Genomic DNA, 72,089 nt, shown 5'->3' with positions numbered 1-72,089 from the left:
GTCTCCTGCAGCCATGGTCATTACATATTTATTGTCTGGCAGTTTCTTCATAGTACGATGACTTATGGAAATGGCATAGACCTAAACTCCAAGCTGGAAGGTGTAAATATGTTAGCTTGCCAAAAAAGGTTTTGAAGTAAAGCTAACTGCTGAGGCTTTTGTGCTTGCCTGTGTGACACAGGGGATGCTACACTGTGATGGAGGAGGAAGGATGAGCACCCTCACCATTGGCTAGGTAACTATTTTTTCCATAGTTATGAATTACGAGTTACAAGTTATGAATTAGAGAACTTGTAAGTTAGAAACTTCATGAATTAACGAAGTGACGAATTAGTGAATTCACGTTAGACTAGTCTGCACAAAGGGGATTCAGCCCTTGTTTGATGTGGTTTTTTTTCTTTCCTAATAAGCTCATAAAATAAAGTTTAATTTACTGAGTACATTGTCCTGTAAACTTGAGAGATCCAAACAGATTGTGATGCATTCTCATAGACTAACTGTTGAAGTACGGACTACATAAGTGCTCAGCGAGGTGGACTGAAAACTGGCTGAACTGCCAGGCTCACAGGATTGTGATTAGTGGCATGAAGTTCAGCTGGACGCCAATAACCAGTGGTGTACACGAGGGATTATACTGAGGCCAGTACTGTTTAACGTCTTCATAAATGCCTTGGTGGTATGACAGACCACACTCTCAACAGGTTTGCAGATAATATAAAAATAGGAGGTGTGGTTGATACACCAGATGGTTGCACTGCCATTCAGAGGGACCTCAACAGGCTGGAAAATGAGCTGACAGGAACATCATGAAGTTCAACAAAGGGAAATAAAAAGTCCTGCACCTGGAGATGAATAATCCCATACACATGGACAGGCCGGTGACCGACTGGCTGGAAGGCAGCTTTGCAGAAGAAGACCTACGGTTTCTGGTGGCCACCAGGTTGAACAGAAGTCAGAAATATGCCCTTGGGGCAAAGACAGCCAACAGCCTGCTGGGTTGCACTAGGCAGAGCACTGCCAGCAGGTCAAGGGAGGTAGTCTTTCCCCTCTACTCAGTGCTTGAGTGTAATGCCATAGTTGGCAATGAGGAGATATTCTGTACAAAGTATGTCTACATGGATAAAGTCTCTGGGGAGCTTACTTTGCCTCTGCTCTGAGCTGGGTAAACATATGCCAGGAACATTAGACGTATAATTAGTTATTTGGTGAGACATTGGGCCTGTCTTGATAACCCTGGCTGCAAAGCCAGGTGTATCGGGACAGCCACAGCAACATGGTCGTACGATTATACAGCTTCTGTAGCTGATGCTTATCTAGCGGCTCAGGATATAGCAGGACCCTCCCTGGTCCTCCTGGAGGCACCCGTCTCTAGAGATGTTCTCTTCAATGCTCAAGGCCATTTGCAAAAGTGGCTTAAGCATTGTGACTTGAACTCATCCCATGTAGCTGAGCTGCTTTCGGTGGGAGTGGAGGCACATTTGAGAGGTTCTTGGTTCTCCTCATTACCAATATAAGGTGGCTAAAGCAACCACAGATGCTGATTTCATTGCCTTGGTTAGGTGCCACGGGCAGGGGATTGGATTTGCCAATGTTCAGTAAAATTCTTAAAGGCTTAAGTGGCTTTTAGAAATAATTTGAAGGACTTTAAATTAGTTAGGCTCTTAAGTCACTTCAACAGTTTAAAACTGGATCAACGATGTTGGAAAAGCAAGGTTACTTTCACAAAATTGCATTAAATAGTTGACAAATCTGAATAAAGAAAGCTTTCTCCTCGAGGCACTATCTGCTTTTAAAAATTAAGAACTTGGCTCCAGGACAATGACACAGAGGTGTCTCAATTTTTTGTAGGATTGTAGGACAAGTTAGGTTTCTAACTGGGATTTATGACTTTCTTTGTATATTTGGAACCCAGTTCACAGTCCTGTGAGAAGGTCCCTGGAGGTTATAAAGCTTGCAGCCTGGGCCCACCTTTATAAAGTTTAGTGATGAAAAAGGCAGATTTAGAGAAGAGAAATTGTAAGTAAATATGACTGCTTCACAAAAAAATAAAGATAATGTCAATTTCTTTTTATGGGCTGTTAGATTTTTCTTGGGATTCAACATTTTTAGTGCTGCTGAAAGGGTTTTAGTGCTGAAAAATGAAATATAGAAGTAATCCTAAAACATCGGTGTTTGGGAGAATGGCCATATTGGTAATTACCCATAAGCCTTCACAACACAGCAAGGAATGTTTCTATGATTTATTTCTATTGCTTAGAAAAATCTAGAAAGCCTGTACAATATAGCATGCCCCGATATTAGCTTTACCTCAGCAACCTTACTGAAGCTTAACTTAATGAAGTAATAAATTCAGAAATGTGTTTCTGCATGCATTTGTTTCATAGATTTATTATAGATAAATCCACTTATAAAATGCATTGGGATGAAAAGTCGACACTGCAGAAACTTCCTAAATACTGATGCATGTATTACAGTCTCCATTACCAATAATATATAGAAGGTAGAACATTTACTTTAATGATGATGAACAGAGGCTAGACACAGACTGACTGCTGTACAATACGTCAGTATGGTTAAGTATAATTCTCAATAGTTGTTAGAAGGAAAAGGATATTGCCTCTATATAACAGGTAAGTTATTTCATATTTGTGCAATATATTTGCTCTTCTTCCTATTTAACCTATATGGAGACTATAGACTTAAAAGCAGTTAGGCAAATCTACTTATATGAATATATGAATAGTCTAGATCCTTAGGAGTCTGCTCCAGTCCTCACCAGGTTGAGTAGAAATATTTTCATTTACATTGCATCAGCCCCTTCTGGGTGAAGGGTAAAACTGTGATTTGCTTAAAAGGAATAGCAAGTTTCCACTAACATTTCTGGAAACCCCCCCACTGGCAAAACTTTTGGCAGACTGGGCACGCGATATACCAAAACATGTTTTATTTTGTAAAGCATAGGTATGCTTATAACAAAAGAATAACACTTTCAAAGGTTTTAATCTTCAACCTTGAAGTTAAAACAGCATTAGTAAACATTTAACAATGATCATGTCTCTGAGAAACCCTGCAGTGAAATCACCACAGTGCCTAGCAAAATTTTACTCATCACCATAAGGAGCTCATCACTGTAAGAGGAAAGAGAACACAGGGTCTGTCAAATTAATTTTAACTCAGTATCCCAGCTTTTTTTTTTAAGAAGCCGTTTCAGATGTGCTGGAATGCCCCTCTATGCATGGTGCTGCAGTGGTTGTTATTTGAAAGACTTCACTCATGGGTGACGGTGAGAAATAAAGTATTTAATATTAATTCAGGTAAACCATGATATTTAGCTATCATCTGAGCTGTTGAGATACCTCTTAAACCTTTATTCATTAAGTCCCTACAGTATTCCTTCTTAAGCCAGCCTTCCAGAAAATATATTCGCTGTGGTGTACTGCGGGCTTCAGAGCATTGGGGGAGGCTGGTTGCTGTAGCAGGGCGTGTGTCTCGTGAAAAGAGCCTGGCCTGAATAGGAGCACAAATTGTAAGAAGACTGTCTTCTCTTGAGTCATTTAGGTTGCACGGGTGGATGTAGGAATCCATGTTAACTTGTTTGAAAAGTTTTATATCTGAGGTAAAAATGAAATGTTTTCAACCCTATTGAAATTGGTTTGACAATTTTATTGGATTGCACTGAAAGCAACATGTTTCTGCGAAACATAATTTAGTCAAATCCATATTTTCAGAAGGCAAGTGTTTTATCAGGAAAACTTTCCACTAGTTCTTCCCTTTATAAACATACTGCCTGCACTTCATGGATGCCCATTGCTTATGATGCTAAGCACATAAAGGAAGTGTAGGCATTTTCAACTGAATTTGTTCAATAGCAATCTCATTTCTTGTTTTCTTTCTAACACCAGAAATGAAGATGAGATGTTAATCTGTGAATTCATACAAGTTGAAGAAACTCATAACCATCTACTTGTCTTGTATATGCATTCTTTTTGTAATCTCCTATAACAGCCATTATTTGTGTGCATATGTTTGAGCGGGTACGTAGTTATGACTTTAACATGCCCATGGACTGTTGAGCTGCACTTTCCACACGCCTGTGCATGCATATAAATCTTAGAAGTTATAACTGTACATGAATAGTAACCTCTATCAAGACCTGTTATGGGGATGTACAAGATACCTTGAAAACACGACTGCAAACGACAGCTTCAGAATGGTTTGTCTGTACCAGCCCCATTTCTCCTTCGTGTCTCCAAGTAAAGGTGAGGTTATGCATGGCCTCTGATGTTCTCGATACGGAATTATGTACACATTCATACCGAAGAAGAACATTTGACAGCAGCTTCATTTTCAACAGTGTGTTGCAGATTTCAGTGCATTGCATTGAATCTGGCAGAGAAGGCTGCGAGAATATATCATTGTGCTATTGCATTTAAACAGACTAGCAAAATTAAGAGGAAGTTAGGATTGTGTAACTGGAATTATTTGTATGGTAACTAACTACCACGAAGTTGTGATTACATCCTGGAACTGCTTAGTAAATAGATTGTTTTAAAAAAAAAGACAAGGTGTTTCCATAGGATGACTTCTTCCTTCAGCTCACAGGCAATATGCAGCCTTCAAAGAAAACAACTGAATATTTTATCCATTTAAAAACAATGTGATGTACAAATTCACTTGTGAATATACTGACCTGTTGTTCTCTGCAAGTGCACATATGCATGTAAATGAGAGCAGAGTTTGGCCTGGAAGTTAGAGACACAGTCGTTAGCCAGCATTTTCTAAGAACATCTGCAGTGTATCCTGAGACTCTTTTCTGTGACTGAAAGCAAACTCTACGCTTTTGGGATCTGAATATAGTGATTCAAAGCCTCTTCAGTACAGAGAACAACTGCGTATTGTTTAGTCTGTGAGACTCCATTAAATGACAAAACTGAAAGTGGTTTTCACTGACGCATTACTACAAGTCCCAAGGAACCAGCTATGGATTTACACGGTTAGCATACGGATGTTTATACAATTGCATCTAACTGCAGATTATATTTTTGAACCATATTTAATAGTTATTGGTCTGAGTTCTGTTCACATACATATCCCTTATAAAGATATGTGATGATAGTAATAATCTAAGGAAACGGAGGCAAACGTCTTTGAATATATATATGTTACACACAGATCATACAACGTGTACATACATGTTTTCTGTCCAACTGTGGTACACTTAAATGCTCTCAGAACATGTGATCTAATCTTGTCCTCTTTGTAGCTTATTCTATACAGCAAATTTAGGTCCAAATACGTAAATAGTTGTGCTGCCTGGCACTGCATGTTTTGGTGAAATTTGGTTCACGTTGGAATGGAAAAAACAGCTTATTGCACAGCTTTCATAATCGGGGCTTGGGATTTCATCTTTCTGCGAATGAACCCCTGCTCACAACCTGCAACTATCATAGGTATCGTTTTGGTATTATTCTTTTTTAAGTTCCCTCGTCAGATTGGTTTCCCCTTGTGTTTGCAACTATTCCCACCTTGGAGTTGTTCTGTAAATATTAGAACAGCAGAACACACCTGTTGGTACTCGGTAAAGAAATGGACTTGCTATTTTTGGTATAATTGCTCAAAAATTCTCATAACGTAACAAGAAGGTCTACTGTTCAAGGTCTGATGGACCAGAAAAGCTGCCTGGACCATAGTGGGAGACCCACTGGATTTTTAATAAATTCAGTAATTACTAGAAATGATAATACAGTATGTTATGCATTGTATAGGGAGAAGGCTTTTGTATCATCATCTGATGATTACAAAGATGATTACAGGTGCTTGACGAAGTCCAACAGTAATTCTTAATGAGAAATTCAATTAATACTGCCTCTCAGTCCAGGGTACAGCCTTGTAAAGTAGCTCAGCCCCAACCTCTGCTCCTTTGACCTCCTGCTTCTGCCAGCAAGCCTGCCCTCATCTCATTCATTCCCACAGAGACCTTCGCACTGCTGATTCAAGAGTCTTTATTTTACTTAATTTTACTTTTCTGAACTGTGGTCCTGATACAAAACTCACAGTAGTGGATTTTCGCTCCCATAAGGATGCTTCGCATGCACAGAAGTGCCTGTTTTGTGGTTACATTATCCATACGGTTACTTACCATTCCTAGCAAGTTATTAGGTTGCTTAGTATTCCTAACAAGTTATTATCATTTCTTATTATAAACCCTATCACAAGTTATGTGCTTGCCCCTAGATATCCCTATTCTTGAACCAGTAAGTGGAATAGCTAATCTTAAATATTTTCTTCAAAATTGAGAATCCTTTGATTTTTCTGTGTTTTTTTTAAACTAGTGCCACAATCAACACAACAGGCTAGCATATTTTCATTGGTTTAGCTGTTTGACACGATTGTATAGTGACTGGCTCAGATATAGAAAACTGAGGTGTTAAGTAACATACTCCCAGGTTACGTCTATCGTAGCACACTACATTTATTGAGGACCATTGCCTGGCAGGGTCCTAACATCATGGAATAGCCTGAGTTTATGCTATTAAACTTGTAGCCTCTAGAGCAGGATAACTACCTCAAATTGCATCTCGTGGTAGTTGTGTGGTCCCTGCCACAGTTTTGGTCAGGACATCTAGCATTTTCCCAGACAATAAGCAGACATAGTTCAAGAGTTAGCAGAGGCGAAGGATGATCCCACCTTGGCAATCACATCCATGTGTGCTTCCTGGCATCAGTAATTTCCTCTTGTACATGGATGTGATTGCCAAGGTGGGATCATCCTTCGCCTCTGCTAACTCTTGAACTATGTCTGCTTACGAAGGATGATCCCACCTTGGCAATCACATCCATGTGTGCTTCCTGGCATCAGTAATTTCCTCTTGTTGATAACTATCCTGCACGCTAACTATTCCAAATTCCCATTCATTCAGAAAATATCAAACCTTTTAAATATCCTTTTTAAAAAGAAGGGTTGGAATTAGTATGTATCAGTGAGTTCTGAAATACTTGAATATGGCTTCAATATGTAAAGCACAGTCTATTAGCTCTGTGTACTAGAAACAGCGTCTCATTTTCATAACACCAGAATAATTTCAGGAAGTTAAGGTCAAGTTTTTTCTTCCCCATCCCCTCCCCCATTAAGTTTGAACTGTTGTTTTGGGGAAAATACAGTAAATAATATTGTATTTTGAGGTTGAGGGAATAATATATGTCAGTCATTGCAGAGTTAATTTCTGTACATCAGCCTTGTTCTAGAGAACTTAAATCTTTGCAATGAACATCTCTGTAGGCCCTACTTTCTTTCCTTAACCCTCCATATACAATTTTATATGGCAATTTCTCGTACAGATTTACTATAATAATGATGATGCACAAGGTGAGATAGATAACTCACTTAGAGGCGTGAAGTGCATGTAGGAAGACTTCAGATCTGATATTTAACACTGTTCTTGTTTAAAGCTTGGCTACAGAGACAGTAGCACTTTGACTCAAACATGCAGTGCAGCTGGCGTATACAAGTGTTGAAGCAATCTTGAGACTAAAGACTATTAAAATATAGAACCATAGCTTGCTGTAGAATACCAGGAATGTAACTTAACTTTGGTGTTTCTTGATATTTTGGACTCTTTATGGTAAAATACTATTAGCATTTTCCATGTTTTTCCTAAGGCTAAATTGAGGCACACCTCAAACATGTATTCAGCTTCAGTATTTCATTCTTGTTATCACATGTGCAGGACGTAAGGGGACATTGCCATCTACACGAACACTTTCTCTGACATGGCTGCAGTGCCTGAGAATGCTTCTTATACCAATTACATCAATTATTTCTTTTTATCACACTAAATCATCTGTAACCATTTGTGTTCCTTGTGTGCTAGAAATGCAGCTGCTGCCAAGGCTGGAGGAGAAGTCCAACAGGGAAAGGGATCGATTGGCATTTGCAGGAGGGGCCAGTGGTCAGAGCAGTTCCATGAGCACCTCTTGTTCTCCAACACACTAACGACGGCTGTGACACTGCCTTTCCCAGGCCACGAGAAACCAGCTACAATACGCCGGTGACACATTGATTGTGGTTTTTAATGGAGAAAAAGTGGGTCTTGTAACTCCCATTTCTACTACTACACACGTGCTAATTCCAGTACTGACAGCTACTGCCAACAGAGGAAGGGCTCTGCATTGTGCTGGGGTAAGAAATCACAACGTGACCAGAAGTCAGCTGAAGATAAGTGAGAAGACTAATGCGAGTGGCTGCCCTTCCAAAGACCAGCATTTACTGCCTGTAATTGCACAATGAGATATAAGAAAGCGTATCATCTTATGCGTAGGATCTAGCAGATGCTTTGAGTGCCTTCTAGTTGGGTTAAAAGGTGGCTTTTCAGTCACCTGTAGTGCCAGAGCTGTTTTCACACATCATGCAGTGTCCAGTAATGATTGTCAGTGTCTTCTGTTTTCAGCATTTATAGAGGAAAAACATTGTAAGGAAAGATAGATACCTCAACTGAAAGGAGCAAGCCCCGTTGCTGGGGAGGGCATAGTGTGAAAATCTCTGATGCCCACATGAGGCGCAATCCAGGAAGGTCTCTCACATCAGAAGAGCCACAGAAGTGGCAGGTCTGTCTCCACAGCCTGCACATGACAGACCCTCTGATGGGAAGGATGGCCTGGATAAAAGGAGCAAGACAAACAGCTCGACACCTGGGAAATTTGGTACCTTGGCTATCTCCGGGTGCCAGTACTGTGGAGTAGGACCAGTTTGGGGCGTTGAGAAACTGGAGGAACTAGACTTGAAGCTGTGGAATTTGAGAGAGACACAAAACAGTCCCTGGAGTCTTGCAGTAGCGCGTAGCTTCAATAACGTGAGATTTCTACTTTGAGCAAGACTCTGATGGGAAGATGCAAAGGGCAAAGAGGCTCAGGAGGAGACGTATGGCAGAAAAGAGTAAGGAAGGTGAGGAGCAGGAAACACGGTGTTGTGGCTCTCATCCTGCTGGGCGCTGACAAGTAGCATAGTTTGCAGAGGATGGCTCGGCCAGCTGGGATCCAAAGGAGGCCATATCTCTCAAACCAGTATCAGCCCCTGGCAAGCTTCAGTAAACTTTTTAAATGCATTTCACCGCTGCTGTTAGCAATGAAATGGACAAATGCTCCATGTCACCAACTGAAAGAAAGGGTCATTTACTGGGGAGCTTAGAAAAAAAATAAATTTCCAATGAACTGGAAATCCTGCTGTTTAACCAGCTCTAATGGTAAGCAGAGTGCTGTATCAATCGCTTTCAACACAGCAACTGTCACTTCTTTTGGAAATTTGCATCTTTTAAATGCATATTTTCAATCAACACTTTAGACTTCAGAGCTGTCACTACCTTCACATGCCACTGCCGTTACTGCAATCACAAGTCATTGCTTATCAGACTGATTGCCAGCAGTGCACTTCTGCCAAATCTGTCAACGCAGGTGGTTATAAGCTTTAATAAAATAGTTTAAAGTGTGTGTGTGTGCATGTGTGATTGGGGGAGATAGAGAGGGAGAGAGAGAAAAAGAGACTAAATTGCACTTTTCAATGCTCAGGTGGTAGACCTGTTAGAGGATTACATGAGGACAAAACAGAATGAAGTTATCAACTGTTCTAATAAAAAAAAAACCAAAACCAAACAAACACAAATGACAAACCCCAAACTCTCAGGTAATAATAGAGTTTGGAGATGTGCATCTCTAACACCCTTTTGGCCTGACGTAAGCAACAGAAGTCAGGAAACCTCTAGACATGCACAACATATTTGTGACAACCTAAAATAAGGATTTGAATTACAGTGTGTTTTCTGCAGACAATCCTGTTCATGTATATCTGAGTACCACCAGCAGATAAACTGTTTGGGTTAAAAGTTGTCAAACATTAACTAACGCCACAAGTTGTACAAAATTGCCTGATGTCTCTAACAGCATCAGTCAACATTATTTTTTAGTGTAATCCCATACCCCTAAAGATGGCTGGAAAGGCATGACGTTGAAAACATTAATTCACTTGATTAAGCATATATTGCTGGAAGAAATTTTGTTAAAATTTTTGTGACAAGCATTGTATCATCATCATTATTAATCTGTTATAAAATGGTCTAGGTATTTATAAGTACTGTATCATAAAACTTAAAGATGATTTGAAAAATAATGTTTCAGTATTATTTAGTGAAGTTCTTTGATCTTTGCAAGATAAATTCTGAAATAACAAGTGTTTTTTCCTAAAATTCATATCTGTGATGAGATTTTTGGTTAAGTTCCAATAAATGGATTGTCTCTCACCATGACTTCATTTATATTCATTTTACTTGTCTCTTCCCTGAAAAAAAAATGTGGGCATGCAAGTTAAAAGCAAACATTATCTGGCAGAGTAATACCCCATCAAGTTGATGGCACTTCATGCAATCCTGGAAAACCAAAACACTAAATATTTTTTGTATAACTAAATATTTTTTGTATAATACTAAAAATATCTCAGTTATGAGACTGATGACTGGGTTACTTTTAGATGTTTGATAAGACTGAAATAAAATAAGCAAAAAATAATGACTTGCATTCCCACTCGTTGTGCACATCTCATACAAACATGTTAAAGGAAAGCCTACTTTGAGCAAAGTCTCATTCTTCCATCTGGTAGTCCTTCAATATCTGTGTCACTGATGATACACTAATGTGCATGAAAGAGGTTCAAAGGGACAGTCCATGGCTCTTCACCTAGTAGTATTGGAACCTTCTCTGTGAAAAGTGGATGGGAATATAATATATATTCTAAATATAGGGAATACTTAGACAAGATTTTGCATGAGTATTTTTCGAGGAAAAAAGAGCGTACAGCTTGAACAGGCCTCTGTACAATACTGCACGCACTTAGCATAGCCTGATGTCAGAGTAGGCACACGACTTTGTTACAGGCATGCCATAATATATCTGCTGGTATTACAGAGGAATAGATGACTGAAAAATGGGATTTAATATGAGTTAATAAATCTAGGGTAACTAAAGTCTGTGATTAACTGACAATGGAATGCAGCCCATGGCTATTTTCTTTTTTTTAAAATTCTGTACAATAGAGTGAGAGAACTAAAAGTAATTCCAACTTCCCTTCATTAAACAAAGGAAGAATCTCCCTACCTGGAACTCTTTATTTGCTGAGCTGTTTGAGGCACCTTTGTCAGCTTTCACTGCGTACCCATCTGGCTCCTTCTCCAGATTTTTAATACCTGCTCTGGATGTCATTACACTGTGGAAGTTATCATTTGGTTCTAGAGATGTACAAGCAGCCATTTTGGGGTTGTAGTTACTAATGTTAAATGTGCTTTGATTTTATTTTCCTTGTGATTTAAACCCTTTGACTTTCCTCCTGTCTTTCCCCCGTACATACAAAGTTAGAAGTATTTAAAAAAATCACATTCCAATTGGGGATTGTTGTGACACACTAATCTCTTTCTAAATGTGAAGCTACGGATTTATAGCACGGCAACAGTTCCCTTGGTTTTTGTGCTTTAAGTGATTTAAATTCTTCAGGCAGGATGATGGCATGATTTACAGAAGCATTGCAGGGGCGCTGTTTATTGCAAGAATGCATGTAAGTCCAGCAGCTTCTGCAGTGAAGCTTAGGAAGGCTACCCTGGTGTATGAAAATCTGGAGTTTAGCTGGTTTTTTTATATGTATCTCCTTGTCTTTTTATAAATCTCTGCAATATCAACTGCCATTGCAATCAATGTGGTTCTAGCAGATTTCAGTCAAAGTTGGAAGAGAAACAAGTAGACAGAGGAATGATCATGCAGATCTTTGTTTATGTGAGTAGGTCATACTAGAGTAGCCTAAATGAAATAATGAATTTAATGCCAATCCAGCTGTTAATAAGAATTCTGCTGATAATGCCCCAGCTGCGACTGGGGTGATGGCTTTTACAGAACAAGGAAAAGTCCCGTAATGCACTTGTCTGTCTCACTACTCTGAGTCGAGCCTTCCCATTCAGTACATCTTTTTGACCATTGCATTTGAAGTGAGATAGCAAAATATGGTCCTTCTTGTTTTGTTCAGCTACTTTGATATGTAAGTTTTAAGTATACCACCTGAAGATCTCTCACTTTCTGTTTTAAAACTACTAAGTCTCTGTTTTCTTCAGTTCAAAGGAACATCATCCTGAAACAAAACTTCTGTTGGGCACCATTGATTTGACTGCAACTCAGAACACACAATATTCAGCAGGACAGCAATATACAATGTTCAGCAGAAAATCCATTACAACCATGTGTGATCCCTTTTAATTCTTATCCCACAATAAGATGCGAGATAAAAACCTCCTCAGCCTCAATATAAATACATTTTTTTAAAGGGCAATATTTGCTGTACACATGCAACGTAAAATGGAATAGAGAAGGTTGCATCCTAAACTCCCATTGCCAAGGCTACAATTCCCATAAAGCTTTTTGTGCGGTTAGTATTTTCCTACACTGAGTCTATATTTTACTTGGGAGTCCAGAATATCCGATGGATCATCCTGATATCCGCTCAGTAGTCGATGAAATGATCTCCCACTGCCCTTCTGTTACTGCTAGGAAGTGTGCTAGGTTCCAGCCGTGAAGTCCTGTGGCTGATGGAAGGAGAGCAGAGGAAATCTGGTGGCTGGCAGGGAGTCGGAGCCTCTGACAGAAGCCGGCTGCTGCAGGCGATGTTCAGTGCTGCACTGGGACCCACCAGGTGTTCAAATCTCAGAGCGCTCGGATGATAAAGTACCTGCATCAGCTGCCTAAAGCTCTATCAGCAGAAAGCTTGCACGCTGGGAACGCAGGGAAGATCTCTGAATTACTGTGTAACCAGAATAAGTACTCAAACCTTTTTCTAGCTTGTTAGGACTGAATTAACTCCATCTTCAGCAGTGCTCGATCAACTATTTTTTTAGTAGAACCAAGGATGTGAAACATTGTAGTGGCTAAGCTGACCAGGATGAGAACGGCTGAGATCAGAGAAAAAAAAGTAAGATGTCAACAAAAATAGCCACATGATGAACACCAAACGTCTGTAGGATTGCTTCGGCTTAAAAGAATTTAAATTGAATTTGGCCTGTGTGATCTGCCTCAGAACTTTTTGGATTGTCTGTTGTTTTATGAAACATCTATGCGATGCTTCTCTTCCTTATGGTACTACTACCTTGCATTCAAAAGCCATTACTTGAAGCCACTAAATATAACAGCTGAGAAAAAAAGAATCCCTCTAATTTCTTATTCTGATATACTCCTTGGTCAAATTTTCGTTTCTTTCCATCAAAGGTACAAAACACACACTGCTTTATGAAAGCCATGCTTTCTTATAATGGCCTCAGAAGCTGGAGCATTAAGAAAAGCTGCAAATGCAAAAGATTAATAATAAAATTATGAAAACTTCAAACAGTTTTTTGGCTGGGTAAGAATGTGAACAGAGCAACTCACCTACATTGAACACCACTGCAAGAACTTGAGGCTGTGCTGCAGCTTCTGTCTTCAAGAAATTATTCCCTGAATTAGTCTGGAAAAGAATTGTAAGACTGTCCAGAATAATGCCAAGTCATGACTTTTAATATTTTAGCACCTTAAAATTCACCCTTCCTTCCCCTGAAATCAGTACAGCTTTTTTTTTTCTCCTTTATATAATTGTAGTCTTTACAGCTATATATATGGTCTTAATTTTCTGAATAAGTGTGTACTTAAATAGTGTGACTAAGGAAAAGTTCTCTACTGCTACCTTTGCCTTCAGACGGGCATATTTTCATATTATGTGTGTGTGAGAATATATGGGACATATGTGTGTTCCTTCATAAATACAAGCTTCCACATACGATTTAATTTTTTTTTATCGTGAGCAGGGTCTCCTATCTTGCAGTTTGGCTACTCCTGAATACTTTGTTAGGTTAAATTCAGTAAATCCAACATTTAGGTACCACCTTGGGTCTTCAGACTCTCATGAGACTGAAGATAGATATAGTTCCCTAGTAGGGAAGCCAGCTTCTTTTCTCCCCTTGCCTAATGACCGATGACTTAAACACCCAGGTCTCATACTTCCTAAATGAATGCCCAAAGAATTGCCCAATTGCAATGAATACCCAAAGACAATTAGTATTCTGGGGTTTATCCCTCTGTTATTCTCGCTCGAGTTGTTCAAATATTTAGAGAGTCAGACAGAAAATGAAAATGATTCTGTAGTTTGAGCATCCACCAGGGACACCCAGCGCCTCTTCTCAGCTCTCGTACAAAGCAGAACAGCTCCATCTGATTAAGACCTATTCCAGAATACAAATCAGACAAAATGTGAATTAAATTTTAGGAGCTTCACATCCTTAATGGCAAAGAGGATAGGGTCCTTTGCTTGTCTCTTCCTGGGATACTTTGAAAGGCCAGCTTCAATATTTTGTAACTACAGAATATTCCTTTTTTCCCCTTCTCCTTACTACAGTGGTTGATAGAAACAAAGTTATTGTCATTTCCTAATGCCAACACTTAATTAATGAATATCCATATTGCCTTGATTTTTCTATTGTCTGTTCCTTATTTTTATTCACATTAGCTATATAAGTCAGTACCATTATATTCTCTTGATCTTTGCTGTTCTTCCTATTGCTGTAAGTTCTTTACGTCTCTCTAGAATAATATCTGCTTTTTTTTTTCCAGAATAAAATTGCCTTTCATAGGAAAAAGTCAATATATTTGAAGCTATTGTAAGGAAAGGGTACATTTTGAAGAAGTTTTTAGTATCAAAAATAGGAAAAAAATAATTTGAAGTCACCAGATAATTGTGGTGTTATATAACTTTCAAAGTTAAGGTCTTTTTTATCAAACAATTTTCCTTTTTTAAATTCCAGTCATTATTTTGCCAGCACTTCTGCTACTATGTTACAGAATAATGCAAGCTCTTTTCTCTGCTGATTAATCCCAATCAGCTCAAAGTTGTACCTAGGTGAGAAAATATTTTTATTAGTTTTGTTGGTGGCCCTTTCAAACATTATTAAGATCTTGGACAAGCCTGAAAGAATTCAAGTGCTTCCTCTGTTTTCTCCAATCCATGACTCTGCAGTCTGCATGACACTGAGCTACCAGTACCATACGTTTTATTTCTATACAGCAAGATGATTCCTAGATGATTTCACAAAAAGAGCATTGTGGAGGCAGTTATCACAACCTACATGGAAAAATGATGGGTTCACAGTGGGATTTAACAAGCAAAACTGGCGATACCGGTGAGGGAAGAACGGAGAGGATGTCAGATAGCGTAGCATGGCTAAAAGCCACCCTGCCCAGAGGGGAGGGAGCAGGGCAGGCACCCAGGCTGAGGGTGCTCAGTAAGGGGTGAAGAGCTCTGCACAGGCTGAGCGGGATGGGAGAACGGAGGGAGCAACCGGAGAGGTAGGAGAAAGTGACTGTAGACAGCCATGTAACAGCGTGTGCCCGGTATTTCTCACTGTTGGTATAGTGAGGAGATGAGTTTCCTTCCTTCCTCCCTCCCACCCATCCTCCCTCTCTCTCTGTCCCCCCCTTCCTCCCTTTTTTCCTTCTCTCTTCCTCTCTTTTGTAAAGGTAAGGGGTAGGAAGATGAGGAATTTGATATTTAGATTCTCCAACATCTACTCACAGTTCTGTTCATTGTACGACATGGACAGAAGTTCCTAGCTATTATTTACCATGGCCCCTGTGTCCCTTCACTTGCCAGCTATAATTAGATAAACAGTGGATGTTGCCCTGCCCTCCAATTTCTGAAAGTTTTTCTATAGCAACAGGTCTCAGGAGTTCATGTGTTGGAGGAGGTATTTATTCCAGTGCTATGGACTTTCATCTACCCCAGCACATGCGTCCTTGCTATCACCTTTGAGTTGCATCATTACTGACGCTTTCCGACATATTGCCACCAATTTTTTTCTATGGCAGACAAGGAGAGATGCAACTGAAATATATTATTAACTCAGAGCCTGATGAGGAACTGTCTTTTATTGCAAAGTTCTGGGTTACAGGACATCAAGACCAGGAGCTTCTCTGTTTTGTAACTTCTCCACACCTCATTATCAGTTTTGGCATGGCCTACCATATCATACAACTTCCCCACAAGACAGACGCCTGCTTTATCCCGCTTTCCTCAGGAAATATTTGGTGTCACTTATTTCACCATATTTTCTGTTGAATACAGGGGACAGGTCCTGCTGAGCTCTGGAGTCTTTCTCACTTATCCATGTAACAACTTTCATTATCTGGCTTCATTTTTCGGAGCCTGTACTGCGTACCCTCCTTTATTAATCAAGTGAATGGATGAAGCTCTCCCACATCCATGCGAAGGGAAAGGAGGACATAAGGAGATATTTTCCTCGGTGCAGGCAGTCCAACACGATCCCTTTGCAGCACAGAGATGCCTGCTATGAGAAACACCTGTCACCACTGAAATCAACAGGAATTTTGGCACTTACTTCAGTGGATGTGGTGTGGACTTCATCGGGGTTTGGTCCAAAAGTTAATTGGCATCCCTAGCCGTTGAGCTGATTAATTCGCGTGGCTCACGTAAATGCCAATGCCAGTAAGGGACAGAATCCCTTCGCAACCGATCTAATGAGCAAACTATAAATGTTACTCATAAACACCCTCACTGGACCTCACAGAGACACTATCCCTTTTGTCGTGGATGGGAAGCCAGCACCCGTTTACTATGCGTGTCTAGAGATAAGGCCAGAATTTAGCCCTTAAGCTGCCTTTGCTGGCCATATTGCTGACTCCCTTACGCCACTTCACTCTGCTGTCCTAATTTCTATGCATGCTTTCAGATATTCAGTGCTCACCGATACACAAACTGCTTAATCTTCCTCCAATTTAGCTTTTAGTATCATCAGTCTCTCCCTTCTGTGCAGATCACTCGTTTCAATTTCCCAGTGTGCTTTTAGTAATCAGGTGTACATTCGTTTCATTTACTGCTTACCAAAACATTAGTGCTTCTGTCTCTCAATCTCTACAAGAGACTTCTTAGGGGATATTTCAGCTTATTTATTTATTTGGTGAGTGTGAGGCTTGTTTAAAGGTACTGAAATGGGAAAACCAGGAACACAAGTCTTCGAGTATTATGCCTGGCAAGTACCAGACACGTTTCAGTCCGTACTGCCAACGTATCTCAGTTTTAAACCGAACCTATACCAGAGCTGGCTGAGATGTTACAGACAGGTTGGGAAGAGTCTTCTTCAGACTCCTTCTCTCTGAGTGCTCGCTGTGATTCACTGCAAGGGATGTGGCCATCATCTGCCTCTACTAGCATGAAATTTGTACCGTTTGTTACCTACACCAGAGCCGTGGCAGGCGGGAGCAGAATTGTAACCTCTTTTATTATTTATTTGCTCCCCTTTATAAAGGTCTGGCACCGACTTTCCAGGCTAACCTGCAGCTGGAAGCAAAGTGGAATTCCTCACGAGGAGAAGTGTGGGAAGGATGGTGCTAACCAACGAGGCAGACCATGCTTCTGCTACAGCTCCTTGTGACTGAAGTGCAGCAGAGCTGGTGTTGGCTTAACTGTCCCCCCGGGAACTGGCACAGAAGCCACAGACAACACAGAATTTGTTTAATATTGATGAGAGAAATAATACAATAGGTAACAGTTTTAAGGGCATGCTGATCAGAGTGAGAAACTCTGGGACACGTATTAGTATTTAGCAAGAAAGGTCAGAAAACAGCAACAAAAAGCAGCTTGCAAAATTGAAACGATTTGAGACACGATTTTGGTGTTAATTTTGCCATTTCTAACATCAGGTTTGTAACGTACACTGACTCCTGCCCAACAAAAAAATTAACAGACCTCTCCTTTATCTACGTTTAAGAGTTCTGTTACTTCCCATGGGTGTTTTCCATTCTTCGTATATGCTCAGTGCACTCTACTGATCTTTGCAATGTACCATGGCCCTTCTACATGTCTCTTTATAAATGACTGAAAATATCTTGGTGTGTATTTGCTGCAAAGTCTCAGCAGATGGAGATTTTGGGGAACTTTGAGATTCCTGCAATTTTTTAAGCACAGCCATGAGTCTAAATAGTCACTGTCTTTCCACAGACATTATTTTCAGGTGTACGGGCATGGTTAGCAAAGGGAGCAAAACTTACATGCCTATACACATGCCTATTTGCAGATAACACCCATACAAACCCTAGTAATATAAAATTCATGGGGCTAAATACAGAGGGAAACTGTTGATACTGTGAGAGCATATTTATATCAGATAATAATGAAAATACAACTCTGCTCACATTGGTTTCCATACCACTTTCTTATTACAGATACTACTTTTCTCAGAAGATAAACGGAAGCAATTTGTAAAGTAGTGAGTTTTTAATGATATTCTGAGTGCAGCTCTCAACACACTCTTCAGTATGGCTTGACACTTGTTTCTGTACTGCATGACTGTGTTTATCTTTTGAGTTAAAGCAGCAGAAGCAAAATGAAACAATCAAAGTTTAAATTGAACTGAGTACTTGAAAGACACTATTTATGAAGAAAGAACATATTTGCACTGTGTTAATCTTCTCATGTAGGACAGAGACATCTGAGAAAACTATAAACTTGCTTGGTTTAGGCAGTTCTTTAGTCTGTAATAGACTTTCTCCTCTTTGAAGTTATGGAAGAGGGCAGGCTGGCATCCTCCTCAAGCAGCCCTAGTGAAACAGAAGGCAAAGTCCTACTTTCCTTCAGGAATGAGCTGTTCTTTCCCTGATGCCTCTTTAAATAAGAAACTTGCTTATAGAAAACATAATGCTAGCGGAAACTCCTTGACAGCGCTAAATCAACAATCCTCATGCCAGTTGCCTGTTAGCAATATAGATATACTTTTGTTTTTTGCTGATAAGCACACTGAAATCTGTCAGGATATATTCTGTTACCTCCTTTTAATTAAAGATAAAAATCCAGCATTTTATGCTACTGAAACTGAGCCTGATTACCTATCTTGAGAAGCTGAGCTTTTGCTGCACTGAGGACTAGGAAATGTTGTTTATCAAACTGAGCAGAACAGAAATTGGAAAAAAAAATTCTGGGCATTGTTTGAACAATAGCTCCTTTACCTTCAAATCTCAGGACAAAGTAAATATCATAGATTGCTGATAAACATTTTTTCCCTACCAGTTTTATTCATGCTTTAAAGGTCTTCTGTTAGCTTGTTTCTTGCAGAATGCATGCCTGAAGCTGTGAGAGACTTTCAGGGTGAATAGTTTCCCACAACAATAACCCTTCATGGATCACAATTACAACTATGGGCTTTTATGCTCTTGTTTCCAAAACTCATCATGAGAAAATTACAGGCTGGCTGCTATTTCCCATCTCCCTTCACAGCACCTTTAGTTGTCTTCACACTAAATGTTTACAAATATATGAGTAAGAAAAAAAGGAAATTGCTTCTGCAATTAAAAGTTACTAAGAACATTTTGTAGAGAAGGGTCTTCACAGGTTTATATTTTAAACCCAATTCATAAATTTTTAATCACTCCATTTTTCAGAATGAACATTTTAACTATTAAAACCTCCAAATATATGACATCAGGCTCTGAAATAGATCGATGTCTTCCAAAAACACTGTGCAAAATGTTTTATTCATTTTTTTTTAAATTTAAAGAAACCAAAACAAGTCATGATTCATAAAATTATACTAATCCAGACAAAACTACATTCAACATAAAAGTACTAAATGTCTTGTCATGTGACATACAATCTCATCATAGAACAAGCTTTGAAAAATGTACCTTCTTTGTTCTTATTTATCTATCTATGAAATGTTAGAGGCATGCAGAAGAAACCCGCAGAGATGTGTTTTAAGTAGCTTTAATAATACTCACTTGAAAGAAGAATATTCTACATTATTTGAAAAGGTAAAAATCAAAGTGAAAGCAAAAGATGACTTCGATGCTGCAAGCAAATATTTTGCAAAGTTCAGTTGCCAAGTTCATTTGCTAAGTTCCATTTCCAATTCTTGCACATGCAAATATGTGTCAAGTAAGCTGTTCTATACCCAAATCTAGCATAGTTTAGGTACATGCTGAAATTTAAAAATATCCCTGCAATTTTGTAGACAATACTATTTTGCATTTGCAAGTGTTTTATGTTCACAAGAAGAAACCATTTCAATGGATTCATAGCCACTCAGAATCTAGGGATTACTCTAGGAGTTTCTGCAGAAAAGGGCCTCAGTTTGGGATACTATGACCTACTATAGTATCATTTTCAATATAAAATAATAGTAATTTTTTTTAAAATAAGCTCAACAGCATCTTACTGATATAAGTAAATTTCCAAATGAAGGAAAATTTGGAACAGAAATAATCATAGAATTTGATCACTTACCTAAACACTGTGTAAATTATTTTGTGTTCCCAAGCGCATCAACCACAGCAGAGAGACTTGCTTTTTTCGGAAATATTTCTAGTACTTCCTTATTCTTCTCTTGATTAACTATACTGTGAGTTTAGTGTGCTCTCTGGGGTCTCCACCATTGTAAATTTTTCTTACTGCTTGAGTTTCCTGCTTTGTAACCCAATCTGATTTCTGTGCAGGCCTTTTTTGGGTACCATTTCAATAAACGCTGCAGATTCTGCTAACGCTTTTATAATTTGTGCTTGCTTTGTTCCAGTTGTGATTTCATGGATTTCCATTTATCTGTAATGCCACAAAGACCGTATGAATACCAAGTCCTATTTTTTTAAGAATATACAATACACAAGAAGCCTTACACAGAGGTGCCACAGGATATCTCAGCGGATGGATGGGAAGTCATAGTAAGGAACACAGTTGTTAGGTTTTAGAAATTATATAGAAATATCCACAGTCCATTAAATAAATGTCACAATGGAGCTGTGAAAGCTGAAAAGAAATTGCGCAACTGATTTTAATGAAATCTGGGGAGAAGATTCTGGCAACAAAGGCATGCAGATGCTGCTGCTTTTGGAATAACGGGTTAGGAGCTATTCCAGAGCCAGGCCCCTAGAAACCAGAAAAGAAAATCTGTAATAAAAGTTTGCATAGAAACACAGAGGTTAAAATTAGTTACATTTTGATTCGAGGCTCAGTGAAGAAGGCACTCTCTCTACGATGTCTCAGATTCCTGTTTTTTCAGTTCAGTCAGTATAAAATAAGTATCACTCCACTGAAGCTGATGCACCGGCAGTCATGTAAGGTTGCTTGAAAGCTCAAACTTAGAAATACAGTTTTAACTGGAGTAAATTAGCATGGCAGACTGACTTCAGTGGATCTCTATATATTTAATTCCTGTCCTGGTTTCAGCTGGGATGTAGTTAACTGTCTTCCTAGTAGCTGGTACAGTGCTATGTTTTGAGTTCAGTATGTGAAGAATGTTGATAACACTGATGTTTTCAGTTGTTGCTCAGTAGTGTTTAGACTACAGTCAAGGATTTTTCAGCTTCTCATGCCCAGCCAGGGCACCTGACCCAAACTGGCCAACAGTGTATTCCATACCATGGGACGTCCCATCTAGTTTAGGAACTGGGGAGGGGGGGGGGGGGATTCGCCGCTTGGGGACTGGCTGGGTGTCAGTCGGCGGGTGGTGAGCAATTGCCCTGCACATCATTTGTACATTTCAATCCTTTTATTACTACTGTTGTCATTTTATTAGTGTTATCATTATCATTATTAGTCTCTTCTTTTCTGTTCTATTAAATCGTTCTTATCTCAACCCAGGAGTTTTACTTCTTTTCCTGATTTTCTCCCCCATCCCACTGGATGGGGGGGGGGTGAGTGAGCGGCTGCGTGGTGCTTAGTTGCTGGCTGGGGGTAAACCACGACAATTCCATATGAAGCTTTGGTAAAATTTAACACTGGATTACATGATGATGTAATATACCTATATGAGCTTTCATTTAGATACAGCCTATACATATTTTGCATGACACCACTACACCAGACTGATTGTCCAATACCAGCCTAAAGGCTGTTTTTCATCTCCAGGGCAGCATAAAACAGCAAGGGTATATAAGTCAAGCTGGCCCTTGAAAGCAGTGCAACCTACTTTATTTTGTCATTCAGAAGGTTCTCCAAACAGGAATATAAACTAATAGAAAAATATCCAAAAGGAAAACAAAATATGTAACATATCTTCTGAACATAACATGGCCTAACCTGTAATGTATTATACTAGTAAAACTATGCAGCCCTACCAGGAATGTTTAGGATCACAGCACAGTATGCACTGAACTACACTCGTCATTTTTAATAGACTTTTGCCTGGAATTTATAGGTTGTGAGGACAGCAGAGATTTTCATCTGTTATTTACTACTCGCTTTGATCTCCTGTTGTGTCTCCAGGCTCTCAGATATATACAACACAGACCTTTTGGACTGGCCTTCTGAAAATCCTCCACAAGAAATAATGCTGTTTGGTCCCATAAGTGTAAGTTTAGTGCTAAGTTTAAAGACATTAAACAGGGGACCTCTATATGGAGATTTTTTTATATTTCTGTGTATAGTCTAAATTATTTCAAGACTTCTTACAAAACCAAACTGGTGACAAAATTAGACCCAGTGTATTTCAGCTGTTTTAATAGGAATTTACAGTGGCTAAGACGTCTTGTATGTACCTTATTGCTAAAAATCAACTATACTGAAGTCTAACCCTGAGAATGTGGATTTTTATGCAATTGCTATGCATTTTTTTCGTCCATGTTAACTTTCAATATCTTTCTAAAGAAAATCAAAGTAGCTTTATTACATTCATTGCAGAAGCTTCCAAGGACTGCTGGACTCCAGAACAGTGCTCAGTTGCAAGGGCTTTATATGGGTGAGCAAGACAAAGGCTTTTCTGAGACTGTGCAGTCTATCATATGGTCAATGCACAGGTCAACAGATTAATAAAAAAATAACTATCTACAGAGAGAGAAGGAGGACAAGGTAATAATGGAAGAAGACATGCTTCCAAGCTTTGGTCTACATGAAGCAGAAGACATCACACAGTGGTGAGAAAATCCCTGAAGAAATAGCCTATATTCCAGAAGTATCCAGTGCTTGCAACCACTGCCATTTAGCCTTTGACTCAAGTATAAGAAATGACACACACCTCCACACCGTAGAAATAGTCTATACAGCAAGCAGAAGACAAATTCATTAAGGAAATGAATCTGTCATGTAGAGCAGAGGTGGCTGCCTCTGGAAGTCAAGGCATGGTACCACACGATCCTTGAAGTGTTGTCAGTGATGCTGTGGTAGCTTAGTCAACTCTGACTTAGACTTCTTCCATCACCAAAGCTAGTTCAGCTATGGCAACCACACCACAATTAGCCATGTCAATGTACTAGCTCTTTTGTTTTCTAAACTGGCTGGGGACTAAAAGGTGTTTTGGGGAAATTGGGTTTTGACATATAAATGCTGATCACATTAGCTCACACTGTCTAGTTCTTCATCATCTTCATCATATCCTCTTTTCTCCAGACCTTAAATTATAACTAAATTAACACTAACTGTTCCCTTAATAAAGCTTAGATTCATTTTAAAATAGAATCAACCAGAAAAAGTTTTTAGAAAAATCATAAATTTAAGGCTTTCCTCAGCTATATGTCTAACATGGCACACATTCTATAGCTGTGTCCAGCTTATCTAACATGGCATATGCTGTCAAAGAATGACAGCCGGGTTTCTGCACTTGAATTTAATTATGTAAATATGACTAAATCACTTATTTAAACAAAGTTTTAAAGTTATTCTAATGGTACCAAAACTAGAATTTTGCCTGGAGTCTTTTTTTTTTTTTTTAAACATCTGGAATCCAAAGAATAATTACCTTAATTAAGATGTACGAAGAGTTATTGTCTATTTGGTATTTGTACATTTAGCAATTTAAAAAATGTCCATTTCATTAACAGATGCATGCCCCCATTGCCTTTTTTTTTTTTTTTTTTAGATTTTCCCTTTGTGAAAAAAAAAAATTTTTTTCTCTGAGTGTCTTAAAATGCAAATAAAATGGTCTAAGACTGAATAAAGATGAAAGTTACATCTTGTCAACTTCTATGGTGAAAAACAGGGATAAAAAGAGAGGCTGAGAGAGAAGGAAAAAAAAAATAACAGCACCTTACTGAAGAATCTCGTTGATGACTGTTGTCAGCTTCAGGATAGTGTCATGACTTTTCCTTCAGGAAAGCAGAGCTTCATCTATTATGGGTCATGCTGGAAGGCCTGATCAAAGATTGTTTTCTCTGTTTCTCATGGACAGGAACTAACAAATGGGTATTGTGCAGGGTTTCCTGTAAAATCAGCTTCCACCTCTGTGTCCAGTATATTTGCCACCGTTGCCAGCAGTGTGAAAGGGAAAATGCTGAAAATCGCAGGTGCAGGTATAAAACCAGCCCTCTTTTCTAAAGCTACTCAGGTGTTTTTACTTTCAAAGCCTACAAGGAGCTTTTCGCAGAAGTTCATAATGATTTTTTGAAATAACTTTTAATACAAACAATTTAATTCAACAAAACCCACGTAACTATGAGCAGTCTCAAAATACATTGACACTATTTTAATAGCTTGATTTGAAGCTGTCAGAGCATTGTAAAACAGCACTGTGGCATATGGAATAGTAAAATGAATGGCAGTCTGTTTCTTGGAGGTGGTTGACTCTGGTTACGAGAAGTTAACTTTTACTTTGTCTAGTATGACTACGCAGAAAACCAAAGATGTCCTAATGTTTCTTTCTAGAGACAATGCTGTTAAGCTAAATCTTTCCAAAATCAATGAAGAAAAAAGGTTGCATTTTGCTTTAATTAGACTAAACAAATGCACTTCATCAGGAGTTTTAAGAGACGAATCCAGACACATTTTAGAGCCTAAAAAAGAGAAGTTTGGACTGGTCAGACAGATGATAGCATGGGTTAGCTTCCCTGGGAAGTTTTTTTCCACCTTTCCATGCTGAGTTTAACAACCCAAGTCAAGTGCTGACTGGCTTTACTTCAAGTATGCAGTGAAAGCAGAAAACTCTATACCTGGCTACTCCCAGAGTTTGCTTTCCCAAACAGTGGCTCTGCTGAGTCCAAGAATGACACTTTCTGTTGTTAATGAGGTATGAATTCATACAGTAGCTGGTAATTTTGGGTGCAGTAACTCATACATTTCATGACGCTTGGAGAAACAGCAATGAAACAAGGTACGGGATTACTCCCCCATCCTTTCTCTTCTGTTTTTTGAAGTCACTTCCTGAAGGCCACATCTCTTTGTTTTTTTTATCAGATTGTATTTTGTACTTGCATGAAACAAAGCTGTCAGTCAGTAAGATGGGTTGCATTGACCAGAAAAGACAGCCATATTTGCCTTCATCAAGCTTTCTTAAAAATAAACACTGACAATGCTAATCTTACCAATGGTGTTTGGCCATGAGGCCTTTTTTTCAAGCAATCTGTGAAACAAAACATACGTTTAGTTTCACTTATCGTTGCTAATTATGTTTATTACTAATTAACTTTTCCTTTGCAGATGGCTTGCGAGGAAGAACTTCAGGTCAAAATACATTTCCAAGTCTTTATGGATGTGTCTTTAACTAACTCTTTCTCCCATCTGCAACTCAAATAAGCATGTTTTGCTTTGTCATTTGATTAGAAATATTCAGTTTTAATCTCAAGTATGTCTCAATATATGGTGTGTCACTATAGGCACTGAGCATGTCATAATCTCTAGCGTAACTTCACAAGAAGCCTGAAAACAGAAGGAAATTTCTACATTTACTCTCAGGAGCTGACACACAGAGAGGCTCAGGACTTACTTTAATGAAAGATTTGATATCAGACATTCAGAGTTCCTTGCTGCTGAAGGAGAAGCAGGACCCAAAGGCAGTGGTTGCCCAGGCTTCCTATGTCAAGGATAAGGACTTCTGTGGGTTTTAGCCACTTCTAGGGCTAGACGGTTCGGTGTAGACAGAAGAAATAAAGGTAGAGAAAGGCAATCCAGTTTCAGACTTAAGAAACTAAAGCCCATCGAAGTTCTAACTCAGCAGCAAAATCCTTTATATCATCTAGCTGTAAGCTAACCTCTTGTCTACTTTCTGTGTCAGAGCAGAGGTTGAATGCTTGTTTGTAACAGTCCACATCATCACGCTAAGCATTAGCTGTCAAATACTATGTGATTGGGCCCTTGCAAGGCTATTAATTGCAGTTCAAGATATAATGCATGTAATCTAGTATACAGTCATTATTTTGATGTGTTGGCTGCTATGCAGTGACTAGCACAACATAGTATTTTATAAAATATCTTTCTGAAAAATTCATATAAACCTTAAGTTAGTCTTCAGGAGAATACAAATGAAAAAATAAAGCAAAATAAAATGAAGCACAGTGCTTTGAAATAAATAAGTTAAATTCTATGACAACAAAGCAACTTTCCTCTTGAATAGCAAGCAGTGAATTTATGTGGTACATCACAGTTAAATTGCATGCTAGATAGAATTTTTTAGTATTTCAAAGTAAAAAGCATTCTGGATTGGCTATCTTTCTGTTACCCTTGAAAATATATGTTTCAGTTCCTGATGTCAAAGAAAGGCTATTCAATTATCAGAAGTCTTTAGCCAAGACAAAATGGTTAAAAAGGCTTTCTGGGTATGGTGAAATCTTCCCTGAAGTGTGGAAAGTCCCCCATGGTCTTCAATCAGTCAAACTGCATATGGAAGGCCCCTCCACCTACCTCCTTGGGAATCATGCAGAGGGAGCTCTGGTGGTCCCATGAGCGTTGGGGTTTTGAAGGCAGTTCTTAGACTGCTGTAAAGAAAGGGTTCTTCATCCTTGAGAAATATTTCCCTGGGGCTGAAGATCCTGTAAGTGATATAAAACAAAGCAGAAATATTCAGACTGCGGTGATTTTTACTTTTTTCCTCTGTGGTTGATAACACCACCATCTGCTCGAGGATTTTCTGCAAGCAGGCTAAATTCATTGAATAAACTGTTCACTCCAGATTGTTTGCTCCGCTCTATATAGCAATCTACAATTGTTGATTAATTAAAGTGCACAGTTCCCTAGTGAGAAAGGTATGTACTGTTATTCCAGATGGGGAAACTAAGGCACAGAGAGTTTATCTGACCTGTGGGAAGTAGCTGAAGAATTCAGTCTTAAATAGTAGATCACCAGAGCAACCTTTCCCTTTTATGCAGAAGTCTGAAATAGTCTGTCATCTGCTTTCTTTTTGCTATTTTTTTTTTGAGCAGTGAGAGTTTGGGGAAGGAGCTCTGCTAAAAGATCCTTTCACGTACCTTCAGAAGCAGCTGCAACTGCTAGTGAAATAATGAAAAGTATACATTGCCATCTGATGTCAGACTGCTTTGCCTGGTTTATACCCTGAAATTTCATAGGTCGGGTTTCTTTGACTGGACGAGTTCCAAGGTGGAATAGCTGGATCTTGCAAACACATCCCAGATGATCTTGACTATTGCATTGATCCTTCTGCCTGCAAATTAATTAAATAAATAAGTGCTTGATGTTAAAACTGCACGTTCTTCACTCCTCAAAATAAAAGGCATGGCTGAGAGAAAGGATTAAAAGGGTTAAATTATTAACCTGGCACCCGGCCAACAGGAATGCAGGCCAGGAGTAAAAATTGTTACATAAGCAGAAAAACTAAATAGGCTAACAAATGAGGTTTGAAGACAATCCAGGAGACTCACAAAATGAAGACAAATACACCTTCTTTCCACACAAGAGCTAGAAAATAATTGCAGAGTTGTTATTTACAGATTATTTGCATAAAAATTCTTGGTTTCATGCTCTGTGTGCAGTTTGTGTATGTACAGCTCTGTAAACTGCATTTAGATTAGTATGGATGATTTAATATATATAGGATGTATGAGATTTAAAAACCAGTAAAGGTTGTAATCACTGCACCCCTAAGCTGACACTGTAGTTTGAACAAGAATGGTTGTATGGCAATATTTCAGGAAGGAAGAGATATTATTGAGAAGAAGCTTTGAGCTTTGAGAGTTAGGGAGAAAAGAGCAGGTTCTTGGCAGTGAAAAGGCAAGACCCACAGCATGGCTGAGTTTCGCAGAGCGTCTGCAATCAGGAGAAGATGCAGACAGTAGAGCACGGGCTGACTTCTGTTCTGTTTGGTGGGGATCTTGCTGTTACTCTGCCCAGGAGTTGTCATTAATGGGAAAGGAGCTCAGCAGGGCCAGAAATATCGGCGTAGGAAATAGAAACTCCAACGATCTCTCACATGCATTAGCAACAAAATTAAATTGAGAGGACACACTGTGTAGGGTTAGAGATGAATGGTTTAAAGTGAGAAATGAAATATGTGTAAAGTAGAGCTCTGGTGCCAGGGCAAGACAAGATGATGGTTAAATGAGATGGCGACATGACAACATCTCCCTGCAGAAGCTATCGTTTGGTCCCGATTACTTCAGCTTTGGATAGACAAACTTAGAGATAAACCAACAAACAACTCAGGCAACGGGTGTATTTGAATTGTGACTTCCAAATTCAGGATAAGCACTATTAAATTAAGAAGAAAAATGTAAAACTTACCTGGGCAAAGACACCAGAAGGGAAGAGGACTATTTTGGAAGTTTGCCACAGGCATTTGCAGCAATGTTATTTCCTCCATTGTTTCAGCTACTCATGACATATAATATTCATTGATATTAATTGATTATATTCCTTTTTCATGATTCATAGGCAGTTACAGCTCTTACAAGTTAATTCTGCATTAACTGGGTTTTTTGTTTTAGCATTTTCTTCTGTAACAGAGACTAAATTATTCTCTACTTTAGTACTAAATTTGAAATGTCCTATTCATCTCACATCAAGAAAATTATCACTTCTTGCATCAGCAATTTCTACTGGCCTCTGCTGTATGGAAGTTGATGCTAACAACTGGTAAAACGCCAAGTAAACTAAATGGTACTTGTTGTGTTGTTTTTGCATTGTAATAGCCTGTCCCCAAACGTACAATACCCTTGACAACTAAGTATGTCAGGCTAAATTTTGTTCAGACTAATTCTGGTGTAGATCCAAACTGAATTACTTTAATGAGCTGAAGAGCAAATTTTCCTTTTACCAAACATGTAGGTTACTGGCTTCATTCCATGTAAGATGCTAATGCTGGTTGGTGAGGCTATCAGTTGTGGGAAAAAATGTGAAGAGCTAAGTTAAAATAGTTCATGGTTGGTCCAAGGTGCTGGAAAAAAATAATACTTATGAGAATACTTTTTATATTAAAACAGAAGGCCTGATGGAGATATGACTTACCTAAAATGTGGAAAGAACTTAGTGGTAACAGTATGTTTTGTGCAGCTGTAACATTTTCAGAGCCCAGAGTCTTGCTGAGTTTGGCAGCAGCCTAATAAAGAAACTCAAGTTCCTGCCCCAAAGACCTTGCACTCCAAGTAGTTGAGAAAGAGGTGAATACAGTCAGGAAAGAGATGAACAGAAATAATAATGAATGCTTCATTTCTAAGTAATAACATCAACAAAGTATTCTGATAAACAGATGTTAAGAACTCCTTCACGTTAGATTTCCATTCATCGTGGCAGAAGGGAGAGAGAGAGAGAGAGTTTGTTTGGTTTGTTTTTTTTTTTGAGAAAGAACACCCTGCATGGCATTTTCCCCTGTACTAAGAATGTTAAGTCCAGGAATTCACAGTGAGGTAAAATATATTTAGTTTATTCTGCAAGACAGAGATGGACTATTTAAAAATTCTATCACTCAGAAATGGGTGCGTGCACACACAAACACTCTCACTCTCTTCAGAGAATACAACTTCATTTTTCACACCATGTGCTCCCTCCATTGCATTTTGTTTTTCCCTTTATGCTGTCTCATCAATCCAGGATTTGAGTCTTTTTCTTGTAAGTAGTCCCATTATTTTTTGCTTATAAAGTGTTACAGTTCCCATGCAGCAAAATGTTTTGTACAGCTCTGTGTTGTTATCATGCTGCTTCACTGTAAGCTGTTTGACTTATCATTGTTGACAAAAAAACCCCAGCTTCTTGTACATGTCTAACGAAAGCCTTAAATGTTTTCCAAATATCTATCTGAAATATATTACTTCTAATTAAATATCCTGCAGATTTACTGTTGAGACTAATGGCGTAAAAAATAAAGACATCTTTCTTAGTGCTTTAGTAGTCAAGGCAGTGGGTCAGTCTGATGTGTATGATATATCCACTCCAACTTTTTTTTTTTTTTCAAAGTGTGCGGCACTTTTTAGAATGATACCGAAGACAATGTTTTCCCTGAAGAGGTTCGCTGGTAATGGCATCACCTGGTACTGTACTTATCTTCTAGCTGCTCACCGTGTTTCTGTGCCTGTAACTTCAGTCTCGTGCTGGACTAAAATACCCTGAATCATTATATGCAATGGAGTGAGGTTCTTCATTGGGTCTTTCAGGATTGCAATGACTTAATGATGATATTGTACAGCAGAACAACCATTTTCTTTGTATTCCTATTGTCTACTGGGGACTGCAATGTAAATCTGGACAAAGAGGGCTTAATTGCCCACACTGTGCCATTTAAATAAAAAGTAGGTACGTCAACATACTAAAAAAAAAGGTGGTGGTGGGAGGATTTTAGTTACTAAATGCTAATAAACATGCACAGAAGGAAGGAACTGGCTGGGAGGATTAGACCCATCTCTTGCTCTTGCTTTGTGATAGAAACACTAAAGAGCAAAGTCCAATTTCCAGCTCCACTGGTTGGGTAATGAACAGAGTCTCTATTTTCCAGCCTTGCTGTATTCCTGGGTGCTTTACACACCTTTGGTTTCATGCCAACATTGTACCATGGTTCAGGTTTTGGGTTTTTTTCTCTCTGTTGCTTTCCCTCCTCATGCATCCTTGGAGAGCTGACATCTCCTCCGCCAGTGATGTGCTCAGCTGCCCAAGCCTGGCTCTCTTGGGCTCCTCTTGCAAAATAGTCTCCATTCCTCGAACCTTTCTTGTAGTTCACCTCTGCACTTGATCCTGTCTGAACTTAATTCCTAGCCTGTAAAATCCTGAGTCATTAGCAACATCACCGTTCTTTAACAGCTACTTATTTCAGCTATTAGGCTTTTTGGCAGTCATTCTCAGTGTCTTCCACACACTGATACTGTACTGCAAGGAAACAAATGTTCAGTGCCTCCACTCCATTATCAGAACCCATTTGAACCTTTTTTTTTTTTTCCTCATTCCTCTCCAAAACAAAACCTTCTTTGAGTTTTTAATGAATTGTGTTAAGTTCCTCTTTCTCTGCAATGTTACGTTCCTCAGCGATTCGGAATTGGAAGTGAAAATAGTCAGAAAAGTGCTGGGTTTGATTAGAGCCATCTGCATCAAGCCTTAAAATCTTGTGGTGAAATATAGCGTACCTATACTTGGCCCTGATGTAATTTCAAATTACCACACATTTGCAGTGTTAGGAATATAGATAATTTGGATCATTATCTGGACTTCTCAATACTATGGAGTCTTCTCTGAAGTGTTCAGAAAAGTGTCCGTTGCTCATCACAGATATGTATAATATCTCTTCTGTCACAACAGGTGAACTCTGTTATTGCAGTGATTTCTAGAAAAAAATGATTTCTTGACTACTTGGTTCTACAGTTCATTCTTCCAAATAGTTTCCATTAATGTCCTTGGATGTGCATCTCAAAAAGAAATGCAAGCATTTGTATGTGCTCAGAGCATACATGAACTTCTTTACTTCAGTCTGTCTTCCTTTTTCATATCTTTCACTAACTCTTTGTTTTTCACTAGAGTTCCACGATGCTACCAATTATAGGAACAGGAATGATTGACTGTGACTGTTACCAATGTATTCAAGCTAGTTCAGTAATAAGATTCATCCAGTAGCATTGTCCTCCAAAGCAGGGTATGTTTTATTCATCCAGACTGCCATAAGAGGGCTGAACATGGCAAACTGAGTACAGTGCTGGAGAGGTGCCATGAAAACAGGGTAATTGCTTGCTAAGCATTACGCTTTCCTGTCTCAATGTGAGAACACAGTTTTTCAAAAAAAGATATGATATATACTTACATGATATCTGAAAAACTTTATAGGATGTATATTTTTATGTATAGATATACTTCAAAAGATATATAAAAAAATATATGTACAGAGAGGGGAAGCTGCAAATCCATTTTTCAGCAGGTACAGACTGCTCATTTCATTAATTACATATTAAAATCAAGGCAACGCTGTCCTTGATTTTAGGCAATCAACCACGTGTTTATTTCTCGTAACTGCCAAAGACCCTGGAGGAAATAGTTATGTACCCCTTTTCACATAATGCTACAACCTGTTCCTAAACAATTAAATTAAGTATGGCTGGGCTGAAGGTGGTTTGAGTGGGACATGGAGCAGATGATGATGCTGTCCAGCAAATGGTCATCTGGCAAAACCAATGTCAGCTTCAGTGCTCCTTGCTCTATTTTTCTCTGCTTCTTTGAAGCTGAAGACCTATTAAACTTCTTAAATTTGAGAAGCAAAAGAGACTTCAGTTGAGAATATTTATGTAGTTCTGTTGATTTCTTTCTTTCACAGTTGCCAGCTCAGTTGGATGAAACTATCGTATATAATGCATAGGATTTTCCTCCTGCTACTTGAAGTTCATAGGCCATTTAAACGAAGCACAACCCATTTAAACAAAATAATTTGTCCTCACTGGCCCCTGCCATTCCTAGATTTCCTTTTTCCTTATACTTAAGCGACTGTGAAATATGACTAATAAAGTCCTTGCAAGTCCTATATATACTACTTAAGTTGCTGTCAAGAACAGGCTTAAGTGTCACCATCCAGGTAAGCATATTCAAGCTGCATGGGGAATGTCAGACAGTGAGAAAAACAAACAAAATGTGTTGTTTGATTTTATATGCCTTATGCTCAAATCTATGAAAGCAAATGACCTGTTGATAGTAACAGATAACCGGTTACATAACCATTTAAAAGACCGTAACAAAATTAAAACAAAAATCTACCTTATAAAGTGCTGGTGATGACTGAAAACTTTCAGTGTAATAAGTCATCCTGGGAAGGAGGAAAAGCCATCACACAGAGTATTGCTGTTTTAAAGACTATCAGAATGTCTCAAATGTGAGACAAAGTTAAGCAGCGAAATACACAAAGGGTTGGAGTCTGCCGTCTAACAAGAAGCAAATCAAAGTTATATATAAGGTTGACGCAACAGCTGAGTTAGCGTTATTCATAAAAATTTCAGCAAAAGGCTCCCCAGAGCCGAATACTGATATGTAAGCCAATGTGGAAGCAGTATGAGAGTTTATAAAATGTAGAGTGAAAAAAAAAAAAAAGTTTGTGATGAGAGAAAGCAACTGACAGGCTGAAAAAGTCCTGTCTGAGGAGAAACTTATGCAACATGTTCATCCATGCATTTACTTTGGCATTCAATCACCAAAAATCTCTAGTATATGCGTATAAATGAATGGATATGAAATAAGGTAAAAAGTATAGGAACTAAAGAATTTGAGGCAATAATGAGACTCTAGGTGAAGCGGGGAACCTGGGCAAGGGCTGAGCAATAGGCTCAGGGATATCTACACTTGCAGTGGAGCTGCTGATGGGCTGCCTGGCCCTAGCACTTACCCGGGATTTGGACAGAACCTTAGCCCAGCCCTCCCCCAGCCCTTTCCCGAATGAAGATGTTTTCAAGGGACAAACCTTTTTGCAGTGAAGCCCTTCCGTTATGACACCCCAGGTGCCCACTCCCAGAGGGAGTCTCACTTTTGTCTCTCTCCTGACCCTAACAGTCATAAACTTTACCCAGAAAAATGAAGGCATGTTCTCCTTGGTCTGGCCTCGTGCCAGACAGTCTTGCTAAACACCAAGCGTGGTTTTCAAAACTCAATGTACAAACATGAAGCCAGGTTTATCTTTGGATGGCCATGAAATTCAGAATCCATTGTGCTTTCCCTTCTCATTACTGAGGCTCTACTGCTCGTAATCTGCTGAAGCTGTTTTTGTAAACAGACTCCTGGGTACTGAAAACATTAATTAAAGCAGCAGGCCGATGACTACTGAAAAGAAGGAATTTCTAGATTCAGGTTGCTATTTTTCCTAGGTCTGATGGATGTTCATAAGCATCAAAGACTGAAGGAGGCCAAGAAACTGTGAAGATTCCACTCTTCATGTTTTCCCCAAATATTTAGGTAAAGAAAAACAAATTATTCCTGTGTACAGAAATGATAGACAATAGTGGTACTAATCTCAGACACCTTAACACAAAATGGAACGGAGACACAGCTAATATCTATTAATGAACAGCTTATAATTATTTGCATCCACAGTGCAGTGCAATCACTAACATTTATAGTGTAGATGAGAGCAACTGTGGGAAAATGGAGGTTATTCACTTCTAATTTTAGCACTATAATGAATACCTAACTCCTCAAATGCACTGAACAAATGAACTTACCCACTCTGTATTTATCATTACACTACTCATTAACATGGTGATAATTAACTCTATGTAAAGTTTCACAGTCTGAGGCACTATAATAATTAATATATTAACAGGTTTTATATGGTCATTATTCATGCTAGTGCATTTGACTTAGGACTGTTGCCTGACTGTTTTATAAAACTGAACATGCCACTTCACTGAGCAGCAGTCAAGATTCAAGTTTCTCAGTCATATAACTTGCAGAATAGCTGGGAAATGTCTGTTATCAATGTAAGGACTTCAAAATGTGCTGCAGATTTTGTTTCTTCATTCTTTTCCCTTGGTGTCTATATGTTTCTCCTTCGTTCGGCCTCTTTATTTTCCTCTGTTCCAAAGCAACCTCAACTTTCCTATTCTTGTCATATTTATTCATTCTGTTGGAGAGGAGAATTTTCCATACCTTTCCTTTTCTTAAAAATGCCTGGATTAAAAAAGTTAAAGTATGTTAATTACTTTTAATATTTTCTATTCTCTTTTGTCAGAAACTGTTGGGTTATAATTTTTCTTCAGAACTTTAAAATAACATGCTGAGAAAACCATCTTATGTGGTTTCATAACTGTCTCCTCTGTCTAAGGTCCACTGGATTTTGACATTCCTCAGGGGATATCAGAGCTTTGCAGGAGTGACAAACAGCAATGGAGAAATATCAAGAAGATTCAGAAGTTCAGCTAATTCAAATCTCACCCTGCCAGACCTCAAGTAAGTTACCCTGCTGGCAACTAGCAAAGGTCTGAGACAGATATAATTCTGATATGTGTAAATCAAATGTAAACTTTGGTGCCCAGACTTTTGTTTCAGACTCTCCAAAGAAAGCAGCTGCAAGGGCTGGTTTTATACTGGAAGTTCCCTGTCGTTTGGGGATACGTAGATGGGAATACATTTGTGTAGCTTCTAGAGATACCTAACTCCTAATGAGATAGCGGGGACTTTCGTTTTTGATGAAAAATTTCCTACTAGAGCAGGAAAATATTCTTTTTGGACTTGCTGGAAATCTTCAGCTTTTCAGAAAAAAACCAAACCAGCCCTCCAGAAGTTCAGTCCTAAACTGTATGACTTAACTGTGTTAAGAAACAGTTTAACTATGCCTCACAGCGACATCCAGTCAGGTAACTAATGTCATAACTCTCTTTAGAGGCCAAAAAATGCAAAGTCCCTTCCTGACAGAGCCATGTGGGACTCCCAGTCTACACTGCATCATGGTACATGTTACTAAACTTAGGCCCATAAAAGAGAATAAGGCACAAGGCATCTACTTAAACTTTGAATAATGCATCCCTGTGACATTTCCAAAATTTTTATTTTTCTGAATCTTTGTGGTGGTTTGGCTAAAACAATAATTTTTGGTATTTACCTTTTGACAAAGTTTCAACAAATTTAACTGTAAAATTTACATAAGGTCATAAGAGATGCTGGGATAGGACAACCTACCCTCTTCCTATATTTCCATGTTCTGCAGAAAATTTGGCATTTCCAACATGTGCAACAGGACACAGCCACCTCCTTCCTCTCTGCTGTCTCCTCCCTGTATATCACATTTCCCAAAGCATCTACAGAGTTTAAAGACTTTATTTTGTGAATATAAAGGCACATATGACTGGAAAGAGACGTAAAAGGAGATGCCTAGATTTTTATCAGTCTCAGAATGGGGTTAATTCCATTCTCAATTTCTCTTAACCCCCCAGTGAATATAAATGTGGAAAGTAAAGAAATACTGCAACCACAGGTGAGATAGTGATGACACTCAGTTACCTCCTCAGAAAATGTATTCTATGTTTGGGATAATTAAATCAAAGGTCATTTCTTAACCAGGTGGGATTTCAAAAGCTTTCTCCATTCTCCCAGAAGAAACAAGAAACTCATATTTGACCCAACCACTATCCCCGACCCTTTTTTCTTATAAAGCTTGATAAAATAGGTTTATATTGGTGCCTCACTCAGTGAAAATACCACAGAGCCACCTCTAGCATTATTTTCAATAAATAATTCCAGTGACAGGAGCCTATTAAAGAAAAAACAAACAGCTTCTTATTCATCAAATGGCATCTTTGTGATGTTTTTTATCATGCCCTAGCTGACTTGACTGAAGATATTAAACATTATTTCTGTTAGCACTGAATGGGCCATGCATCTCTGGGAGAAACTTATTTTGGTTTCCAAATCATTAATATAATTATTAGAGCCTGAGGGTCTCTAAATAAGCTGAATGAATTAGACATACAAGTCTTACAGAAATTTGGAGAGGTGGATATCAAAGTACTGAGGTGTTATTTTAAGCTCCTATGGCAAAACCTCTTTGGTTCCTGAGCCTGGAAGGCTGAATGGTGGCTTCCAGATTCCAGGCCAATTTCCAGGCATCATATTTATGAATAATAAGTAAAACTTACTTCTCTCTAAATGGGGTAGATTTCCCTAGAAGTTGCTAAAAGGATAAACAGGGTCTTTCTAATTCCATATTTCAATGTCACTTTTCAGGATAGAATATGTATGAAATACAATTATTTGGGAGATCAGTACTTTTCTTTTTAAACTACCTAACATCATCACAAAAGGAAAGTGAAAGGCGTGCTCACTAAGTTCCAGTCTGTTAGCACCACAAAATTAGACACCTGAAAAAACTTTTGTCAATCAAAAACATCATCAAGGTCAACAGATTGAGACTCACAAATTGATAGAGAAATTGGTCCCAGTATTTTTGTAAATAAATCCACACAAGGGGGGGGGGAGTGGGAATTGTATCTTCTACAGTGACTGTGCCCAATCATAAAGTGCATTACATTCATTTAAACAAAGCAAAGGAGAAAATAGAGGGGAAAACCCCATCAGGATATGCAACAGATAAGACTTGTACAATACAGGTTGTTTTCTTGTGTGTCCATTGCAATCTGTAATCACAGACTTTTTTTTTAAACAAATATACATTATTATCAAGTTCATGTTTGTGTGCTAACAAGAAGGGAAATGTGAAAAAAAGGGATCTTGGCATTTTGATAATATATTTGAAGATTCATTTTTATTTTTATGCATATTCTAAAGATTCAGAGTGATGAGCATTATTCAGTACATAAAAATAAATAGTAAATAGGTTATCAATATTTTGGATTGATATGATTTCCTTTTTTCAGAAACACTAGAAGTTGACAGGAAGCAATTTCAGACCTGCTTTCTAGCTCTGAGCATAATGCTGAAGGAAGCAGGTGGAAGCAAAGCTAGCAAGCATGTACTGTAAATGTTTGTGGTGTGAATATATGAGGACTGGAAATATGCCAATGCAGCTACGATTTCACCATATTTTTAAGTTTGACCCTTACACTGCCTGTATCAATACAACATGTTTGCCTGTATCTCATTAAGTTAATCCCACTGCTGTGGGATGAGAAGTGGCGGTCTGCAGAGCAAGTGACCCTAAAGAGCCTTTATGGCTGTATTCCCAGCCCCTCCGTCACATGTGCGGCACAGGCTTGGTTAAACCCTGAGTCATCATTTAGGTTATGAGGGTTTTAGAGCACAAAGAGTTAATTCAGTAACATAAAAAATATAAAAAGACAGATAGTGGTGTCTGTTATCAGAGATAAGACCTGGCAAATGCACCTGGCAAACAGAAGGGAGAGGCAATTAATCAGTATCAAGCACCACATTCAAAGGTAATGGAAAGAAAACAATAACAGTATGTGGTGCAGTTCTTAGTGAGAATCCTAAACAAGTATGAATTTATTTTGTCACAAATTGAGCCCAAAAGAGATTCAGACAAGGTCATTGGTAAATTCCTTCAAAGCCCATTTAAGCAAGATGATGTGATAAAGGTTAGTCCACTCTCCAGTAGGCTGCGATTTTACTGGATGTTCTCATTGGATGCATAGAGGAAAATTCAAGGCTGTTGTAAAGAACATTCCTGTCAGGGTGACAGGATATAGCTGAATAACTGGGAACTATCTTTCAGGCCTACCAACAAATTCCATATAAACTTCCTGCTTTTTTTTTTTTTCTTCCCCCCAAATACTTCTATCACCTTTTTTTTTAGATCAAACTGATAGCAGCTTATTCATGAAGTCAATTAGCTAAACAGTATAATAAGGATACTATGTGATTTATAACCTACTGTAGTCTTTGAACATAATTTGGTTTCTCCATGCTCTTACAACAATGCATTTAAGAGCTAAAAGCAGGCCTGTGTGTTATATGCCTTTCTGTACACTATCATTGCATTGCAAAAATCCCTTTCTAGAAGACACAGAAGAAATTTCCCACCTTATGTGCCTTTTTGTTAATAGAAAAGATTTTTTAAAGCTTTTTCCTCCTACTAAAAGACTTTCACTTAGAGGCAGGATTACCTTTATATTAGATACTTAGCATCCTTATTAATGCTCCACTACTCCTGGCTGAGTTTATCAGTCACTACTATCATAAATATTGTTTATTAGATTTTGGTTCAGTTGTATAGAGTTTTTCAAGTTTGATTTATCCATTAATGCTCTTACCAAAAATCATATTATATGACTGCTGTTACTATTTAAGATGCAGACAAAGTGAGCACGTTTAACTAAAATAATGTAATAGCTTTAGAAAAGGTCAACCTGTCTTTCCTTTACATAGCCTTCCTAGAATGCTGCTCTCAAGGCTGTGGGTGTCATGGCTGGTCTTAGTCCTCCAGCCTGGCAATGGACATCAGGTGTCTACCATCAGATGTGATTACAGAAATGCTAATGCTGGCGTACTTTGTGTAGCACGCAGTTCTTAGGTCAGCTTTTGATCTTTAATAGTAAGTTCTTCCTTGCTGAAAACCAACCCCCCTATCACTGGCAGCGCCATACTCAGTGGGCACATTGTAGGGTTTAGGAATGTTCAGCAGCAGCTTGCTCTGGTTCTAAGCTTTGTGGCAATTCAGTCTTGTGCAGAGACACACCTGAATACTAATTGCCCATAGGAAGTACAGTATAATAATTTTTTCTCAAACCATGACTAACAAAATGGAGAAGGTTTCTCACCTTTTTCACAATAGCCTAATAGAGAAGTCTTCGGTACCCTAAACTTGAACGGCTTTGGATCCAAACTTCTCTTTATCATAGAAGAGTGCCACAATGTCCAAGCTATAGGGGAAGGACATTTAAAATGATACTGAAAATGGATAAAAATACATAGAGACAAATGGAGTCAGAAAAAAAGTCCATCTTCTTTCCTGTTCAAAGCTCTGCCCAAAAGGCAGAGATGTACATCTTCTTGTCTGGGTCCTTCTAGGCTTTTGGTTCTTGCATTCTTGCTTGTTTGTGCCCTGTCACAGCCAGAGAGTTATGCTACCTACTTGGGATATAGGAGCTGGGGTGAAGACTCACACTTTCCTAACTGAAAACCAGTTCAGAACCAGTGTCTCCCATTATGTGCCACCATATGCTGGCCATTGCTTGACTATAGAAACAAGAGGTACCAATTGCTGCCTCCTCCTTTGCTAAGCACCTGCTGGCAGACCTCGTCACCCAACATCCAAGAATGCACGAGGGTACTTAATTTTCAGCTTTGTGCTTCATGGACTCGCTATGTATGAACAGTAGACCTAGTCCAGCCCTTAAGCTTCCTCTCTTACCCTGCCTCATTTTTGCCACATTTTGGCATCTAATTCAGCTGGTCTGTGGCACCCTGCTGCTGCAACGGTTGTCTTATTTTTAAATGTTGAAGTCTACCACAGGTGTCTGTATTCACCAGCTGGAAACTGACCCAGAGATGTTTAATTTAAGGCACTGAGTGCTGGCAGAAGAACGGAGCCCTTTGACTTTGGAACCAGGAACTCTTAATTCAGAGTAGCTGGGGAGAGCCTCCATGAAAATAAACCATGTTCCAAATTAAACCATCAGCCAGAGTCATGAAAGCCCAAATAAACAAAAGCAGAACTATTTCTGCATGAACTCCATTAGTAGGCTGAATCTGAGTGGAAGACCACAAGGGACTCTACAGATGAGAAATTTCTCAGGGGACGATCCATTTTCCAGCCCACGCTGTCCTCATGCAGCCCCTTTCTAGCCCCACTCCCACTGCAGCTCAAGCACTTGTCTGTGTCCCAACCTCAACCGTACTGGGCTGGACCCGAGTACAAACCCAGAAATTTTGGAACAAAACGGTTGTGATTTTGACAATTATTTAGCTACTTTTCATTCAATTAAATGCTTTAGTGGAAGAGACATCTCATCAAGTCAGATTACATGCAAGAACTGAATTAAGTCCTCCAATTAGAACCCATAAGTTCTTTTATGTGTTTACTGATATGTAAACAATTTGCATTTTCCAAAGGATATTTCCTTAATAATTTCCGCTAGTCCTACAATAAACAAAGTATATCTAGAATTACATACCTGGAAGAAGAGACTTCAAAATAGTCAAGCTTGCAGTACCTCTGCTGACTTCAGTGAAGTTCTACCAAGAGATGAATTTTGATTCTTCTTCTTTAAACACGGAGACTACTTTTCTATAACAAAACCATGAAAAACATAAAACAAAGGTAGAATTATTACAATCACATGGACATATGTTTGAAATTAACTCAATTTGTTAAAGTTTTCCTCAATCATTACAATATCTTAGTTTTCTAGTCATCACTGAAATTTTTATCTGCAGAAGTATCATCACACTAGTAGACAAATAATTCCATGCAATATCTCCTATTCAAGAAAATTATCTGTATTGCAACATAATTATCTCAGATGACATACTGACTGACTCCTAATTACAACAGATATAGCTAATTACTTTGGTTCATCCTCTAAATAGCTCAGCATGTATCTCTATGAGAATTCAGTAATGACACATTGCTCAGTGGGGACTGTATATGTAAACAGATTCTCAAGTTTTTTATGCATAAAGTTCTTATTTTTCAATATCTGTATAAGTTTTCCTTCAAACTTAACTTCTTAGAAACTTAATGAGGTCAAATAGAAGAATATTCAGGGGAACTCAAGTGGTACAAATTGGTACAGTTGGGTTATTTGGATACTGTTCTCAATACCTAAACAGGACTGAACTCCAGAGTGAGATTTGCCACCATACCGCCTTAAAAAGCTTTGTTTCTCTGACAAGGACAAGAAAAATGGTGATTCGCCAGTCCGCTGCAAAGGGACCCATTCTGTAAAAACTGATCTATTATTTTCCTCCTTGAGTTTAAACCGCAGAAAAAGAGTGGTAAGCAAAAGCTGTGTAGTGCTTCTGCTACCTGCCTGCAGAAGTGAGGCATGAGTAGGGAACTGCCATGATAGATACAGAGTAAGGACCCAAATGCAATCAAAATTCAGTGGAAAATGGATGGAAACCAAAGACTACTTAAAAACAAATCCCACCTGCGTTGTTTAGATACTACATCAAGCTGTAGTCTGTCAGCAGAAAGTTATGCAATAGGATACATCAAAAGTACAGCTTTCTGTTCTGCCAAAAATGCTGATTTTTATTTGATTTTGTCTTAGTTTGGCCTCAAAAGGTAGAAATGCAAAAAAAAAAAATGCAAGAAGCTAACATCACAAAATATTTTTATTCAAGTACATTTAAATGGTTTAATCAGAATATTTAATGTCGGTAATATGAAGCAGTGTAATGTAGTGGACAACTTAAGAGACTACAGTGACTTTAGAATAACTTTTTTTATTCTGAGTCACTACAGAACTTTTAAAATCAACTATTAATTGAACTTCACACATTTGTGCTATAGATAAAAGCTCTAAAAATATTCCTTGACCAGTTGCAAGTGTATAGCATTACATTTTCTTCCCTCTTAGTATTTTTTCAACCAAGTAGTCCACTAGCCTGACTTAAGTTCCACATTTTTTACTGAAATGAAGAGTTCTCAAAGATTTTCACCAACTCCTGATGTCAACCAAAAGTGAGAATAATAAAAATGTATTTCACACATATATAAACTTGCCTTTATCAATTCTAGATTGCATATTTTATTATAAAGTATAGTATTATTTAAAAAAAATTAAAAAAAAAAATCAAACTTCATGTTTTGTTAGAATTTTATTCAAGCCAGCAAAAGTGATCCAAGCATGACTTCAGTATCTTCTCTTGAAATGAAAATTGACTGACAAGAAAGTATGTTGGTCTTTTCTACTGCGGTATATCTGGAAAGTACTTGTAAACAAGTACTACTATCCACGCGGTTCCAGAAAAATTCAAAGTGTTTTTGTTATTAGTAGTACATTACTCCAAATGCCCTGGCCAAATTTACATCCTAGTGCATATTCCATGTTTCTTATTGTAGACTGAATGCAGTCCTTCCTTTTTGTCCAAGTTCTGCTACCTGATGCCAAAAAAACTGTTTTACATCTCCAGAGACAGCTGTATTTCAGTTGCAAAGAAAGTGGTGTAATTTGTAAAATGCTTTATATTCCATTAGGGCAAATAGCAATATATAAGTTGAAGACACTTTGAAACAGCTCCGCAGGTGGTACGCGCAATGAGGTTGCTTGAGAGAAATTATGGAGACAGGTGGTATAAATCTGCAAGCACCTGCCTTAGTATAATCTCTTGGGTTGAGGATTGATACTGCTTCACTGAAAAAGGGGAAAATAACAACCTTGATAGAGAACCTGGCAAAAAGGCTGTGACTCTGCCTAAATTAGAATTCTATTTTTGTAATTGCCCCACTCCTCTCTGTCATTAATTAGACCATTAAAGAAGTTGTCTCACATTTAGATGCACACAGCTGTGGCTTCAAAGCATTTACAACACCAGAAATGGTTCAAGCTTTTAAATCCCATTTTACACTTTCTTATGTGTTGTCATATTCATATAGACCTATGTAAAACCTTTGTTACATAGCCATTAAATAAAAAATATCACTTCTTGCTCAGGAAGTTCTTGATCACAGGTTGCTTGATGATGGAGAATATTCTGAGAAACAGCAATAAAAGAATATATGTACACACATTCTTACCCTGCTTTTCCTGTCAGAGACAACATTGCAGTCCAGCAATTGCAATGTTCTTTGCATGTGGATGATCACTTTTTGACACTGGCTTTCGAATTGCCACAGGTGGTGTCTGCTGTGGCAGCTCTAAGCAGTGCTTCCAAAATTTTTTGATTATTGACCACCTTCAAAAATTTATCAAAACCCATTCTGTAGAATTCAATGAAAAGTTTAAGAAATGTGGGCTTGCAGTTGTCTTGGAGATAGTTTACCATGATTTGGGTTCAGATTTCTACAGAATGTTTGCCATTTAACACTTCATTTGCAAATAGCAAATTGCCAAGGTTCAATTCTCAACATGAAAGGAACATAAAAAGGAATCAGTACTCATGGAAGACTCTGAACTACAAAATCCTAGAAGTGATAGATCACACTGAATTTAGAATTTTGAGTTCCCAATGAATCTTTAGATCAATGAGGTTAAAATCAACAGTCTATAGTTTCTTTGGAATGCCACCTCACCTTTTATTACTCCACTTAGCAAATGACAACTCATTAAGATGACTATCTCTGAGTCTTACCTTACCTTACAAGGTATTTTTCATGTCTTGATGTATCATTAAAAAGAATGCTTTTATGGTTTGATTTATTCATGTAAAATTAATGAAGCTAAACAGTCACATTGAAAAATTATGTTTACAGAAAGACTGTGATGCTAGCACATAAGAAATACATTTTTAAAGGCATAGAAAAGGATTAGAATTTATTAAAATGCAGCACCAGCATTCAAGCATAGAAGCAAATACAAATGGAAGTTAATATTGGACAGCCAGAGATGAGTAAGAATTAAGATTAGGGTATTTCCAGATTTCTGGTGGGAGTTTGTTATTAAAGAAATACTTTTTCCATTGAATTTGGTGACATGATATTGTTGATCTTTGAAGTGGTTTTACTTTAATATTTATGATGACATTTTGTTTTAATTTATGATTTCTAATTATTTCAGAATGGCACACAAAAGGAAAAAATAAAGCAACTACAACAGGCTTTTTTAGGAAGTAATCAATTGCTGACTGATAGAAATTGACAGGCAGATTGCTAGCAAATTATTTTAATTATCAATAATTATAACTATTCTAGAGACTTACATCACCAGAGGGTTGCCTGTGATTTCTGTAATGGGAGAAACTCTTAGGATTTTCTATCGTCTATCAAAATTTTCTCAATGTGGAAAAAAAAAAAAAGTCATGCAAATTATGTATGATAAGAACCATCTCAATTTCTCTATGCTATTCTTGATATATTGTGCATGTCAATCAGTTGTTAGACTTCTTGCGTGTTCTGGCAGCTACAATGACCATCTTAATGCTTATTTATTTCTATTACCAATACCTCTATATGAGCTCTTGTCAAATATTAAGACCACTTTGTAGAAAATAAGGAAGAAAAACAGGGAAGAAACAAAACAACCTGGACAGCTCATTCAGATTTGTAAAGATTTTTTTTTATATATTATTGTAAGTTTAAAAAGTGCTCATGACAGATGGCATGCCTTTTAGAGCTTCCACAGAGACCCAGTCTCTGACGATAGTGGTCTAGACAGAGTTCAGCAACTACTACTGATGTCAGTAAATCAATCAAAGATATAATCCGCTGTATGAAATGTTGGGAGAGTTTTGTTTTACAATAATGACCTTAAAGACAAGTAGATAAAGAGGGGATATAAGCAATAATTTAACTTAGTTTAAAAAACAGTCTAGATTTCAAAAGTGTGGTATCCTACCAGTGTGGTGCTCCCAAGGGAAGGCAGAAAGAGGTATTAAGAAAAGGCAGCCAAGTGATTTTTCCAGTGTAGCATTATGATGTTTCCTTGGTTATCACATAGTATTTAGAAGAGGTTTCCACATTTTTCTTACAAGATTTTCTAGTAAGCAAATTTAATCTTGGTGTTTCTACTTCTGTGTGCCATGTTGTTATTTCAAGGGAGTCACCATCAGGTAGGAAACATGCAGTCTAGCTTGTCTGGTGAGGCTGCCATCAAGTGAGATGCAGATATCCATGCTGCAGACACTTCCAGCTATGAAGCAGATTGAGAACCTTAGTTCCTTACCTCTGACACAGACTACACCATTAGCCAATGTTAGAGTAAGGTGTGTAACTGGACAAATTGCTTTCTTTCTCTCTGACTGCAGAAAGTCCCCAAAGGAGATCACACTTTCTCTAGTATATTTATCACTTGAAATTATTTTAGTCATTAATTTCATCAGGTGACTCTACGAACCACTCACAAAAATTTAACCTGAGCCTGAAAAGAAATGAAGTTTGTGTAGTACACAAAGTTCCTTTTTCTTGCTTGTGTCAGTATAAATTCAAATTCACATTAATATCGACAGTCATGAATTTTTATTTTACTTATGGCTGTTATCTGGTACTGAAGTATTTGCAAAGTGGCGGAATAGTCCTCTCCTATGTTAAAGTGTCTCATATCATCTGACTTGGCCTTCCTCCTAGATGCTTGACATTGCAATAAAAAGGTATTCTCATTCATAACTATTTCTGGTGAGCACAAGGGTTTATTTTGCAGTTGGTTTCAAGAAAAAAAAAGGGGGGGGGGGGAATAGAGAGATGGAGATAACCATTAATTGCTGATCACCACTAACCTGCAGAAAAGCTGTTTCATCCAAGATACAACTGGGAGTAGTGATAAAGTATAAAATGTAATGGAGTCCTTTGAGATGTAATATGGGAGATTTATTTAAAAGTAACTTAGCAGGAAAGCCTGACAAATATATATTGCTTTATGATTACTTGTGCTTTTGTTCTTCATTTGTCCTTCTCTACTCCTTATCCTCTGTTGAGACCTTTTTTAATAGTTTGGTACACACTAAGACCAGGGAGGTCCATAAACATCTAAGATTAACCTCAGCCATGCATTTGCTATTTTCTTTAGAAAAGCAAATCCAGAGAAAGCCTTCAGCTGAAGTAATAGTAGTCTGGTAAAGAGTCATCCCTCAGGAAAACAAGATCAACAATAAGTAATGGATCTGTAATCATCAACCAGCTAGCCCATCAGAGGTAGCCAGAAAAGCACAGAAGATGGAGATGAAAAATCTGAAAAGATAACCTCTACCTTTAAGAGACAGTTGAATTAAAAGCACATCTGATCGTTAACCCAATGAGAAATCTTAAGCAAGTACACTCAAGCCTTTTGCATTAATCCTTCAAGTCGTAATTTGAACCTGCATCTTCCTCTTCAAACATGTTTTGCCTTTTTACTTTCCTTTGAACTATAGACCAAAGATACTTCCATATTTACACTCCCATTAATCTTGGTATAGAAAACTCATGCACGTTTTCATCTTTAGCCACCAACCTACTGAGCACTGGCTCTGGGACAGAATACAGATTCTGCTATAAAATGTCATGAGAGATTTGCAGATCAGGTGTCATTGACTCACACTAACCACCCTTGGCCAGCCAAAGTAACTTCTGCTTAAGGTGTCAGGGGAATAGAAATGGGCAAAGTATGTAGCTACTGAAAACTGCATTCACATGCATTACTGAAATGTAATCATATCTATTGAATTGCTTGTCCAATAAGTCTGGATCTTTGTAAAAATATTTATTTTTCATCTGTGCTCAAGAAGGGGCATCACCTAAGTGCCAAGTGTTTATAGAAATAGCAGGCTTTTGCAAAAGGCCTCTTTGTAAGATCTACCTTGCTGTAAATGCTTAGTGACGTTCTCCACCCTAGTAATTTTGCTACACATTGAAGGAAATCCACTGTGTTGCTGCCCTTTCCCTTCCTTTGGCCTCTGGTGACAGAAGTCTACGGGCCACCTGGGTTCATGAGGAGACCAAGGGCCTACAGAGACAAGGAGGCAGAAAGCCTGGTGGATGCACCAATTCCCACGTGCGAACACATTACATGATGCCAGGACTGGGTGGGACATACTGGCTGGGACTCTTCCGCAGCCACAGCGAGTCTTCTCACTGGCCTCACCAACACATTAAGGCCCTCAAAAGATTTGACAGCCTGAAGAAACAGTCTCCTTTTTTTGTACCACCATGAGCGTGTCTCCAGACCTTCCTTTCCACTGCCATCCACTGATGAGCTCAAACACTGCAGCAGAAATAAAGCTTATGATGTGTTCTTCATCTCCTATAGAACACCTCCCTCACTGCCAGATGTGAGGGAGACTGAAGGCATACCCCAGACTATTATTTAAGAAAAATATGTCTTTCCACAAGCTATAATGTAATGTCTCATCCTCCAACATGCCTCATGAGGCAAACCATTTGAACACATTTGAGCTGCACTGGACATTTGCCTTTGACACTTTGGTGGGAAAAGGGCATTTTAAAAGGAAAATGATAAATGATCTGTTTTTACAGGGAAAGCTTCCCAATGTAACTATAATTTTCATAATTCTTCATATATAGTTTTTGAAGGAAGCCAAACTTTAATAAAAGGAGATGGAAGGTGAGGGAACAGAGCCCAGTTTCACTTCAAATCTTTGCATTTTGTAAAAGAAAGAATTCCTTCTGATTTTTCTTCAAAAAAAAAAACCCTTTGTAAAAAGTCTAAATAATAGTAGTGCAGTACAGAAATAGCCTCCTTTCTAAGCTTCCTGGAGAATTTGCCTCTTTCAGGGACAAAAAAGATCTAATAGGATTTGGGAAAAAAAAAAAAAATCAATTGTCAGCTTTAATCATCAGCAAGGTTAGTAGGAATTGCTCTTGAGCAACAAAATTCTATTATACTGCACCTCAGCATTTTGATAGTAAAATAATTTGTTTTTCTCTTTAGTTATTTGAAACCAGTCTTTCACTAAACATACAACTGATAACACGATTTACTTTAGACAATGCTCGTGGGTAGAAAGAATATTTTGATTCAGGTTCTCATACATTTAAGTGCCTGCAAGGCAAAATAGAAACATGTTCATTATTTCCAACAAAAATTTATCATACGAGGTAATTCAGGCTTCTCTCATTTCTGTTTCAGGATACGTTTAGGCCAGCTTTGAACAAGTTCTAACCGTTAAAGTACAGCATTTTCAGAACACTTGAAAACAATCATAAATATAATATTTCTGATTAAAGACCATGTGAGCTTCTTATCTCACATGAGTTGACGTGAAGCCAGGGACTATACAAAGAAGAAAATTACTGCAGCCATTATTTTGCAATTTTTTGTTTTTACATTGCTCCAGAATCCTTCAATACACCTTATTAATAGTTAAATGTTTAATAAGCACAACATATTTCTGAACAGCAGTAAAAGGACAATAAATAGCTTTATTTTTCAATGAGCTATCACTCCCAAATGATAAGTATAATTCCACTACATTCTGAAACCAAAGCAACTCATTTGAAATCAGTGAAATCATGCTGTCAGAGAGAAAACTACTGTTCATGGGGGAAACATGCTTTTTTTTCCAGGATACACGAGTGCACTTGGAGATCTTGGGAGAAGGGAATAATGAAATTACTCTCTAGGGCTGCCCAGAGCAGGTTATTCACAGAATCTCAACTTACTGAAATACCCTACTGCAAACAAGGGGTTTTAGGTCCAAGAGGAGCATGCCAGTTGGCATCTACTACATTCTTAGAAATATTTCTTGTCTAATACACATATAAATATGGAATTAACTCATAATAGAAACTCAGTAAATAAAAATATACACAATTCTAAAACAATGAAAAGTCTTACCAAGATTCATGAAGCAAATATGCAAGTACCAACTGAAAACAAAAATTATCCAAATTGCAGTGCAACCTGTTGTACTGGGCAACCAACCTGATTTCTCATCCCAGTTCTGCCCCTTACTTACTGTTTTCGTACAGTGAAATTGTTTCATTTCTCTGACTCAAGTTCTTACAAGCATTACTTTTTTTTCTTTCTATATTAGATCTACAGATTGACTGCTTTGTAGATGAGAGTTATAAAAGTTCACGAGGCGAAAATTTGAATGCACGAAAGTCCAGCTATCAAAAATTGTTATTTTTTTTGGAGGTCTCAGAGCAGGTCTCACGGATCACCTCCACAGATTTAAAAAATGTATTTTTGTTTTTCAGACTGAATTGTCATGTTGGAGTCTCTTAATGTAAAGAGAAACAGACCAAGGGGAAAAATTATAAAAGTGGTTTTTATAGTTTTCCCTTGAAACTCAACATTTTAATATGTCTGAAACTTTTAAAAAGAGAGTTCAGATGTTATTTTAAAATGCAGAATTGTAGGCTGAAGTTAAGTCCTGATCCTGCAAAGATACATTACATGCATAACTCTCCATGTTTCGGGACATTTCACTGAAATCAATAGGACTACAGAGCCAAAGCTGAATTTACAGGCAAGCCTTTGTAAATTTAGGTCTCTCAATAAAGGGAATATAGTTTCTTGTGATTTTAATAATCTCTTATTCTTTTTCCAGTTTTGTTCTTTTCAATAATTCCTAAATAGCCCATTTCAGACCTGACTAGGTAGATTAGAGACCTATGGGACATTGTTCAAGTAAGGTTGGCAGATTTCTTTTCTCAATTAATCAAAACCAAACAAGTATATTTAGTCATTGAAACTGTTTTTACAAGACTGTATATTTATTACTGAAGTCTTATATCTCTAATGCAATTCCACTAGCCACTGGACAGGAACAAAAGTAAACACAAACCACAAGTAAAATCAATCACAAAGGAAAGAGGTCCAATGCTTCTATATTCCTGCTGTAGTTCTGTTTCTTATGCTCTGTAGAGTGATTAACTCCAGCTACAACTTAGTTAACAACATGTATCAGCGTAGTTGCTGGATAATGTTCTGGGATAGCTTTATAGCCAGATTCTGCCCCAGATATACGCAGACAGGGGTCTCCCACTGAGGTGCATCACATACAAAAAGAGAATTCAATATTCTTGTTCTGATGTCATAGTAATATTCCTGTTACAAGCTACAAATCTATATCCACAAGCTAAATCAGCTGGTCACAAATTTTAGAAGCATTATATTTCTAATTAAACAAAGACTTTGCATCAGATCCCATTCACAGAATTTACTCTATTACTTTGACGCAGGCTAGATAATAAGATTAAGAACGGTGGTAACAGAAATAATTTAAATGTTTCTGTCTCTTAAGTTGTCAACATGGCTTTAAAAGATGCAACTTGTTAGTTAGCTGCCAAAAACAGTCTTTTGGGTTGCATCGATAGAACCTATTCCTCTCACAATTAAGAAACCCAGAAGACTTACCAGGGCACAGACCTGTTCAACGAACTTATTTGACAAGTTTTTCTCTCTAAAGCTCTTCTCTTCTTTTCTCTGAATATAATTATGATAACTTTTCCTTAAGCACCAGTCAGATAATTGCTCTCTTTCAGGGAACAGCAAGGACAGGCTGCTCTTGAGGGGAAGATGACTCCAGCTAAGGACATGTCCTACCAATGGGATCCCAGTACCTGCGCTGGGTGGGCAGAGTCAGGCACTGGCAGCAAGTTCCATTGCCAGCCCCAGGCACAGCAAGAAGATGACCTATGGCCAAGGTCCAGCCAAAACCAAAAGGGGACTAAGCCAGAGATGAGGCTGAGTATGAGGCTACTACAGACATCTAAAGGTTCTATCCAGGAAAGGAGCTATTTAGGGCATGGGTCTGAGGTCCACCCAGAGGCAAGGCCAGAAACCAGCACTCCTATAATATAGTTTAGGGAAGAAACAGGTCCCAGTTTGGGGCTTAAATGAAGCCCTGGGGCAATAAGTGTGGATGGGAGTCCCAGGTGAAGCTGGTCAGGGCCATTAAGGCCAATCAGTGTCCTGACAGTATCATTCTTTTCTGGATTCAACTGCAGAAGAATACATGGTCTTAAAAAAAGTGATCATATTAAAAGAATGTATCTGATTAAACTCAACCTCACTGTTCCAGTATCATCTAAAAATGTGATTATACCAAAAACTATGGTGGGCATAAATGCTTGCTGGTGATGTGTTTGCTCCAGCTTGTTCATATTCATTTCATATGCTTACTTCTTGCAAATATTAGGAGGGTGAAATTTTATTTCTAGAAAAATTTCTAGTAAGCATATTTCATTGTAATACACAAAAAGCTGAAAAAAATGTTTTAGAAAAGATGAAATAGAGCAAGAAAGTATTGCTCCTTAAGCTGCTAATTAGGGCTATAAAAAGCCCCCCTATTTAACTGCTTTCTTTGCAGAAAGCTCTGAGTTGGTCCATAACCAATTAGAAAAGTTAGTAAGAACGTTTCTTAAATATATTACTAACATTTAACTCATTAACACTCCTACTTCATTTGATCTGCTAGCATACCTGTGGCACATACAGAAGTGATGGAAAATGCTTACTTGGTTCTTTACTAATGTGAGGACTTCTTACATTATTGATTAAAGGCCCAGGTCACTTCTTCCAATAAAGTTAATAGAAAACTTAGGTGAGTGATGGAAAATATTAATCTTCCAAAACTGTAGGCAGAAAGCAGGGCTGCAAAGATATTCCTCTTCCCAGATGTTATTCAAGCTCAAAATCTGAAATAATGCTGATGCTCTTTTTGTGCATACGGTAAGAAAGATGAGTAAGAACACTCCCTACTATCTGTGAATTATATCCTTTTCAAAATGTTCCAGTGATGCTAGTAGTTTGGCAACACCTCTAGCTATTATACCAAGAATTATATTCCTAATCGATACAAGGTAGTTATTGATAGAGCTTCTCACCAGGGAGAAAGCAGAAAGACTCCCAAAAACTAGGCTGTGATTAGAGCTGATTATTAAGTGACCGGGGGTGTGTGGGGGGAATTCAAACCAGCTTAGGATGGGTATTTTTATTTAGCTATGTTCCTAAATCCCACTGAAATGGAGTAGAAGTTTGGTCTGTAACTAGCTTATGCCCATTTGAAAATTGTATTGTTGCTGGTCTAAGTAGAAGTAAAGCAACAATCTTAGTTAGCTTCCAAAAATCTAAAAGTCCTATGGTGTTAGCATGGAAATAACCAAGAAGAACTATAGGGGTACAGCAAATCAAAATTAATCTTTATGCTACTGTAAGTTCAAAAGAGTTCTTTCCAATAGCCGTATTGATTTTTCCATTTTTCCTTAAGGGTGTTGTCAAATTTTTGGAGCCATCACTATAGTATTTCAAAAACAACCAGCCCAGATTTTGTGTGAAAAAGTTTTTCACTGTATTATGCTCAAATCCTCTTATTATTTGCTTGCCAAAGCTTCTGGTAAAATTTCTTTACCTCTTCAGGATATATGCAAATCCTTGTCAACTTTTTGGTCCATCTGTTTAATATGAAGAATAGTTTTGGCCATTAAGTTCAAATTTCCTTGGAAGCATGTCTGGTGGCAAAAACCCACCCTACCAACTCCTTTTTTATTCTTCTGATTTTTTTTTTTTGGTTGTTATTTTACTTCAAAGAGGCTGCAAGCCAGAGTAACTTATTGCTAGCCTAGCTTTTTTTCTCTCCTATCTGCCTAACCTGTTTACACACTAGCAGCCCACCTAGCTGTCACTTCAGTTTAACAACAAAGACACCTGAACAAAGTGTATTTTAACTAAGCTGTGCTTCCCTCCTTCCTCCAGCTGCTCTTGAGTCTCACAGCACGTTCTTTCACTCAAGTCTTCTGCCTCACAAGTCAGACTTTAATTGGCAAGTTGGAGATTCAGACACAGAACGGAAAAAATTAGCTGCCAAGACAATATCCGGTGTTTTTCCTGTTTCATACTGCAAGGTAGAGTCATCCTACTGTATTTAGCATAGTCTTAACAATAGGAAAACCTTAAAGAAATCAGAATAAATCATTTGTGGAAGAAGAAACGGATGACAAAGCAAAGTGTGCTTTGCTTAACAATTGACTTGTGTAGCTTTAGTAAGAGACTTTATTGGTAAGCACTGTCATAAAGAAGGGAAGGCACTGAAGCTTTATTAAGAGGGACCAGCAAAGTCTCCCAGTCATTGTGGGGTGGAGGGGAAATCTGTATTGAAGAAAGCGTGAAAATGCCACAAACCCCTCCCAAAAACTAACAGAGCACCAACACAAATTATCTATACTGGGTCTGATAAGACCTTATGGCCTGACCTGATCTCCTTCATGATCTGGACATGGAAGGAGGCCCTTGCGCTCTAGTTCACGGAGTAGACCCGTCGGCATTCCTGCTTCTCCTTGTGGCAGCTGCAGCTCTTTCCACTGGCAGCAAAGTTCCAGCAGAGACCAGGGAGAAAATAGCTGTGCTCCCTTCCTGGCAGCTCAGCAGCTGTAATGAATGGGCTCTCTGGGAAGTAAGGTTGCTTTAAGATGTTCTCACTGTCAGTGAGATTACTCTTCAGAGATACACTAGTTAAGCATTGAAAACATGCATAGAGATTAGCCTCTAACCCCCACATGATTGCTTTACTCCTGGGTTGTCTGAAAGAGGCCAAGAAGGGGACATAGAGGACTGCCCTCCTTTTCATACACCGTGGAAAACGTGAACTGAATGCAAAGAGCCAGTGCTGCTCTCTAGACCCACCACTTTCTAAAAATCTTGTCATATAAAGCAGAGGCTTCATTAAAAAGGATGCAGAACCAGAACGGCCAGCTGAAGCAATTCTCGGATGAAGCTTGTGAGAAGCAAGAACCTCTGAGTTTGCAACTTCCGATGCCTAAAACAGTGCTGGGGAGCAACCACAGACAATAACGTATGGAAGAATGATTGCTGCTTACGATGGAGACATCCTGGGTTCCTGGTGCCCTTTCAGCCCTGGCTACCCATGAAGTCCACAATCCAGTGCCATAAGGGCTTGGGGAATGGGGAACTAGAAAAGACAAACTTTACTATCACAGTGCAACCATGGTGGTCTTCCTCCAGGTCTTTGAGCAGGCAATGAGCAGCGTATGGTCTACAGTCAGAGGAGGCACAATAGGGATTTATTAGACCGTATTGTTCCTCCAACTATATGCAGCTATTCTGCTAGTTCTTTTTAGCTGATCTGACACTGACAGAAGATTACACTTACCATGTTGTCTCCTCAGGAAGTTTTAGTAGTTACCTGAAACAGGCTTTGGAAGTGTGTTAAGATCAGAGATTAGTTAAGCTACGTCATGGAAAAGTGCAACCACTCAATCTATCAGTCCAAGTGAAGTATCATTAATGACTGAAGCCACGTTGGGCTATTGAGTTTTGATCTGGGCCTTGAAAATCCTAGTTAGGGATTCTTGGGATTCAAATAAAGGCTTAGACTGGAGACCTGAAAGGAGGCAGTAAGCTAATCAAATTTATGAATTATTTAAAGGTTGGGAAATGAAACATTAAGTATATTTCAGGAAAGGAATAATAATAAGGGCTTGATAAATTGAAAAAATTAGACTGGCATCAATTATGCAGTTGAATAAAGATATATACAGGCACTTAAATAGAGACAAATAATGAGATGTGAAGAAACAGTAGAAAATAGAGGATAACTGTCTGAACTCCAATATCTTTGATAATAGATTATACTTCAAAACAGGTAACAAGAAAACAAATGCAGATTTGAATGGCATTATTAGGAGCATGATGTGTAAAATAAGCAATTAGTATACTTCCCTTTATTTTACACTGTTAAGGGCCTAGCTTCAACATTTTTGTCACACTTCAAAAAGAGAATGAACAAAGTAGAGAGTTCACAACCTTGAATGAGAGAGAGTGATTAAAAGTTAGAAAAGTGAAGCTGATTATAAAAGTGCATGCTTAGACTCAAGAAAAGATAACTCGGTGAAGCCAAAATTGTCAGGAAATGACAATACGGATGTTATAAAAAGACAGGCATCAATTATTCTGACTTCTCAGTGAGGATAAGAACAAAATAGAATGTGCTTAACTTAAACTGCAACACAAATATTCTGTTTAAACATTAGGAAAAACAATTGTCAAATGCCAAAAAGTTAGCATAGTGCTAGATATTAGGGTAAAAAGGTCATGTATCTACCCAGAGTCTTAGAAAGAAATGTAAATACCAACAAATGCTATGTGAACATTCTCACATGGGATTGCTTTTAACATGTCCCTTGCTATAGAATTCTAAATGGAAGAGGAAGGTATGTCTTGTTAAAAGGAAGAATAATTCATCATTTTATAAGCTGACTTTTACAGTAAAAAGTAAGAACAGCGACACATACTCTCTCAGTAAATATTTATGATTCATTCAGAAAATATTTTAGAATTAGTCTGGATGAATGTTACATAGATTTTGATTTGATCAACCAAACATGACTTTTGTGCAGTCTGTTGTAGTTATCTTGGAGAGTTGGTAAGGCAAATTTTGTGAAGTTCACGAACTTGATATAAAAAAATCTAACTAAACAATTTTGCAATACGTGAGACAGGTCTGAATTCAAGTGTAACTTGCAAATATTTTTCAATTGTTCTGAAAAAAGAAATATGATTAACTGTATTTATTTTAAGGGTGACCACATGATCATTGCTAACTGCACATATAATTTCTGTAGGAAATGTATTTATTATTTTGACATAGGCTATGACAGCCTTTGCTCCCAATGCACCCTTTTATGGAACAGTTTGAACACAAGCAGTCCACAGATCCCTCACCATAATTAACAAATAAGCCTGCATGATTTCCTGAGAATTTAATACCAATTCTTTTAAACATCAGTTATATCTAGTATCTCAGCTTAAAGGAATTTTGGTAAGCATCCACAAACAACTTTATTTCCATTCTCAATTCTATCTTTAGTGTTGAGGTATTCCATCCTAATTCAGAAACTATATTAAACACATTTTTTGTCAATTACCTGCCTATATATGAAGCTACTTCTGCCCAGATGCTTATGAGCCCTGCAATGCCACAACTTTGAATGTTGACCTGTCTGTAGTTTCACTAATGACACTACGTTATGGCTGCCAGAGATTCTATAATGACAAAAGCAATCTGTTGGAACAATCATGATTTTGCAGAGATTTCAGCTAAGAGCCTTTCTTTAGAAATTGTTTTGGTAAATATTCAACTAATACCTGTCTTTAGTTGGTAACAGGTTTTACTAAATGGTATTAATTGCTTTTGACTAAAACAAATAGCAATGCTCATATTTTCTGACATCTAGAAAACTCTGTATATAGCACCTTGCTTTTTTTCCCCCAAAACCATATAACTGGGAGTGGTTTAAGCTTAAGTTCTACTTAGTGTTTGAAATCCAGGATACCATTCCTGAGTGCATTTGTACAATAAAAAATGCGTGAAGCTGTAGGTGGACCAGAGGGTCTATGAAAGTAGGTGAACCAGACAGGATCTATGAAAGTTTGATCTGATGTCGTGTTTTAGTAGATATATCCCTATAGTAAGGGACTGTTTTCTAAATTTAAATGGACCAGTAATTTCAATCTAAGCAGTACTCAGCTGTGCCTTCTAATTTTAAATGAAATCCCTATCCAATTCTCAGAATTCCAGATTAATCCCATCCTGAAATGGAGTTTAAAAGTCCTAAACACAACATATGCAAATATCCAAAAAAGTATGTGGGGAAAAAAAGATCATATTCATAAAATCACTCTCAGTAAAAATCCTTGCAAGGAGACATTCCTAATCAAAAAGCCATCTTTCACCAACAATTGTCTAGAAATAGTATCTACTGTAAGAGTAAAAAAGAAGAATTTCACAAATAATTTTAACCATAATTTATGGTTAAGCAGATGCACTGTGTAGCTCATGCACCACAACTACACAGAAAACTATAGAACCCCCAAAACTTGTTGACCAGTTTATGTATAGGTTCTGCAATAAGGAATGAAGAATTCTGTGTGGTAAAGTTGTATACTTTCAGTACCTACTGAGTTGACTACATATTGTACCAAGCTTAGAAATTTATCAGGCATGAAAGCAGAACAGAAAATAAGGACATATGTCACACATGTCAGCTACCTAATATTGTACTTTATCCTACTAAGTACGTATTCTAAAAATAATGACATTCCAGCAATACATGAATCATTCTCTCAGCACTTTTTCCTAATCTTAAATCTTTGCTCAGTGGAAGTGAAAACACTGCCAATTTTTTTTTGTGCAGATTCATAAAGAATGGAGATTAGCACAGCGTCAGTTAAGAAGGTTATACTGTACTTTGTGAGATGCTGTGAAATCAGAAAGAACCATCTGCCATGCTTTGCGTAGCTACAAAATGGGTTCGGCCACAATCGACCAGATGACTGTTAAAAGTCCAGTTATAATCCTAGCCATAATTTCATTTTGTCTCAAAAGTAACATTTCCACATAATAATATGTCTCTTCACTGTTTTTTCACAACTCTGAAAATGTTTCATTGAAATTCTGGTTTAAGCATTCATTTTAATAATAGTCATAATAACAAAAAAAAGGCAAATATTCAAAAGCAATAGAATTTGACCCTACAGATTAAATTTCAGTTTACCTACCATTATCTATGCAATTTTAGGAGAGGGGAGTAACTATTTATTATTGAACAGAATATTGACACCATATATTCTACTACTGAGACCGAGGGGAGTTTTGCCGTTAATCAGAAATTGATATTTTTATGAACATTTAACAAGGTTTTACTAGTTTTGTGGTAAACTACTGCATGGTGAACAGCGGATAAAATTAATCCAGTTCTTTGAGTTCCATGGAGAAGTTCTATGCAACATATGGGTGCCAGCAAAAATACACGCTGTGAGCACCAAACGAGGTAAAATAATTAGAACAAGTTAGGCAGTTAAGAAATGACCTGCAGAAGGTTATTAACTACATTCTTCTACTTGCTGGTAGAATCAAAGATTTAATCCACCTTGTGTAAATTTGAATCCTTTTAGTCATCAAATAGGCATATTTCTCCTTGGCATCTCACACTAGCATGTCATAATTTACTACAGAAAATAAAGAACTTCTGATGAACACATCTGTTGTACCTGCCAGGCTAATTTAGGCAGCATTTCATACTACAGAACTTGCAGATTTAGCCAAGATTTGTTGAAATGTAACAGAGAATCTGTAAAGATGACAACTTGCCAAGAGCAAGATTTCTGCTTTGTCCAGAAGCTGACAAATTTCTGAAGCCCCACTTCAGTTGTCACCATGCAATGACATTGTCTCAGGTCAGAGGGGAGGGAGAACAGTCTTTGCTTCTGCCTGAGCTCAAGCGTGGACATAAATGTACATGTAACAGTTCTAGTAAGAAGAGTGGCAAAACCAGTGCACTGAAAATTATGTGCATGTGTGCATGCATTTGCAGAGACAGTATCTGAGGAAGAACAGCATATTTCGTGAATCTGAGTCAGTAGAGCAAATACATTTTCCCTTCAAAATTCTTCACCCAAACAGTAAAAAAAAAAAATTTCTTAAGACATCTGGGAAATAAACATTCAGAAGGTAAAAATGCAAGCTTTGGAGAAATGAAGAAGGACATCTGAAGTGGCTTAACGTATATTACTGAAGAAAAGTAGTGGTGGAGATTAAAAAAAACCCACAAGCTAAGAGGTCAATGTGAAAAGCAGCACATCAGTCAACTCATTAACACAAAAAGGTCTGGACATGGAGCTAAGACATTGTCTCTGATCTAGTAGTACTAGTAATTCAGCTGTTTTCTGTGATTAGGCATTTACAGGGATTATGAACAAAATCAAAGTATCTGGTTGAGTCTTTTCTTAGGAAATATCATTCTCAAACAATCCTGGTGGACTTTACCCAAAATCTGACTTTAGTCAGATCAGCTAGCAGCTTGTCACAAAAGAGGCCAGTGATGCAACCCACCCAACTCTAAGAACAGATGGGTCTTCTTAGGAAAATAAGATATAGCCAAATGTTCCCCTTATTATTCACTATAGTTCTGGGGGGGGGAGGGGCGGCGGGGAAGTGTATTTATCCTTTCTGTTTCCATATTGCCAAAATCTGATGTGCCTTAAGAGTGAATAATGGGGCCCTGAAATATCCACACATCTTTCTTTAAAGAATTTACTTTAAAAGACTTCATTTCCCACAATGCAACAAATAAGTATGAAAAATACTAGCAACTTCTCCTCTAAAAGCATAGAGAATTGTTTGCTTGTGGAGCTACCATAGGTGACTTTTAGTAAGTAATATTTTAAAAAATCTGAAAAATAGTAGAAGCTGACTGAAATTGTCCAAATATTGTCCTTTCTGATTTTTGAATGCCCACGAAAGTTCCACAGTGTGATCTTATTTGGAAAGGTTAAAACAATTTCTAAGGTAGCTTACTGATTCTGTAATTTATGCTTCATACATTATAATCCATATACGAACTGTGTTTATTGGTTCACCTATATGACCTGTCCGTCTTTTTTTTTGAATGATGCAATGAATTCAGTCAGGCAAAAAAGGTTGAATTAACAGTGAAACTGCAGATGCGTGACAGCACATATATTATTCTGATGAAAAAGGAGAAAGTTCACTGACAGGGCTTCACAGCTAAATTTGCTTTCCTTGCTTGCCTCTGTTTAGTCCCATCACCACTAACTGACAGGCTGGGAATATGAAAAACAAACAAAAACAAACATATGAAGAATCAATTTTTTTTCAATTTTATAACTGGTGATGGTTGCTTATTTTTGCTAGAATTAGGTGTAACCTTCATAAAATGCATTCCCTGGGTGAAATAAAGTTGCTGTCAGTGACTACAACTTTTTCATTCTGTCAAACGAGTAAAAAAGGAGGAAGAAGATTTTTGATTGTGCTAGAATCCTATTCCATCCAAATACTAAATAAAACAGTGGCAGACAGACACATTACTGAGAGGATTTTTTGAAGTAATTGATTTTTAAAGTAGAAATTAATAAATTCTGGAGTGCTGATTAACATCATACAGCAAACATACAAAGTCAGCCACTTTCATCTTACGATCCACATTCTTTCCTCAGCATGGAACTGACCTTTCAAAAATGCTGTTTTCTATTCAGGATTTCAGAGACCACACAGATTGGCAGGTATAACGACAGATATTTTGATTCGTGGCAGAAATCACTATTACGTCTGCTTGAGACACAAGCGTTACGTACACTGTTAAAGCTGAAAAAAAATATAAGTCGTTGCTGGCAGCTAGGCATGCTGTTCTGGTGGCTACTGAGTCAGGTCCCCCGGCCACCTCCCCAGCCATCCCTGCCCTCCGGGTGAAACCACCATCCCAAGATGAGCATAAAGGCTGTCATTAGTAGTCTTTGGGTTGGTTTTTGTTAAAACTGGTTTCGTAGAGCTGAGCTACAGAGGGACTGTAACACCTGTAACTCTGCCAGCAGACCAGGGATGTGGGCTGGGGAGAGGATGGGCAGCCTGAGGGACATAATCCCTCATCCTGACTCAGCTGCAACCGAACATTTGACCATATCCTCTCCCAAGTCTGTGAATATTTCAGCCCCATAAATTTTTGCTCTTATAAAAGCCAACATAGATGGGGTGACTGAAGAACCAGCAGCTTGCAAGAAATACCTAAATAGAAATAAGTACCTAAAACCTTAAATTACCATTAAATATATATATATACACACACTCTTGACATTTTCTGCTGATTTCTGTATTGCTTTCTCCAACCCCCCCACCCCATCCCCGACCCCCGCGCCCTTCTTTCTGTCCCTCTTTTATTTGGTCCAATGGCAGAAAAGTGAAAAAAGCTTCAGCATTCCTGAGACAGGCACCAGTTAGAAGTATTTTTCCACCTTAGCGTCACGCTCTCAAAACGCAGATAAAGGAAATTTCCCTTCTAATGTAGCCCATCAAACCTAGGATTGGGTAGAGACAGATAGGAGGTGTAGATTTGGACTCCTTAAGGCTAATGGGGATATAAAACTAGACTTCCTTCTGCCTGAGTGATAGGGCTCTAAAACAGACTCAGATATTTTTTTAAGAGAAAGTTGAGAAAGGCAACCAAATCCACAGGGTCACCTACACAACTGCAGCTGTTACAATCTGCCAATTCAAATCTCATGCACACTCAGATTTGTGAAAGAGGTGGAATTTTAGATCTGTTCCTTCTAGCATGTCTTAGAAATCCCTCCTTTTGGTGTACCGTTCTCACAACCCCTATTCATAAGTGTCTGCTCTTCCCACATGTATGTATTACAGGAAATTGGATGCTGTAATCTTGTGAATTCTGCTGCAGAAGATCAGTGTGGCTGTATTAAAATAGCCCCTCCAGAATTTATCTGACAGCTATGTAATTACCAAAGTGTGCAAAATCTACAAAACTTAGTACTTTAAAATGAAAATGGAACCATGGCCTTGATTAAAGAGTTTTTTCCCTACCATAAAATTCTACTGGGAATTTTAAAATGCTGTATGAAGGTCACAATTCTGCAACCAGCTACATAACTTTCAGTGTCTACCTTATAAACTTGCCTTATTGCCTTTAAACTTGAAATATAATTCCACAAAAGACCCTACATAAAGCTGGTACTGAGTAATAAAGGAATTTTTGTTCTCTTTTCCAAGATCTTATTCTTCTTTTTCATCTTTCCTTTATACACTATGTGAATTCTGAGTACGAACATTATGAATTCAAGTTTCCCTTAAATGTTTAGCCCGATTAAGAATAAATACACTGTTGTTCTTCAGGTTGTTCTGAATTAATCCAAATGTGTTATCAGCTAAATCTGATGAGAAACACAGATGTTCTGAACTTTCAATGAATATCTCAGGTGGCTGCTGAACTGCAAACAAATTCATTTGATGCACCATAACCCCAGTGGAATAAAATCTTCTTTGATAAATATATTATTCAAAGTCAAAAAATAGCTTTCTAATTTCAGCCGAGGACACTATAAAATGTCTATGACAATGAGCTGAAAATTAATAAAATATCTGTTGCAGAGATTCACTTCTGTTTTCTGAATTTGGAGGTTGCTAGGTGATGAAAAATAAGTTGATTGAATCAATAGAAAATGCTTATGGGAAGCTATGAAATGGATTGCAGGGTGAACATGAATTAGCATATTGTTATGAAAAAGAAGGCATTTTATAGAATTATGGAGCTGAAGATTTGATAAGAAATTACTAACAGAAGACATGAGCATGAAAATTATTCTGGAGGCACTTAATGGTTAGTAATGAAAAGCAATAACTATCTGAGAATAAGAGAAAAGGAGAATACTGAAGAAGATGTAAGAAATCAAACAGCCTGGCTGCTTTTTAGATCTAGAAAAACTGTAACTGAAACCTGTTTTGACACGATTAAGGTAAAATACTATTGAGAATATGTACTTATACAGGTATAGTCAAAGGCAAAAGAACTTGCTTACCTTTCTTTGTTTAAAAAGCTTAATCAGCTTCCCTAGCTAATTAGAGGATCCTTACAATACTTCACTTCTTGAGGATAAGAATACAGTCTCAACAGCAGAGACCAATATTATACACCAAACCATCCTTAACAGAAGCAGAGCACTCTATATTTCCCAGGTACTATAACATGAAAATCCTAAAAGAACCAGTATGCTTTGTTTAATTTTACATATATAAAAATCTAATAGCTCAGTGCAATGATCAAGGTGTACTTCTGTATTCTAAAGGAGTTAGAAGCATATTTATTGCCACCTTTCTAAAGTAATACTGTCTTGGATATATTGGTTTTGTCTTAAAGGTTACATTTCCTTGAAGCAAAGAATGGTCATGCAAAGGGATTGAGCGATTAAAGAAAATCAAGCTACATGGGAGAGCGCTGGAGAAAGTGGACAACATAGATGTAGGAATAAGTGAAAATGAAATGCAAAACCATTCGTAGCAATTTACCTTTGACCCTGGGCACCGTTATAGGGACCTCTTTGTGAAGCTGAGGAAAGCAAGACAATGCAGGACTGAAAAGAATGGACAAATCTGAATTCTACTTTAGCAAAATCTGCCAGGAAATGCAGTATGTATATAGAAAACTTCTAACTAGATGCCAGCTATTAAACAAAAAGCATTAATGAGACAGACAATACTGAACTCAGATACCATGACATACAAGATGAATAAGCAGGATTCTCATTGGCCATTTACTGGAGCGCTGCAATATTGGCAAAGACCACGGACATGGGTTACCTCTAAAGTTTCTAACAATGAGACAGATCTTGTCCATCTCTTCAGCACAGCTCAGGGCTTCTTGGCAGAGGTCTCTTGAAGGAAACTGTGGTCCAACAACTCATTCTGTGCCTTTGCCCTGATAAGCTCTAGGTGGGGTCTTGACTTTCTCTGGGGCTTCTTTATGCCACGGCTTAACTTCAGAACAGCACTGGGATGCCTCCCAGGGATGTGCTTTGGCCTTTGTTAGCTCTCTCAGCCTTTGGCAGGTTTTTGGGCATCCCACTGACTACTAGTAAGATCAGACTGAAACAGCTCCTGCATTTCAGACGTCCTTTCCTTTTTGCCTATCTTCTTTCAGATTATTTGTGTGCACTGTCAAAGTAGTTTATGCCAATAGACTTAAAATACTTGCCCGTGCAGTCATGGACTAAGTATTTGTTAACCCTGGGGAAATTTCACGCCAACACTTAAGTGTAGTTCCACTCCACTGGCATTAGCAACATCGAGAATTTAGCACAGTTAGGCTCTTTTTGAGAGTATGGGTCACAGCATAAAGCAAACAGGAAGCTCTGTGAATGCAGTTTGCATGTTAACAAACCCAGACAAGCAGTCCCAGGGCTGAGATGTTATGTTCTGCCTCTCTGCAGGATTTATTAGCCTGGGGCAAGCCCAGCGCTAAACTGCATCTACCTGGTTTCCAGAGAGTTTGTAAGGAAGAGCTTGCAGCTTTCAGAAAAAACATCAGCTTTCTGAAAAACACCAGGCAAACACTCTTTTGAATAAAGTCTATGTTGTAAGAGATGCCTAGGTTAGCTAGGAGTTCCCAACGTTGATCTTGCTCCTGGACCTCTGGCAATGATGGGGATTTTCTTGAACAATTATCATAGCCTGAACATGGCTTAGGGCAGGTGGCTAAATCACCGACAACAAAGCAAAACAGATCTGGTGTCCAATAAACCAATTTATCTACTGGCAGCTTTGCCACTTTTAAAATCTTTATATGAAATCAAAAAGGGATTGTATTTGTATACAATATTTGTATACAATGAATATTTATATACAGTGGCCAGCTGATTCACACCATGAAAAAGTGTCAGATCTTCCCTGATAAATGAATCCCAGTTCCCAACCGAAAACCGATGATATCATCTCTGGGCCATTCTTTCCTGACGTAATCCTCCCGTTATAACAAATTAAAGGACTCTCAAAGACATAGGCTCAGAAAAGAAGTCTACAGTTAAAGATTCCCACTGGAAGAGCAAGGGCCTTGGCATTAGCTGGTGGTCCCCTATGTCTGGAAGGTATAAAACATATCAGATTATTAACATGTCATGTGAACCAGAAGACCAAATTTTGGACCATCTGAGTTACTACAAATATTGGCTTACTATCTACTTCAGAGGATAATCAGCTCAACATTTTTCTAACCTTATGAAGATTTTTGCTTTTTAATAGAATTTCAATCTGAAGGAAAGAATTAAATTTAAGTTTAGAAATATGCAGAATCACAGAGTGGTTGAGCCTTGAAGATACCTCTGGACATTGTCTAGCCCAAATCTCCAGCTCAGAGCAGGGGCAGCTACAAAAGGTTGCTCAGGACTGTGTGCAGTTGTGTTTTAAATATCTCCACAGATGGAGACTCTACAACCTCTCTGGGCAAACTTTTCCAGCTGGACTCTCACAGTAATTTTTTTTTTTTTCCATTAGTCTTGAATGGAATTTCAACTGTGTTTGATTTGTGCCCATTGCCTCTTGTCCTTTCACTGGACACCACTGAGAAGAGTCTGACTCTGTCTTCTTCACTCCACCTATCTTACACACTGGTAAGATTCCCCCCCGAACCTTCTCTTCTTCAGGCTGAATAGTCCCAGCTCTCTCTGCTGCTCCTCATATGAGAGGCACTTCAGTCCCTTAATTGTCTTTGTGGCCCTCTACTGGACTTGCTCCAGTATGTCCATGTCTCTTTTGTACTGGGGAGCCCACAACTGGACTCAGAATTCCAGACATGTCTCAGTAGTGCCTCAGAGAAGGATCATCTCCCTTGACCTGCTGGCAGTGCTCTGCCTAATGCTGTCCAGGAGGCTGTTGGACCCCAAAGTCCTGCTCTGCCAAATTGGTTTCCAACGGATGAGCCCCCAGCCTGGCCTTGTGCATGGGGTTATCTTCCCCAGGTACAAGGCTTTGCATTTCCCTTTGTTGAACTTCATGAGGTTCCTGTCAGCCCGTTTCTGCAGTCTGTCAAGGACCCTCTGAATGGCAGCACAACCATGTGATGTATTATTCACTCCACTCAGTTTTACATCCTCTGGAAACTTGCTGAGGGTGCACTATGCCCCATCATCCAAGTCATTCACGAAGACATTAAACAGTAGTGGCCCCAGCATCTCCCTTGGGGTACACTGCTAGTGACTGTCCTCCACCTGAAGTTTGTGCCACTGATCACAACCATTTGAACCTGGCAGTTCATCCAGTTTCAATCCGCCTAACTCAATTCACCTCACTGACCTAGCGTGTACTTCATCATCTAGCCTATGAGGATGTTACAGGAGACAGCATTAAAAACCTTGCTACAGTCAAGATCAGAAGTATTCAATGCCCCCTCCCTCATCCACTGAGCCAGTCATCTCATTGTAGAAGACTATCGGGTTGGCCAAGCATGACTGATCTAAAATAGTTGTATTTCATGAGAGATATCAGAATAACAAATATAATTAACATTACTATAATGGACTGCCATCAGTCTGACGGCTTTAGGCTGAGACAGGTTTTAGCCTTACAATTACCTGGCTCTATCCAGTACTACTCAGTATAAGGGCAGCAAATTCTGGATGAAAAGACAGCTGAATAGTGATGTCAAAATTCAGCTGGAATTAAAGTCCATGCTCATTTAACATAAAGCTTCAGATTATCACCTGTTGCAAAACAGTTGCTTTCTTAGCCACATCTCTACTAGGTTATATTTAAACCACGATCACAAAAGTGAATAATTATTCATGTCAGATACCATGTAAGTATAATTAAGGAAAGACAATATATGGTCATATAGGAGTTGAAATTGTAGCCACCTGTGCATTTCTTCTTAAAAATTCATTAGAATTAGGCAATATTAAATCCCAGACATCACTACAGAGCAGTGATATTACTGTCCCTTAACAGGTTATGTCCATCATAGTTTGTGTAATTTTGTTTATACTTTAGCAGACTTACTGTTCCATGAAATTCACTGTTTTGAATAAGAAGTTTTGTGTGACATTTTCAGAAGGACCTCGGCTGGCCTTTGGCATTCAGGAAAGCTAGCACCACTTTAATAGCACCATGTCCTTTCTCAGGGTACTGTTCTAAAGGGTGGTAGTAATACCTACTTCTGCCTGCTTTATAGTTCTGTCAAATAATTTCAAGTCTTCTGAATGGGATAATAAAATCAATTGATAGCACTAAACCATTTTATTTTCTCTCACACAGATGCTTATTTAGTGGCAGTTTAAAAAAAAAAAAAAAAAGTCTTCAACCACCTATAATACATACAGCTGAGATCACCGTGGCACTCTGAAAACACTTTTGTAAAGGATCTGCAGCAGAAAGTTGACTGACTCAGAGAGATACTCCAGTCTAACAAATGTGCTCTCAGCTGTATAGGTTTGCACTTTGTATTTGTAAAATACCACTTCAAATATTAGAACCCTGGGTATGGTAAATATTTTTAAGATCAGCTCAGTGCTGAGGAGATTGAGTGCGCTCGTTTTAATAAATCCACATCCCATCCAAAATATTATCAGGTAACCTAAGATGGCATTTAACTTACAATGCCATGTTCCTGCAGTAGCAGAATATTCACGTATATTGTGATATGATATTTCGTTAATACATGCAATCAAATAAAAAAAATATATTTTTTAGATTTTAACACACAAACACAACATCATAATGTCATAATAATCACAAAAGTGGGCGGTACACAAACACTATGGGGCTCAAAAGTACATAAAATAATTCAGAAGTTAGAGGAATTTATTGCTAAACTTTTTTTGATTAGCAATATTGACTTTGTCAATATTGAAACTTAGAAAACTAATATTTTGCATAGGAAGAATAAAATTTAAGCATTTCAATAATAACAAAAATGTCAAAGTTTTAATTTTTTTAATATGTAAAGGCTGAAGCCGAATAATATTAGTTTCAAAAGTTTGCAGTAATTTTTAAAATTCTACTTTGGGGGGATATTTTTCAATACATTTTTACAGTTCTTCAGTAGGAAATCTTGCTCGTTCTTTTCTCCTCAAGTACATACTTTTTATGGAACTACAGTGCTTAAGTGCCAGACTGTTAACCTATAATTCCAGGTTCATATGATGTTGAATCTACTTTGTATGTAATTAAACAATTTAATATCTATTATATTGAATTTAACAAATAATGACATTTTGAAAACAGAAGATGTTGTCCTCTAATGTAAATGAGTTAGTAAACATATAAAAATAGTTTTCTGGAAATACATATATCACATTCAACCAACTTATTCCAATATCATATATGGAGGTGCCTGGACAACTAAAATTGTCAAATTGCAAAGCTGTGATTTTTATAAGTAAATCATAAGTCACTGGGTTTTTAACTTGTTTGAATCACAGTTAAATTTGGATATTCAAACCAGTGTATAACTACAAAACCACTTTAGGTGCCCATTCTTACTTCAGGAAACCTGTGAGACTTTTGCTGCTGAGCTCAATAACTGCAAAGTCATACCTCTAGTAAAAGTTTAAAAATAAAACTGAAAGCAAATTCTGGAATCCCATTTTATAGTTGGAAGTCTTGTACACAAAGGAGATAACTTATATCCTTCCAGACTTACACAGTAAGCTTATGGCAAATCCAGAAAAATATCTATACCTATCACATGAAACATATCTAATCATATGAAAATGTAATCCAGTGTCTTTAATCACAAAATAGCATCTTTGTTCACATTTCTATGTTTATCCCTAAGTAAATATTACATATGTTATTTAAGTTAATAGTTTTGCTACCAGATGGTCTAGCTTTTCAGTTCAAGGTAAGAGTATGGTTAAACAAAACCATTACTTCTCTAACTTAAAGCACCAGATTTAATTTGCTATTAATAGTTATGTGCTCAGGAATCGGATTCACAATTTGTAAATATTTTGACAGTAACTGGACATTCATAGAAGCAACTAAAATTTTGACAAGAATTATCCAGAATTCATGAGCAGGCCTCTTGCTTAACACATCTGTTACCTGCTTGCAAAACCGATACTAATACTAATTCAGTGATCGTAGATACAAGCACAACAGCAAGTACTCAGCAAATGGTTTATGGGCAACTAATAGGATGAATATATTCTACGAAAATATTGCACAAATAACTGTAAATCATAAATATACCTGCAGAAGCCAAAAGAGGGTCATACAAAGATTGTTAATGGAATGATGAAATGTATTTATAATTTGATTTCTTAACTGAACTTTAAAATATTGGCATTGAAATCAAAATGAAGAAAAGAGAGTGATCTATAAAAAAATACTTTTAGCCCTGTTGTCACTGCAGTAACATTGATTCTGTCAGTAGTGAGGGTACATTTGACATAAATCACTACAGTTAAGTCCCCTCACTTATCACAGACTTATTGCAAGTCATCTGTGTCAATGAGCAGGGGTCATATGTATCCACTTTCCCAGCTCGCTTCTGGGGTTGACTGAAAGAAGAAAAACAGTCAAATGAGACTTTGAAAGTTCTTCTTTCATCAGTAGGGCAGGACTAAAAAGGCCAAGGTGGGTATATGAGTTTGAACATCAGTACAAGCTATGTTGCAGCTAGTACAGACATTATATGATTATAGCTTCTTAGTCATGCGTAATTCATGACTGCAGTGCATGCATCAGTACCTAATCTTATCGAGGTATTGAAGTTTCTGATCAAGCTAGTAAGTAAATGTCTTAATTCTCAGTTTGCTTATTGTAAACTGTAAGGAATAATACAGTTGAAATCAGAAGTTATAGGTACAAACTTGCCATGTAGAGAATCAGAACATAGCTTTTAATCAAAATCAGAGTGAAGTAAACCCATGACATTTATACAATTCTTCACAAAACTAGAATTTTTACCACTAAGTTGTGAGATTCAAATTTTCAGCTAAGGCAAAACCCAGGAAACCTTTGGGTACCACCATTAACAACTATCTGAGGCCTAGTTACCATCAGGTTAATGACACTGGAAGTCACACATACAAGTCATTAAAAGCAAAACTGAAAATTATCAGAGAATAACTTAACAGAATCTATATTATAATGTAAATATGCATAAACTTGAGGCCTCAAATCTTACCCTTTATATGACTACAATGAAACGATTCAGTGGAGTAACAGATATGGATTAAGCCTTAAATGTACTAGAAATAACCATTTTAAAAATCATGGTAATAACACAGCCTCCTGCCCTGCCCCTCATTAGTGCTAGATGAACTGGAGGCAGCTGAGTTTCTTAAAATATTCTTCAGTGCTTGCTTTTTTGTTTGTTAGCATTGGTGGGTATTTATACCGCAGAAAATGCATTGCCTTTACAAACATTTCATACAATCTCTCCTAAATGGATGATGGAGTTCAACTTGAACTTTTCAGTCAATATCCAAGTAAGTTCAACATTAGACAAAATGAATTCACTCATCTCTTCCTTCATACCTTCTGGCAAATACAGCTTCCAGCACCACAGCAAATTGTAAATTTATACCTGTGTGTTCACTTGTGAAGGTCCTATTCAGGATTAAATAATACATAACTTGACAATTTATTATTTACTTCAGGAAACACAATGTGATTGATGCAATCAGACACAACGTACTACAGCACATAACAGAACAGCTGAAAATTCAGGAGAAAGAAAAAAAAATAAAAGACCTACAAAACCCCAAACCAAACCACTTCCATTCCTGAAACAGGAAGAAAAAGAAAAGTGTCAGACTTTCATGAAAGAAATCCAGGTACCAAGAAACCAAGAGGTGAAGAAAATACTTGTTCCTTTTTTAGTTTGCTATAATCAGTAATTATGACCCCATTCAAATGTTTTTTTTCCAGTTTACCGAGCTTCAGTTTCAAATTCTTAATTTTTCTTAACTGTTTTTGCTGTAGCATATCCTACATTTTCTTCCTATGAAAGTATTAACACACTGTAATCACAAGTTTTTGGTCTATTTATTTAAGAGAGTGTCATTTTGTGCATTTCTCTGAGCACTTCTTGAAAGTTAATTATAGGTCTCATCTTTATGAAATTTAATTTTTCTCCACAATCATGAAAAACTGGGCCCCCAAACCAGACACAGTATTCCAATACTGTTAAAATCACTGCCCTACTCAAGGGTAGAAAAGGGAGACCTTTCCCTTGTTTTCTCAGTGCTTCCTTGATTCTATAACCATAGATCACATTACAGCCTCATTGCCACAACATCACACATAAAGATCGTGCTGAATTGTTTATCCGCTCTGATCACAATCTTTTTCATATTGTCTCCTCAAAGTAGCCTCTTCTCTCTGCTCCTACCACCTCATGTAGGCATTACCTGGATATAATTTTGCATTAAAATATTTTTTTCTTTCAATAGGCCTAATTTAGCTCTCAGTCTAAACTGTTCCTTGACCTTGATAGTTTAGCTGTCCACCAAGCTTTATAAGTGACTTTTAAGTGATTTTATATTTGCTTTGGATTAGTGAAGGTATACTAAATAATGTTAGACCTATTATTTATCTCTTCACGAATCTGCTAGAAAACATCCCCAGTGACAACTGCTTCTGAGATCTGTCAACTAGCTAGCTCTTAATTCATTTCAGATGGGCTTTATAGATACGAATAGTGCTATTTTCCTATCACAGTGTTGAAGGTAACTATATTATATATACACAGTTACCTTTATCCATCAAAATTGCAACCTCAAATACTGAGAATAAGTTTGCATCACAAAAGAGATTTTGCATATAGTGTATTGAGTATTTTTTACATTCTTTGGTGCTTTATCAGTTTGGGATGGGTTTTTTGTTTTTTTCCGTCTTGTTCACTTCTGGTGTTTTACTAGATGCCTGTCAGATTAACCAGTTTACAGGAGGTTGTCTTGACTGCCTTTCCTGAAAAAAGGCCCAACAATCTTGTGGGGCTACCTCAGTATTTCTATTTCAGTAAATATATTAAAAATTGAAAAATTTAAATACATTTTCAGCCAATTCTTTTAGGGAAAGTGTGTGGCATTCAGTGTTTACTCAGTATTTAAGCTTATTTTAGGAGATCTCATTTACTTTCTGTCCTACCCCAAATGGAGAAAGGGAACAGGAGTTCCATTGCCGTTTAAGAAATGTCATCCCTGAAAGCAGAATTCATAAGACACCACAGTTATTTAGCCCTACTGATTTAAACAGTCGAATCCCCAGCAGATGCTATCTACTGTCTGCTATTACTAATGGACTAGAAAGTGCTTCATTGTTGTCAATCACATTACCAGACACACCTACATAATTTCACAGCTTTCCAAATACAAAACAAGTTTTCTTATTAGTGAATACCTGTGCCTTTTCTACATTGTTATTCAAAGGTTCATCATCTCCATCTGGCGTCTGCCTTATGACCTAGTAGGATTTATTATGTTCCAAATATAGTTCAAAAAACCCCCACCCAACCCACTACTTTATTGATTTGCATTAAGAGCCAGGGATTTCTCTCCTGCTATCTCCAGCTTCTCTTGTCAATTTTCTACAGTTTCAAACTTCTAATTTTTACTGACTGTTATTTTCTTATCTCCTCTTCCCTTTGACTATACGACACTTT

Source organism: Haliaeetus leucocephalus, unplaced genomic scaffold (assembly GCF_000737465.1).
Source record: "Haliaeetus leucocephalus isolate CR32 unplaced genomic scaffold, Haliaeetus_leucocephalus-4.0 Scaffold577, whole genome shotgun sequence".
NCBI classification, from domain to species: Eukaryota; Metazoa; Chordata; class Aves; order Accipitriformes; family Accipitridae; genus Haliaeetus; species Haliaeetus leucocephalus.
Note: the sequence above shows the minus strand (reverse complement) of the source record.